General features: G+C 36.6%; 1 protein-coding gene and 1 pseudogene across 3 annotated transcripts; one reads left to right on the top strand and one right to left on the bottom strand.

Annotated features, from left to right (window-relative positions):
• Positions 1 to 17,217: 17,217 nt before the first annotated feature.
• Positions 17,218 to 68,269, bottom strand: SDHAF3 (succinate dehydrogenase complex assembly factor 3). 3 transcript variants are annotated; one of them, XM_074340761.1, is made up of 3 exons: positions 67,967 to 68,269; positions 19,102 to 19,265; positions 17,218 to 17,586 (listed from the first exon to the last, which is right to left on the bottom strand). In XM_074340761.1, the coding sequence occupies exons 1-3, from the start codon at positions 68,138 to 68,140 to the stop codon at positions 17,400 to 17,402; spliced, it is 525 nt and encodes a 174-aa protein (XP_074196862.1). In that variant the 5' UTR covers positions 68,141 to 68,269; the 3' UTR covers positions 17,218 to 17,399. The 3 variants fall into 3 exon arrangements, with proteins under 3 accessions (XP_074196862.1, XP_019585322.2, XP_019585321.2); XM_019729763.2 differs by having other exon boundaries at positions 19,054 to 19,265; positions 67,967 to 68,261; XM_019729762.2 differs by lacking the exon at positions 17,218 to 17,586 and having other exon boundaries at positions 18,371 to 19,265; positions 67,967 to 68,260.
• On the top strand, positions 22,883 to 23,392 carry LOC109446405 (large ribosomal subunit protein eL32; annotated as a pseudogene).
• Positions 68,270 to 72,089: the final 3,820 nt, after the last annotated feature.

The raw sequence follows: 72,089 nt of genomic DNA, 5'->3' as shown, positions 1-72,089 counted from the left end.
TAACATGCGTCTTTTTACCAGGTAGAGCGGATTATTTTTCGCCATGAAGAATGCTGATTGATAGGGTTAGGGCTTTTTTTCTCTTTTGCATTGAAGGGATTGTGCTGGGCATTTTACTTCAGTTTGGCTTTAACTTCTGTGTAAAACCCTGATCTGAGTTAAAGCCATCCCACCTACAGATGCGAAGAGGCAAGATTTATTTCTGCAGGCTTTTGCCTAGAATTCAGAAGCCCCACAATACTGCCTATTCCTTGAGCATCCTACTTAAGTCTTCAGGTCAATGAGTCAGACAGACAACTACTTGAAGAGGAAGGGAAACGACCCACAGTTGACTCTGTTTGGGGGTCACCACTGCCATATAAGTTTAAGATAATTTGGGAGGCCTCTTTGGCCTCATGAATATTCAAACAAATAGCCAATTAAGCTTTGGAACAAGATGCTTCCCTGAAAGCCTGCTTTGCTCACACAACAGAGGAGGCAGGAAAACTGGTGCGATGGGGCGGTCCCCTTCCACCTCACCAGGAAAAAAATGCTTCACTCTCACTCTTGTCCACCACCACCCATTGCAACAGCAAGGCCCGGCTTCAATAGTCAATGGAACAATTGGCCCACAGTATGTTCACCGGCCATCTAATAGGTATTAAAACATTGTGAAAGCTGCAAAGAGGAAAAAAAATGAGATAGGTATGATTCTTGCTCACAGGGATCTTATGTAGAGGAAGAAAAGTCCGTCTTTTTTGATGCATTTAGGCAGTGTTAGAGGAATTCCCGGAAGGGAGATAAAGATTGGTGTGGAGTCAGAGAGAGGGGAATAGGTTGGTCCCAGGAAGGTAGAGACCCTGAAGCTGCAGGTCTCTAAAACCGAAGGGGCATCATTTGAGAGAAGAGGAGGAAGGGAGAAGACTTTCTAAGCCAGGAAGAAATGGGCTGAACAAAGTAAAAAGGAAACAGGAACAGAGAAAACTGCCACTGAATGGACTTACTTGCTTCAAGGGAAATGATTATAGTGGTACCTCAGTTTTCTAACATCTTCGTTGACGGACATTGCTGTTTACGAATGCCGTAAATTTTATGGATCTATGGTATCATTAGATAGTAAAATTCATGCTAAATTTGCAGTTTTAGAGGTCAATTTTAAAGGTCTGGAATAGATTAATCCATTTTGCATTACTTTCTATAGGGAAACCACACCTCGATTTCGAACGTTTAAGAACTCGAACGGTCTTCCGGAACAGATTACTTTCGAAAACTGAGGTACCACTGTACGTGGATAAAGCAGAAAAAAAATAAGTTCCTTTGGAACATAAAAGAAAGGGGCTTGAGCAGAGTCCTAAATCTTAAGTTCCACCATTCCTCTGCCTCCAACGGAGAAAGGCAACAAAGCAGCCAGTTTCAGTCTCCTTCTCAGAAGACTTAAGGCTACTGCCTCCTGTGTGTCTGAACACAGGACTCACACTGAGTGGCTACAGATATATAAGCATAGTCTATAAGCTCTCAAATGAAGAAAGTGAATACTGGCTATTTCAAATTCTGCCACTTGTGTGTATAAGAATGTTTCCATCCATTTGTTCCTTTATTCAATAAGCCCTAAGTACCCAGTAATAGCTCATCATTAATTACAACTGAACACTGACATACGTCTGGTTGTATGCATCCATGTTGGTGGCAGACACAGATAATTGCCTACCATTTTCCTCACTAACAGAATCCTTTTTGTACTGGGGGTGACAATGGGTCCAGCTGAAAGGCTGTATTTCCCAGCCTCCTTTGCAGATGCGGGAGCAGACACAGTTCTGGCCAGGAGTAGTTGGATATGGGACTTTGGGGAAAGCTCCTTCTAGGAAGGATGTAGACTCAGCCCTTGGCCCTTCTCTTTTCTGCTGCCTGAAACATGAGCATTTTAGTGGAGCCTGTCCTGAGTTATGCTGTCATGAGGATAAGATCCAAGCCCAATTGATGGAACAGGAAGATGCAGGAAGCCTGGGCCTCTGATGACAATTCCAGGGAGCCATGTGAGGCCTTTACTGCTTTCCTCTCTTCTTGTTATACAAGATACACATAAGTGCCTACTTATTTTGTTTAAGCTCATCTCAATCCCTCACGCAACATATCACTTCATTTAGTCCTCACCACCCGAGGCCCTTAACATATATTAGAGCAGAAAGAATAATTTACAACAAATAAGCAAACAACAAACCTTACTACCTGAGAGTTCTCATTCACAGTGTCCAAGGAGGAAGGAAAAACAGTTTCTACTTGTCTCCCTTAGTCACTTACCAGCACATACTCGCTTGCTTCTATGAAGAACATAAATCCCACCTTTTTCTTGTCTCCTTCACTGGGGTCCTCTCCATCTTTTAATCTCTTGTCTCTTCCAACCCCTCACATCTCCACCTCTGAGTTCCACTTCCTCTTTTCTGGCTCTGTCCCGGGTGGGCAGACATCTGTGTTCTCTGCTTTGTCTCGGGGCAGAGCTGGAATGGAGTGAGAGGAGGAAGTAGGGCCACGGTCTGGGGGCAAAATGGGAGCCGGCTTCTATGCAGGGGAGAAATGGGCTAAATAAAGTACAGAGGAAATAGGAATGGAGAGGGAACTGTGAGGGAGCAGAGCTGTTTGCTTAGAGGGAAAGGATTAACATGGAAGAAGCAGGAAACGATCTGAAAATAAAGGGAAAGGGCTGGAGCAGCATTCCGAGATTCTGAATATAGGAGGATCAGACTGAAGGAAGAAATCAGTCCTTCACTGATCAGACTGAGGGTCAGTCTGAGGAGAAAACATTTCAAGATAAATTCTTTGGTGATCCCCTTTTAGTATAATCGATTGCATTCTTTGGCTAACAGAACATTAGTCCTTTTCTCTGTGCTATTACCACACGTGCTCTTTTATTTGCCTGCATGGGCCAGGCCCAGGAGGAGTGTGGGTGTACACGCCACCTAAGGAAGACGAGATGTTCACTGCTTTGAAATAGTTACCATTATCATATGATAAAATGGAGACCCAGGAATTTAAATAATCTGCCAGAGATCGCAAAGCTGGTCAAAGGGAGAACTCAAACATGGATATGCCTTACTGCTCCTATAATGTCTGCTACCAGGTGAAGAACAGGCAACACGAGACTGAAAAAGAGTCCTTGCCTTAGGTGAATTCCAGTCGATCTGTGCCCCTGACATAAAACCAATACAAATAGACAATGCTGAGGGAGCACAGAGGGAGAAACAATTTAATAGGTAGCCATTTGTAGAAAAGTCTCTTGTGGTCTGTGAGGCAAAATCTCAGTAAAATCACTCTCCACACCTCTTTCTTGATCCATTCCTTAGGGTTTAATTGAAAACTGGTACTTTCTGACAAGTTTTAACTTTCTTAGCTTATTTACTGCCAACACTTCAACAACTAGTCATTGAATACTTCTTTGTGCAAAAAGTACTGTATTCCATACTTCTCCAGCGAGTTGACAAATGGATGAAGAATAGTCCTGGCCTTCACAAAGCTTATAATTTGGGAAGACTATATATATGATAATAAAAGAGTAAAAATCATAGCCTAACAAATTTTATAGGAGTGAATCAAAGGTGAAAGACAGTAGGAATACTAATCTATGATGTTTGATCTCCTTTGCAGGTTGTATCATTCATTCACTCACTTATTACAAAATACAGAGGGTGCAAAAAAAATGTTTGCACATTTCAAGAAAGGAAAAGACTATTAAAACTATAATAATATATACCAATAACAAAAGATGAATACAAGTCACGTTTGACTTCTGCAATTACAAGAGGTGCTCAAAGTGGTTACCATCAGTGTCCAGACACTTCTGATTACGGCGAACTACTGCTTGAGCAACGTTCACCAAATTACCCACTTGTATACAATTTTTGTGGGCACCCTGGGTATTTATTGAGTCTATACTACAGACCAAGTATCATGTTAGGCTCCAGTAATTCAACAAAGAACAAGACACAGCTTTTTGCCTATAGACCAGGCATTCTTAAGAGAGAAGATGGGGGAGGGGGAGGTGATAGCACCCACAATGGGGTGAAAATTAGTTCTTGAGAGGGTGAAAAAAAAACTTACTGTTGAAAACATATAAGGCACAGATATACATGCTGCACACAAACAGAAACGCAGTATAGATGTGGTATATTAAAATTTCATGGTGGACAATGGTAATTAGGAACAAAATGTCTAGAAAGGTTCCTTGGGGGGGGTGATAATAAAAAATGGTTGACAAACACTGACATAGACAATTTAACAAGCTATTTCAACACAATATGGTAAATGCTGTGACACGATAAGCCAAATGGACTGTGAGAGCACCAACAGGGGACACCTAACCCGGGCCACAGGGAGACAGGAAGACCACCCAGAAAGCGACACCTCAGCTAAGGCCACAAAGGCAAACAGGGGCCAGAGAAAGGCTAGCAGGGCAATCCGGAGATGGAGCATTACTTGTCAAGTCCTAGGGTGGAGAAAGCAAGCATGCAACAGCAATGCCTCATAATCCCCACATGAGGTTCACAAACTTCACCCAAAAGTTCAAGTTTGAAAAGAGAAAGGGTAAGGTGAGGTTTCTCCTCTTGCCTGTTGGCAAGTAACCCATATGGCAACCATTTTTGAGTGGGGTCCAAAGCAACAAAAGGCTCAGCAGCAAGTCACGACTGCAGTACGAGCTGCTCTTCCACTGGGCACATCCAATGAGACCCAAACGGTCTGTGACAAATAGGTGCGATGTATGAGCCTCTGGTAAGCAACGTAAGGAAAAGGACAGCACAGAGCTCAAGGGTTTTGAAGCAAACTCACACCCTCTTCTGCAGAACACTGTCCTCTTGAGAAACAGTCCTTGGCTTGCTGGGAGGACTGATAAAGATTAAATGCCCAACCTTGAGACATCAGGTGACCATACAACTGAGCCCCCCATACAAGCTTGGTGCTAAGTGACTCTCTAAGCCATAAGTCGAGTGTATATAACAACAATCAATGAACAGGTTCTATAACTAGATGGCCCAGACCTCTTTCACACCTACTTTGGTTGGCCCCATGGGAGTTCCTATGATCAGTTGATTGAGGAGGAAAACACTCAGTCCTGGTTTACAGATGTTTCCACACAATATGATGGCATCATCCAGCAGTGGATGGCTGCAGTGTGTCAGTCCTCAGGGCTGGCAAGGAAGGGCAGCAGGAAGGGGAATTTATTCCCAGGGGCAGAACTTCAAGCAGTGTATTTGACCATTCACTTTGTACCAGGACATGGACGCACGTATATATCTATATTGATTTATGGGCAGTTGTTAACAATAGGGCTGGGTGATCAGGGACTTATGGAATTGCATGTGGTTCTGTTCACTATTAATCCACATGCAGAATTTTTCCTCCCTATCTATACAACTTGGAGCTTTGCCAGTTTAGAAGGTTGAAATGTTTCCATCAGGGGTCACAACAATCTTCTGTTGAATTAGAAATTGAGACTACCACCTGGCCATTTGGAGCTCCTCATGTTACTGACCCACTAGGCAAAAAGGGGCTTAATCTGCTGGCTGAAATGATTGACCCTGGGTACCAAAAGGAAATTGGGTTGCTGCTGTACACTAGAGCAGGGTGGACTATGTTTGGAATCTAGAAGTTTCTCTGCCTAAAACAGGCAGGTCCACTGAAGATTCAGAGCCTTCGGGAATGTAGGTTTCCAATATCCCACCAGGTAAAACACCTTGACCTGCTGAACTTATGGCTGAGAGCAAAGGGAACATGGGATGGGTGGTGGAAGAAGGAAATGATAAACTACGGACAGCCCTGTGACTATTTATAGAAATAATGACTAAATGGCTATATGTTTTTCCTTCTTTGCTTGTTGTATAAATGGGTATATGTTTGTGCATTTGTAAATACCAATTTACTTTTTTCTCACATCCTTCCCCTTATTTATTTTATACAAGATTTGTTGGCAGTTGAGTTACAGTTTAGTCTTTAGGTGACAAAATATTCAGATGGAACTATGACTGAATATGGGGAATAATTAGAATAGCCCAGAGATAAATAGTATGACTGTTAATAAAGGCAGATGCATTTATTGTTGGGACTTTGGGCTCCTCATTTTGAAAAAAGGATGAGAACATCGTCATTTATACAAAGCATAATTGTATTTCTGGGTAAAAACAGAGACTTGTTTTTCCATTGTTAGGAAGACAAATAGGCATGAAAAGGATGCATACGTATGCTAAGTGGCCAAAGGGATGAGTTTTGCCAGTTATTAAATTTTTGTCTCTTAGCTTCAAACCTACCCTTCTGTACTCTGTTTTGTGATGCTGGGGCCGGGACTCTACAAAGCATTCTGAACAAAGCTTTAGCAGGTGGCTTTGTTAGGCTCTGCCAATGGAGGATGCTAAAAGAAAACTACTGGGTGAGCAGGGGAAGAAGAGGCTTGCTCCTTCTTGTGACTGTTTGCTTCTTATTTGCTGTCTGTTTCTATCAGTGCTCTACCCCAGCCTCACTTCTTCACTCTAGAAGTGGCAGCCCATTCTCTGACATTTGCATACTAGCCTCTTCATATGCCATCTCAGCGACACCACCATCATCTTTCCACTGCCCTCTCTGTAGAGGTCTGAGGTTCAGCTGCTCAGGGTACCACCTCTAAGCTTCTGAAGTTTGATCATTTCAACCTCTTCCCTTACTCTTGAATTGATAGCTGCTTCCTGCAATTTCCGCCTCTGCAATATCTTAGTGTTCGCTTTTTGCTTTATCAAGTCTTCAATAACTAGTTAACGATTCTTTAAATTCTCTCAATGAAAATGACCAGTGTGGTTTCTGTCCCTTGACTGGCCTCTAACTGATACAAAAAATAAGCACAGGCTGGATCATAAAGCATCTTACAATACCCGTTAAGAATTTGGACTTATCCTCAATAAGAGGGTATTGAAAGGTTTTTAAATCTGACAAAATCAGATTTGGATTTGAGAAAAGTTACCCTGGCTGCACTCTGGAGAATAGGCCGAAGGGGTCAATACTAGAGGCAGTTAGGAAGGTGTTGCAGAAATCCAGAGGAGATGGCGGCTTGAATTGAAGTGAAAGTGTTGATAGAAAATATGGAATGAATGTTAAGAGCTAGTAACTAGTTAAATTCACCAGGACTTGGTGAATGAAGCTGGGGTGGTAGGGAAAGGAATTTATTTCAAGTGGAGGTGCAATATTGTGATTTATAAGAAATATATATTTGGTTATTCAGATGATCAAAATATATTTTTCATATATATTTGGTCTGAGTCCACACTTCCTGGATCTCAGCTCCCAAAACTCTTGAATATCCTAAGTGTTGAGAGCGAAAAAAAGTATTGTTTGCTATGCAAATGAGGTGACTTTTGGAAGCACCTAAGGATGGGGTTTCAGAGAACTTCCAGTTTGGTGAGCACATGGAGATGAGGGATGGTGATGTGCCTGGAGAAGGCATGGAAGTTCCATGCCCCTTACATACACCTTGCCCCATGCATCTCTTCCATCAGGCTATTCCTGAGTGATAGCCTTTGTAATACATCTGTAGTCTAGTGAGTAAACGGGTTTTCCTGAGTTCTGTGAGCCGTTTTCATAAATTAATGGACCCCAAGTAGAGAGCTGTTGAAACCTCCCCATCTATAACTGGTTGGTCAGAGTACACATGAAAGGCTGGGTTTGTGGCCGGACAGCTGAAGTGTGTATGGTGGGCTGTGAGGGGGGCGGGGGGAAGCGGACAGTCTTGTAGGACTGAACCCTTAACATGTGGAATCTAATGCTATTTAAGGATAGAGAGCATCAGAATTGAGTTGAAATTTTGGACACCCTGCTAGTATCTGAGAATTGTGTGGCACACACGCACAGGAAGTGGATCCATGAAACCCAATTTAGGAGGTGAGAAAAAGGAAGCCATCACAGATGATACTCAGTCTCTGGTAATAATAGCTGGGTGGCTGAAATCATAAAAAAAATGCCCAAACACTGAAGGGTAATCAGGTTTAGGGCAATCAAATGAATCCAGTTTTGAACTGTGGTCTTTAGTTTTTAAGACACGTAGGGGTGGTTGGATTCGGAGAGATGGGGTTCAAGAGGAAGAGGTTGGAGCTGGAGGTAGAGATTTGGGAATCATCAAAATACATGGTACAGAGAGTCAAAGGAGGTGATGGAGCACCCAGGTGGAGAATGGGCTGAGAAGAGGCCTAAGGCCCCAATCCTAAGAACAAAATGTGAGGATGTTTGGTGTGGTTCATAAACAGGTGTATTTCTCTCTGGTCCTGAGCTTGAAAGGTACCATCAGTTCTTTTCAGATGTAGGGCCCATTTGTGTGACCTCGGGGCCTCAGGAAATTTGCTCCAGTTTCCTCCTTTAGGGAGAGTTGCTATTTTGCAGTGTGTACTGCCATACCTGCGGTGTCTCCCTGCATAGGGGACACTAGTGCATACGGCCCTGTTGTTGGCATGACTGCTGAGTGACCAGAGGTGGCGCTCAGCTCTGAGGAACTGGTGCTGAGGCTCCAAAAGGCATGCTGAGAACCCTGTGAGCAACGTGAGACCCTCTGACAGAGGAAGACCAGTGGAAAGCAGGTGTCTGAAGGGCCACTTGATGGGGAAACGTGACCAGTAGGTGCTGACTCAACACGGGAGGCCTCGATCACTTTTCCCAACTCAGTTACATTTTCCTTGGAGAAGAAGTGTGATGGTGTAGTGGTTAAGACATAGGTGCCGGGCAGAGTAAGCTCATCCCACCTCTTGGGCTTATCAGCGATCCGACGTCTAGCAAGTTGTTTCATGCTTCTACGTTTCAGATTATACATCTATAAAATGGAGAAAATAGCGATCCAAATCATAGGGAAGTTGAGGCTTAAAGGAGAGATTCCATGGAAAGCCCGGTGCCTGGCATATAAGAAGCATTCTCTGTTGGCTATCGGTGCGAGATATAGGTGTATCGCCTCTCCACGCTAAAGCCATCCTGCACGACCAGCTGCATGATAATGGAGCTTTAAATCGCTCCCCTTTGCAGTCAGAATGGTCGTAAGCTTTATCTGTGGAGGGTTGCTACAGGAGGAAGGATTTATCAGCCTGAGTCCAATGCGTTGCTGTGTTTGCGTCTTGCTCCTGCGGCGTGGCTGTCAGCAGCACGTGTTGGGATGCCCTGTGGTTGCGTCTCCACAGCACGCCCAGGATGTGTTGTCTCTTGTCAAGTTTGTAGCCTGGCCTGGACTGGCGGTCACTTTACATGGCCCTCCCAACAGGGACACTGAGGGTCCCAGAACCCGTGACACTGCCCACAGGTAGTTTCCAATGCCCTGACTCACTCTATGCGCCTGCCACCAGCCCCCGCCTGCCTGCATCCTAAGTTGTATCCCAAAGCCCTGCAGACCTGCACACGGCGCACACTGCCCTGCGCATGAGCAGGATCCCCATCGTCCAACTTCCTCTGCAAGGCTGCCTGCCAGCCTCGGCACAGCCGCCAGAGGGTAGTTTCCTGCTTGTCCCGCAAATGCAGACTAGCTATAGCCTGGGCAACACCCAGGCGTCTGCGCTCTCCGGTGGGCTGCAACCACACCTTCTCCAGTGAGCTCTGAATGTCAGCCTTGGAGACGGCCTCTTAGTCCAAGTTTGTCTTTCCTGGGGTACTGTCCCTCAGCCCTATGGTATCCTTTACAGTTCTGTTTACATCTCCAGTTACTTCCCTAATATATTCAATACGTTTTTATATTAAATTTCCATATTCAAATTAATGGAAATGAATGTCCAGAATGGACCCTGATGCACTATTTTACATATTATTGTTTTATTCAATAAATATTTACTGAGTTCTTGCAATGTGGCTGGCACTGTCGTAAGTAGTAAAGAAACAGCAGTGAACAAAACAAAATTCCTGTCCTTATAGAATTCGCTTTCTCTATAGGAAGGCAGACTGGGGCAACAGAGTAAATGATGTGAGATGTCTCTTTGACGCTAGAAGTCAGAAGGTGCCCCTTACATGTTTCATAAAGCTAAGCTTTGAGATAAAACTCACATCTCCTCCCTACTTTACAAAAGCTGGTTTAAAATCAAGTAATGCAAATCCAGTTTATTCAAATGTTGTTACCATTGTCTTTCTGTTTAAACATATTTTGAAATCAAATTGCTTTTGAGTGAACTTGTCTTACAAGTTCTTTATGATATACATTTTAAATTTAAAATTTTACTATTCTTGTATCCTGGTGCTTGGTTCTCTTTTCAGTCATCTAATGTGAGTGGCAGTATTCACTAGATATGTCATTACTATGCAGATAATTATTCTTTTAAAGTTGCTTAGCAACAATTACTCGACATTCCACTCTTATCAACTTTTGCCCTGAGATGATTTGAAACCCTGAAAAGGGTGTACTATTTCAGGTATCTAGCATTGAACTCTGTTATTTCTTTGCTAAAACAGCACAAGTTCATCTTACAACTTGTATAACAATAATACATTTATTTAAGCCCATAATAACTGTCAACTGAGCCCAGCATTTCTGCATGTCTCTGTCAGACTTAGAGATATCCAGAACACAAAACTAGTTGGAATAAGTGCATTTGTGTTTCAAATTTACTAATCCTGAGAGTCAAGATGCATTTCTTGATCAAATAAATTCTGAAAATGAAAGGATAAAAAATGTGGTTAGACTAGCTCAATTTACCAGCCTCTTCAAATTAAATAATTTTATATGAATCTAGTTGACACAACAAAGGACCTCTAGTCTTTCCTCTGTCAGGTCTCTTACCAAAAGAATAAATTAGAAGCCAAAGAGAAAATGCAAAAAACCCTCAAGTGTTGTTCACTGCAAAACCAAGTTTTTTTTTAAACATATCATCAAAGAATGGTGCCAAGAACTAGAAAGCAGAGGGTTATGTGCTGTTATAAAAAATAAAGCAACAAGTACAAACACAAAAGTAACCATTATTTTTATTTTCCCTCTCTGACAAGTGTGTTCTTATATTACATATTGAGCAAGTTCATGAAATTTTATGAATAAATTGAAATTGTGGAGAACTGGATTGTGCTAAAAGTGGGGAGCTAATTATGCCAAATGAAAGAAAACCTGTGGTTGATCCTTAATTGAAATAAAATATTTTCCTACCTTATTGGATCTTTAGGGTGGGTACCGAATAATTTGTATTTTTAAAAATCCAACATCAGACTCAATAGTGAAATGTTCTTTAACAAGGCCCAATATGTCGTGAGGGATAGTAGACAAGAATAATAATAACCATTCACATAAACATCACCCAGTCAAAATATAAAGCATTGCCACCCAGGACCCCAGAAGACCCCCATGTGTCCATTCCCAGTCAACCAAATTCACTCCCCTGGATGTAAGCATCCTCCTAATTTTTGTGACTGTTATTTCTTTGCTTTTCTTTATAGTATTACCACTAATGTCTGTATTCCTTACAATATTGTTTCATTTTGCCTGTTTTTGAACTTTGTACAAATGGATTCATACTATATATATTTGACTTCTTTCTTTCGGTCATTATTATAGCTATAAGAAGCTGTCGTTCATTCAGTCCCACTGCTATGGGACTATACCATAACTTTGTATCCATTCTACGGTTGAGGAAAAGTAGGATTGTTTCTGCTTTGCAACTGCTAAAATACTTATATGAACATTATTTTATTGTATCCTAATAGTCTGCAAGATTAGTGTACATATGTAGGAGAAATTTTGTGGGTTGTAATGTAGTAACAATAGCAATAAAAATGATAGCAAACACTTTATATTGTTTATTATGTTCCAGGTAATGTTCTGAGCATTTCATATAGATTAACTTGTTTACTTCTCACAAAAATCCTGTGAGGGCAAAAATTGGTTCTTGGGAGGGAGAGGTAGATTAAATCTTACTTTTTTATGTATAAAGTTACATGGTCAAGGTCATAAAACTAGGAAGATGGGATTCAAACCCATGTAGAGCAGGTCCTTGAATAACCTCGTTTCATTCAACATTGTTTCATTATAACGATTAGGTGCCAGTAGGAACTTAACTCATGTTTATATGAGTTAGCCTGTGTTAAATTGGTTTTATTATATGTCGTTTTACTTAAAGTCACAGAACCTATCCAAGAGATTAAGTGAGGACCAAGGAATGACTGTACTATTTCTTCGGCCATTATATGTGGTGCTACTATCCCTTCATACTCAGAGGCTTGTGTTTGCACACTTTACTGCTTTTGATGGAAAAAGAGCATGTTAATGTATTCAGATTTATTCACTTTTTCCCTATGAAGTTAGAGCTGCTTGTGTCTTTAAAAATCCTCTCCTATCACTTATTTTGAAGACATTCTTTATACTATATTCTTCTATGTCGTGTTGTCATTTTCCCTTCAACATTTCAATCTTTAACCTACAACCAATTCTAAGCACCAAAGTTTCTTTCCACAAAACAACAACAACAACAAAAAAAAACATTGTCCTAGTAACATTTATTGAAAAGGAGTCCTTTCTCCACTGCAGGGCAGTACCACTGTTCCATAAACCAGCCTCCATATAATAAAATGCTACACTATCTTAGTACCTAAGTTATATTTTTATATCTGGCAGGCAGGGTAAGTCCTATTACATTATTCTTCTTAGAGAGTGCCTTGGCTATTCTTGGTCCTTTGAACTTCCATATAAATTTTAAAATATGCTTGTCAATTACAAAAACCATTTAGAATTTTGATGAAGATTGCATTGAAATTACAAACCATTTGGGGATAATGAAGATATTTACAATGTTAAATCTTCCAATTTTTGAGCATGGAATACCACTTTATTTAAGTCATCTTTAGTTTCTTTAAGTAAAATTTCACAGTATTCTCTAAAGAGTTTTGAACATCTTTTGTGAAGCTACTTTCTAAATATTTAATATTTGTTGATATATTTTAATGATAGTTTTATACATTTTCATGTTGTTTGTTGCTGCTATATAGAAATGCAGTTGATCTTTGTATAGCAATTTTTGCACCTAACAGACTCGTTCAATTCTCTTCTTCATCCTAAGAATTGATAGATTCTTTTAGATTTTCTATGTAGACAATATTATCTGAGGCTAACAGTTTGGACTTGAAATGCAGTGATGGCAGACATCCTTGTTTTTTCCCTAGTTTCAAAGAGAAAGCTCTCAAGGATTCATCAAAATGTTTGCTGATGTTCTGTAGAAACCCTTTAATTAGTTTGATAAAGTGCCCTTTTTACCTAGTTTGTTAAGAGCATTTTCATAATGAATGGATATTGAATGTTTAGCAAATGCTTTTTTCTACATCTAATGAGTTGGTTATGATGAAATCTCCTTTAATTTGATTATGTGATGGATCAGTTTTTCTAATGTAAAAACAACTTGGGATTCCTGGCATAAACCTGACCAGGTCACGATGAATCATCCTTTGCTGGATTTGTCTTATTAATTACTCAGCTTATGATTTTGCATCTATGTTCCTAAAGTGAAATTGGCCTGTAATTTTCCTCTCATACCATTATTTGATATCAGGTATTTGCTGGTGTCATAAAATGAGTTAGGGAGTAGCCCTCTTTTTCGATTCACTAGAAGGGCTGAAGTTTGGAATATTTCTTGAATATTTGGCAGGACTCACAAAAGAAGTTGTTTACTTCTGGAATTTTCTTTCTAGGAATATTGAATCAATTCATTTGATGGCTATAGAATTATTCTGTTTTCTATTTTGGTAAGCTCTATATTTTTTAAAATGTGCCCATTCTTCTAAATGTTACAAATTTACTGGCTTTAAGTTGTTCATAATATCGTATCTATTTAACGTCACAACAGAAATAGTTACGTTCTCTTTTTCACTCCTGATGTGGTTATGTATACCTGATCTCTTTTTCTTAATTAACTTTGCCAGAGGTTTGTCACAATTTTTAAGTCCTTTTCCAAGAATAAACTTTTGATTTTTTTATTGCTTTCTGCTCTTTATTTCCTTCTATTTCTTTTGAGATTTTTTCTCAAAATATATTAAAATAGATGCTCTTATTAATATTCAGCCTTTCTTTCTTTCTTCTAGACACATTTAAGGCCATCAATTTCTCCCAGCTACTGTTTTAACTACAACCCATTAATTTTATTAAGTATTTCACTAGTGTTCAGTTCCCCTTATATTCTAGGATCCGTCAGGGTTTGATTGATGCATGGGTTATTTGCAACTGTTAACTTCCTACGATATGGGGCTGCTGTATCACTTACTTCCACAATACTAATCCTCCTAGTGAATTGACCCTTTCATTGTATGAAGTTGCTTTCTTTATCTCTAGCAATGTTTCTGCCATAACAACATTTCCCCAGATATTAATATATCTATATCATCTGACTTTTGGTTGGTAAAACTTTTGGCATCATTTTACTTTCAAACTTTCAATATTTTATACTTAGGTATGGTCTCTTACAACAGCATAAAATTGCTTTTATTTTTCAACCAGTTTAATTATCTGCCTTTAACTGGATAACTTAGTTCATTTACATTAAATGTGATTATTGACATATATGGGTTATATCCATTATCTCAGTTTTTTTCTATTTATCCTTCCCCTTCTATGTTTCTTTTTACGTTCCTTATAACATTTTTTTTCCTATTTCGTTTTTCCCTTCTACTAGCTTGGAAAGTATATACTCACTAATATATAACAACCATTTTAGTGGTTTTTATATAGAAATGAGTTATACACTAGAAATCACATTTATACTTAATCAGTATCTTTATTCTCTTCTCAGACAATCCACATTTAGAGCACTTACTCCAATCACTACTTTACCAACTTATGTATGATTATTCTTGTGTATTGTAAAATCCGTCATTTGTTTAACTCCATGAAACATTGTTCCATATGGTAAATGTTCCTTTGAATTAATATTTGCAAGCACCTTGGTCCTTTATTCCTTCTTTCAGCACCTTCCCACTATATCGAGCACATCCTTTAGACTAGTCTCCTTTAGCAAGAAACTGCAGGGGACAACGTTGCACATGTTTTGTTGTCTGAAACTGTCTTTATTCCACCATCATTCTTGAAATATATTTGGTGAGAAAAGTTATTTGGTGAGGAAGTTATTCTCACACACATTAGATATAGCCATCCAACTGGTTTCTGGCTTCCATTATTGCTGTTGAGAAATCAGCTAAAGAAAAGTCTAGCTGATATTGCTTTGAAGGTTATCTGTGACTTTTGTTTTGGCTGCTTTTACAAGTTGTGTTTAGCATCCTACTGTTTCAATATGGTTTATCTAAGTGAGGATTTCATATTTATCCTGCTTGGGATAAATCTGTAGGTTTGTATTTTTTATTGGTCTGAAAAATTCTCAGTAGTTCTCTCTTCACATATTGCTTCTGCCCCATTATCTATTTGAAACTATTATTAGTGATACATTACTCTTCGCTTTATCTTCCACTCTTTCATAGTTTCAAGCTCCTTTTCTGTGCTACATACATTCTGGATAATTTCTTCTAATTTGCAGTTGTTAATTTGTTTTTCAGGCCCATCTAATCTTCTATTAAACCTGCCCACTGATTTATTTTTAATTTTAGTTATTCTATTTTCCATTTCTAGAACTTCTATTTGGTTCTTTTTCAAATATGCTAGGTCAGTTTTCATAATGCCTTGTTTCCTGTATTTTCAAACTTGACATTTATTTTTTAAAACTACAAACATAGATGTTTTATATTATGCATGTGCTAATTCCAAAGTTGCTTTCTGGTAGCAACAACAAAGTTCTTTGCTACTTTTCATTCATGGTGCTAGTCTTCCCTGTAGTTTATTTAAACTTGAGGCATTCACTTCCTAGGAAAATTATTTGTGACCTCCTCCAAACACTTGTTTACATCTGCCAGGCACTCATTCTGGGGCCAATACATTCAGAAGTTTTAGCACCCAGATGACTTGCATTTGGGGTGGCCGACAACTTTGCACAAATACTGGAGGTTTGCTTCTGGCTCACTCTTACCTTAGCAGTGCAATCCTGAGGCGCTGGCTCTCTCCACTTCCTATGTGCTCTGTGCTTTGTCTTCTGCCCACTGTATTCCAAAGGACCTTCAAAACCAAAGCTGAAATTCACCCTCAGGACAAGAGAAGCTTCAGCAGTTTCTCTTAGATATTGGCCTTGTATATGGGGACAGAGTCCCAGAGAGCAGTTTCCAGGCTCTCAGCCTCACGTGGAAAGGTGCTGGCTCGGGTAGTAGATGGCCGTCAGCTGTGACTGGTTGGCCATCAGCCATGGCTACGTTGGTGGGTTGGTGGGCAGAGAAGCAGATGGCAGATTGCGGATCATGTGGCTCCTGCGTCCTGTGTCTCCAACCCAGCTGCCAGAGGGACTATAGTGGTATGACTCCCCTATGGCTCCGTGGGTGTTCCTTTTTGGCCTCACCATATCCTACATTCTTGTGTGGGGAGCAGGAGCTGAGAGCCCCGCATGACACCTTGCAATTAATCTCTTAGGATATTGCCATTAATCTCTTAGGATATTGCTAGATGCTTCTCAAAAATACTTTTATAGTCTACGTAAAAGTTTAGTTTTCAGCAAGAGAACTGCTCAGGTTAACATAGTCTGCCACATTACTGAGAAGGAAATCTAACATCTTTGTGGAAATGTTATTCTGTAGCATCCTTTTTTCATTTATGTCAGAAAATTTTCCATGTCATTAAAAATTTGTAAATCTAAATTTAAATTGTTTAATTATACATGTTATCACAACTCACTTAACCTTTCTGACATTTGGGAGAATTCTGTTCTCAAATTTCTACTCTTAAAAACTAATTCTGATAACATGTTTATATGAAAAACTTTGTCCACATTTCTGAATCTTTTTCCTTAGGAAGGAATTTGAGAAATAGAATCAATGGGCCCAAAAGGTTCTGATAATATTTCAAGTTAATACATATTGCCAATTGATTTCCATCCGTTGTCAGAGTCCCCTCTGACACTCCCCACTATTGGTAAGGTGCTAACTGTGCTAGCGCTCAGTACCACCGAGTATAATCCAAACACATCCATCATTCCAAATTTCCAGCAGGAAAATGATATGATCAGACTGCATATCCGTAAGGTGTTGTTTGCAGCCACATGGAGAATAAACACTAAGGGGTGTGTAGAAGACAAGGAAGCCACAGATAGGTGACTACAGAAAAAAAAATTTAAGTCTAAAATATCAGACTGATGAGCAGAGAAAAAGGAATGAGTTTTAGAGTAGAGTGTATCGGCTTTAACTGTGTAACAAACCACCATGAAACATAGATATTTAAAAGATCTACCATTTATTTAGATTATGATTGGCAATTTCGGCTGGGTTCAGCAGGGCAGGTGTTCTGGTCTTGTCTGGGCTCATTCATGCATCTGCAGATGGCTGCGGGCTGGCTGGTCTCGGGTGGCTGCAGCTGGGGTGGTTCACTTCTGTCCCCACGCTCTCTCATCCTCTGACTAGCCAGCCCGAGCTTGTTCACATGGCAGCTGGGGAGGTTTCCAATAGGGCAGGTGAAAGGATGCAAGGCTCTGAGGCTTAGACCCCAAGTTTGATGTCACTGCCCACATTCTTTTGAGCAAATCAAGCAGCAAGGCTAGTCCAGGTTTGAAGAATTGGAAGAGATGGAATTCTTGATGGGAAGACCTGCAAAGTCACATTGAAAAGGGCATAGGTACCAGCAGCAGTAAACTATGCCCGTTTGCAGTCCACCACATGGAGCTGTCAGAATCGCTGAATAATGAGAAAAAGGCTCTAGGGAAAAGGTGATATCTAGGCTGAATTCTAGAATTCTGAATTGGTGAACTGGGTGTATGTTAATATCAGACACTCAGTGAAAATGGAAGAGGAGTAAGTTTGATTTTAAATGAGTCAGAAATGAGATTTAGGTTAGACTTAAGAATTTAGCTAATATTTGAAGCAATGGATCTGTAAAGAGTCTTAAAAATGAAATCCCAGAGAACATCATTTTTAAAAAAAAAAAAAAAATATGATAACCTAAAGGAAAGTTAGGCAGTATACAAACCAAGTAGGAAAGGTTTAAAAGCAGTAAAGAACAGTTAATACTATGGAGACTCACAGGAGCATATATGAATCAGTTTTGAAAGAGCTGACATATCGTGCTGTATGCCTTCAGCTTCTACAGTGATATGTGTGAATTATTCCTCAATAAAACCGAAGGAAAAAAAGACCTAATAGTAATGCAATTGCATCTAAAAAATGATCATTTCAAAACATCCACAACCAGAAATACAAGCCATTTTAGTTTGTAATATTTTTTTAACTTCATAAACATTTTAGGATGTGAATGGGATTACCGTTTGATTTTTTTTCACTTTATAAATCAATTTAAGTGTAAGAAAAGTTTATGAAAGTGTTTTTATCTCCCCAACCATTAGGCAATAAATGATATTCTCAAGATAACTACAAATTATTCAATTTAAGGAGTTATCTTTTATTAACGCTATAGAAATGTATTACATGTTGCATAATAGATTATACAAATGATAGTATAATACTGAATCTTAAAGCTTCCTTTTAACCATTCATTGTAAATAAGCAATGACTCAGGGAGAAAGGACATTTAAAAGAATAACCATCTATTATTAATAATACTTAATCATTATGTATTAAAGTAGAAATGATGAAACTTTCAGGATGACAATGTATTTAAATTATAACCTTGTTGAAATTCCACATCTATCATCATGATATAGTTATCTGAGGAAGCTAAAACCATGAGGCTAATGCTTGGACAAGGATAGCATTAAAAATAAATTTATATATAAAAAACGTTTTGGCAAAATCCACAAGATTGTCCATTCTAAACGAGCCATTCTTTGTTTAGTCCAAATATCAAATCCCCTCCCGCGAGTACAGTTACCTCAACACTGTACAGTCCGCCTCCCAGTGGGTCCGTATCTGTATGTTGCAAAGAGCATTCATAATAACCCCAAATTAAGTGTGTATATATGTGTTTGTGTGTGTGTGTGTGTGTGTGTGTGTGTGTATTTCATTAACATCAGGCATTCTAAAAGCTGAAGAAATAAACTTTAAAAACCAATGATAGTTAAAATAAGGGGTCTGCACTTTTAATGCTTTGTTAAGCCTTACTGTATAGACTAAGATTTTGGTTTCCTGGACTCAGTAATACTAAATTGCCTGTTGGGTTTGGTGGCTTCTTGCATCAGCTCCTGCAACTGTCCGATCTGTTCATCACGAAAGTCATTAAGTTTTTCTTCTGGTAGGGCAGTTCCAAAACATGCTTTTTCAGTTGAATTTTGTCTGTTTTCATTAGCTTGTTGCCAGAGCACCGCTGCATATGCCTAGTAAAAAGAGACAAATGAAGGTTATAGATTATAAAATTAAAATGAGATCTGTATTCACTCATTTAATGTTGGAGGACTCAAAGAATTCTAATTCCACGTCACCCATTTTTCTCCATCACTGAGTCTTCTGCCTTTGGAGAAAATGATACAAACAATACTATAGCTGTGTCTTTACTATTCAGTGATAACATAAAATATCTTATTTTTAGTATTTTTAGAGATTTAATAGACTTTTAGCAAAGTTCTTAACCCGGAAAGCTGGGGAGTTTGGTGGGGGAGTGGGAGTGGTGGTGGTGAGTGGCCCGTGGATGGGCTTTAAGAACATATAAACCACCCAAAAATCATATGCAAAATTGTATGGTTTGTATGTATACAAGCACGCACACTGGGGCCACAGCTGTCATTAGCTTTTCCAGGAGTAGCCATGGGTCTTTTAGTGGGTCTCCACGTTCATTAAGGTCATCCCCGTCTTCAATTTAAAAACTAATTTAGATCACACTAGAGAAAAGCACTTTTAAAACATTTAAGCCTTCAATATTTAACAACCATCTTTGTCAGCAAAAAACATTCTACACTTTTCATGCTGTAATTTTTCTCTCATTCAGTCAGCATCTTCAACCTAATAGTCCAACGACCACTGTCGTGCACAAGTGACACTTTTTTGAAGCAGACTCTCACTCTAAAATCTATCTTTTCATCAGACAGGAAGTACCATTGTATTTCAGTTCATGAAGTTAGAAGATTATACGCACCCTCTGGGTAAGTGAATGAATCCGTTAACTCTACATAATGCAGTTACTCTATATCTGGTTTAAGACAATTAAATTGCTTGTAACTGGATTGCCAACATCACCAAAGAAACTTTAATTCCAGACCTTCCAAACCTTTCCTTGTATTAGAAATAAAATTTTCTTCATGTTGTACAGAAATCCATTTCATAAGTAACCAAAAAATAAAACCAAAAACCCACAACACTGTACACACCCTAAGCTTCATCAGTCCCGCTTCTAAGTAAATGCTGAAGAGCAGGGCCTCTCACCCCGTCATTAGTAACAAATTGGACAGTTTGGATAACACTTTGTGGTGGGGTGGGTGGGAGTCTGTTCTTGCATTGTAGGATGCTTAGTGGCATCTCTGGTCTCTGTCCACTAGCTGCATGAACCCCGATAATTACACACGGAGAACGGTGTGTCACCTCGGCAAGGTTCTTCCCAACAATGTCCAACCTCAATCTAATCATAAGAAAACACCAGACAAATCTCATTAAGGGACACTCTACAAAATAACTGAGTAGTAGTCTTCAAATATTTTCATATCATGAAAGCTGAGGAAAGACTAAAGAGCTGTTGCCAATTAGAGGAAACTAAGACAGCATGACAATCACATGCAATGTAGAATACTGAATTAAGCCCTAGAACAGAAAAAGAACATTGGTGTAAAAACTGGTAAAACTGAATATAGTAAAGTAGTTAATACTGCACCAATGTTAATTTCTTAGTTCTGATAATTGTACTATAATTATGTAATATGTTAACATGTAGGGAAGCTGTATTATTTTTGCAACTCTTCTGTAAATCTGAAATTAACTCAAAATAAAATGCTAAAAAGGTTTATATTCAAAAAGAGATTCAACAGATAACTAATTACAATGTATCAATTCATTCTTATTCAAACAAAAATGCTATTAACAGAAAGAAATGAAGAAATCTTAAAAACTGATTGGATGTTTGATGAGCTTGGAGATGTAATGTTGGTATTATGGCCATGATTTTAAAGAGTCTCTTTTAGAGATAAATATTGAAATATGTGTGAATAAAAGTATATGCTTGTGATATGGTTTAAAATAATTTGTAGGTGGGAGTACACATGAAACAAGACTGGCCATGAATTGATAAAGGTTGAAGCAGAGTGATGGGTACATGGTGGTTCATTATAGTCTCCTTACGTTTGTTTATGTTTCAAATTTTTTCCATAAACTAAAATGTGTGTGTGTGTGTGTGTGTGTGTGTGTGTGTATGTATACATGTATATACACATGCATATGTCTTGGCATAGAATTAACCCCTGGTGGTTTGCAGAATGTGAAAGCATTTACAAGATTCTCCGAGAGCACGCAAAGATTTATTGAAAGTCAGAGAGAGAGAGAGAGAGAGAGAGAGAGAGAGAGATAGCGCACACGTTACTTCTGTTTGGAACTGGCAGAAGTTTGCCAGGGCAGTCTGATGGAGACAGCTGCAGAGACAGAGGGGTAAGAGAGAGATATTGGCAAATGGAGTTGTGCCAGGACAGAGTCCTATGGGGGACAGCTGCCCCGATAAGAAGGAGTGCTGGGGTTTTGTATTTTTCCATGCAGGATGTAAGGTGCTTGTCAGCTTGCAGGGGGGCTACTGTTACAATTGTCTTCTCCTGGGAACTGTCCTGTTCCCATCTATGATGGATGTCAGCTTGTAGGGGGTTTCTGTTGCGACTGGGAACCATTCTGTTCCTACTATGATGGACGTAAGGTGCTTGTCAGTCTTCAGGTGCAGTGCTGGCCAGGAGAGTCAGAGCCAAGCAATTATTAATGTTTAGCTCATTCAACTAAAACTATTTCAATCACTTCTAAATTTCAACTTTGAATTTTGAATTTAATTTATCTACAAAGCTTCCCAGGCACTGCAAAACTACCCGTGGCCTGCTCTAACCACAAGCCTGTCACTCCAGACAGTCCTCTCAGATTGATTTAACTTCTCAAATGGAAAATCATAGCTCTCAATTTTTTGTTTCAATGACTGAGGGATATCAAGTGTCTTCAATGCTAAATTTAACTTTTGTGAGCAAGCAAAGAAAAAAGGCAAACTTATTCAGGTTCAAATATTATCTGTTCTTTGTCATCTCAACTTCTAAAATATCATCCACATTTTTTTTCCTGTGGATTCCTCAGGCTTCAAAGAAGAAAATTAGCTTTCAGGGCATCTTTTCTCAGTCCTGAGACCTTGATCTCCAATAAGGTCATAATGACTACATGGGTGACAAAGGTTTGTCCTCTTTAGTTCTTGATGTTAATTTAATTAAATCTTGTTTGATCCTCATTCTCTCCTGCTGCCTGTTAACTATCTCTTTTAAGTTTCTCCTTCCTCTTTAGAAGGTGTTCATTAGAGAACACACTAAGGGTCTTTAATGAAAAAAGACGACATTTACCAGCAATTTTTCTTCTTTCTGTTTCTGGAAATATTTCTTAAATACCTTAGCATTATTATAAGTTTTTAAGACATACACATTTTAAAAATCTAAGTAAAACACACCAAAATTATTTTTAAATAGGTTTTTAAATAGGTTTCACAATTTCCCCAGCAAAAGATAGGATTTTAAATTGATACTTTAGTACATGCTTAGGAACGCTGCAAAAATTCACTTCCTGTACCATCAAATTACCATTTGTATAGAGTGAATCCCTGAGTTTGAGCTACCCGCCCCACAGGCTAACATCAAAGTGGAATAAATTACTCATACACTTGGCATACAAAAAGTTGAGACTGATTGGTTCTTATGAACAAATCTGAGCCACAATTTTTTAAGACAGCAATAAGGAACAGAGTTGGCAAAAGGAGAAGAAACTGGGATTTGAAAGTGAGATAGTGAAAGAATCACAGAAAGCCAAGAGTCAAGAAAACAGACTTTCAAGAGTTGAGATCATAAAAGTGAGTAATAGGAGGTGGCGTTCATCTTCTACCGGGTATCATGGCTGCCCTCAGGCCACTCGTGAAGCCCAAGATCGTCAAAAAGAGGACCAAGAAGTTTATCCGGCACCAGTCAGACCCATATGTCAAAATTAAGCGTAACTGGCGGAAACCCAGAGGCATTGACAACAGGGTGCGCATAAGATTCAAGGGCCAGATCTTGATGCCCAACATTGGTGATGGGAGTAACAAGAAAACAAAGCACGTGCAGCCCAGTGGCTTTCGGGAGTTCCTGGCCCACAACGTCAAGGAGCTTGAAGTGCTGCTGACGTGCAACACATCTTACTGTGCTGAGATTGTCACATCTCCTCAAAGAACCGCAAAGCCACTGTGGAAAGAGCCACCCAGCTGGCCATCAGAGTCACCAATCCCAATGCCCGGCTGCGCAGTGAAGAATATGAATAGACCGCTTGTGTGCAAACTGTTAAATAAATGTGAGTAATGGGAAGATCAGGGCAGAAAAGGTATTGGACCCATTCACATCTTAAAGAAATACATGTACATAGAAAGAAAAGAATTGGTCAAATTAACTATGGTACACCTACACTATAAAATTGTATGCAACAGTAAAAAGAAAAAAGTCAAACATATAATGACATAAAGAGCTCCCCAAGTGAAAAAGCAACTTGCAGAATATTATATAAATACAATGCTACTTGCATATGTTTTGCAAATATGCACAAATTTATATATGTAATCGAATGTTTATACATTTATATGTATACGTAGAGAAGCTAAAAGGATAACCACAAAAGTTTGGGGGCAGGCGATCACATTTTGTTTTGAATATCTCACCTCTGTACTATTTTGATCCCATAATAAGTATTTAAATAATTAATATTTAAGTAATTAAATGGGAGAGAAGAAAGCAAGGAGTAGATAACTTATAGGAGAAATTTTGGAATGGAGAAAGTTATAGGTCTGGATTTCCATGATTTGTCCTAACAGCAGTGACCAAATCAACTTGCCTATTGTAATTAATTTGACCATAAAGATTAACAAAAGAAAATGCAAATTCTCACTATTTTGTTTAATCACTTATCTACTATTTGCCCTTCTTTGTTCTTTAAAACAAAATTGCAACTAAATAACCCAAAAGTACAGCCAGAAACATTTTTGATTCTGTAAGAAATCATGACATATAAAAATCCAAACTGTCAAACTCTATAAATAAAAAGGTAATTAATTGCTGCACAAAAGGATATTCATATTTAGATAAGCATTTATCATAGGCCCTCCTTTAACAGTGAAACCAAATGGTTTAAGTTCTTTTTCTTTTTTTTAAATTTTATTTTATTAAATTTATTGGGGTGACAATTGTTAGTAAAATTACATAGATTTCAGGTGTACAATTCTGTATTACATCATCTATAAATCCCATTGTGTGTTCATCATCCAGAGTCAGTTCTCCTTCCATCACCATATATTTGATCCCCCTTACCCTCATCTCCCACCCCCCACCCCCCACCCCCCTTACCCTCTGGCAACCACTAAACTATTGTCTGTGTCTATGAGTTTCTGTTTCTCATTTGTTTGTCTTGTTCTTTTGTAAGTTCTTTTTTTTGAAGTACATAAATCATATTATGAATTCCCTTACAAGACAGGCGTATAGGACTGTCACGCCCATAATTTCCTGGAAAGTTAAAATGACAGTAACTTTTAAAGAGTTTTGGCAACTTAAATTATTTGTACTCCTTCAATACAAACTTCCCCAGAGAGAAGGACAACTAGTAGAAAGAAAAATTTACCCTTCTCCCCAAATTATTCAAGGATTTTTATTAGTATAGGATTATTGTAGGATTTTTATTAGTAACCTTGAACCAACAAACTTAAGTTTGGAGCATTTAGTCAAGTTTTCCCTAGAGAACTGATTAAAAATGCCACGGCTCCTTGAGGAGCAAAACCAACAACATCCCCCTCCATAAAAAACCTGAAAGTTACCTAAATTACAATAACTAAATTCAAAGACACATTAGGGATTTGAACCACAGCTGCCCAAGTCATTAATACAGAGAAAAGAATCTATGTTGGCAATGATCATACATTTGATTACTTGGCTCTTTGACCAGGCTTTATGATTTTCAAGTCACTGATGATAGATTATCCATTTTTTACCGCACACAAAACACATCAAATAATAACCTATGCTATTTCTTAACCCACTTATAATGCATCGTCACATTGAGTCACAGAAAAACAAAGAATAGAAAGTAGCACTAGTGTCACCAAAAGTGTATTTCTCAGGTGGCCCTGCAGCGTGGCCTCTCTGGAATCACGTTCCCCAGGTCCCTCTGCCCAGCGCAGTAACCAGACTCAGGACTCCAGGGATAAGCAAAACAAGGTGTCAGTTGCTATTATATTTACAACAGCGCAAAAAAAGTGTCTGAAAACAAGAACATGGAAGGTCCTTGGTTAGGGAAGTAGTAAGGAAACGTGGAGACCTGGTTCACAAATGCTTTTCACAGTTGTGTTTACTTTCCTGTTTCCCCAAAAATAACACCTAGCCGGACAATCAGCTCTAATGAGTCTTTTGGAGCAAAAATTAATATAAGACCCAGTATTATATGATATGATATGATATGATATGATATGATATGATATTATATTATATTATATTATATTATATTATATTACATTACATTACATTACATTACATTATTATATTATAAGACCCAGTCTTATATTATAGTAAAATAATAGCGGGTCTTATATTAATGTTTGCTCCAAAAGATGCATTACAGCTGATTGTCCGGCTAGGTCTTATTTTCGGGGAAACACGGTATGTTTTAAAAGTTATTTTGTGCTTTTAAGTATTATTCTAATGAATCAAATGAGAGTGTACAATATTACATGAGTTATTAAAGGAGACTATATGATTAAGCATATAAAAAATGAACTTAGAATATTTACTCATAGGTTTAAAAGGAGAAATAATGGGAAGAGAGAACAAAAATTAATTCATAGAGCCACCATGATAAAAGAAAGTAAAAGGCACGAGGAAAACATGAAGCCGCAGTATAAATCCTTCCTCAACACATTTCTCTTTACCTGCCTCCTTGCATGAAAAAAGGCACTGAATGTTGTAAAATGTTACCAAGTATTTTCAAGTGAGAGAGTGCCTAGATAAAAGAGTTTTTTGATCCCCTGAGCTTGACTTTATAGTAGAGAAAGGTATATCACTACAAAAGTTTAGTCATAAAAGCCCTTATACCTCACTGTGAGTATGCCTAAGAAATAACTTTCAGACATGCATTTAGTTCTTCAAATTGCAAGAACGGTTTCTATGATTTCTACTGTTTCACATGATTCTTCATCCTCTGGCCCTTGCTTATGTCACCAGCCTCATTATAAACTACCTGTAAGTTGCCAAATATATATTCTACTCTCGTTCGTGCAACAATAACAGGCCTATATTCCTTCTGTTGGAAATGTCTTTATTCACTTCATGGCATAAGACCAAGACTCAGCTCAAATGTCACTTTTCACTCCATGATACCTGCACCTCTGCCCCCAGTTTCCCTCTGGTGCTCTCCCGGGACTGTACACATTCCTTATAGTAGCATCTTATAGCACACATCTTATGGCAGGTTATTTATGTTCTGTGATTTATGTTAGACTTTGAAGGCAAAGACCTACAGACAAAGGAACATGCCCAGACACTCACATGCCTGCAGAGTCTGGCATTACCTAGCTTTAATATATACATTTATTGAAGAGGAAAGGAGGGGAAAGGGAGTCAAGTGTGTAACGTACAATGTGCGGGCCAGCCAAAACCCATGTTCTCGGTTCACATGACAAATTGTGTATCACAAGGGAAATTGCCAATTTAGTATTACAGTCTGTATATTACCTCTTACATTTCAGAAAAATACACAGAACTTGACAAATTTGAATGGATGAGATTATAATCTAAACATCAGAATACAGACCCTGATGTATTTCCATAAAATGAGGATATTCCGTGAGGATTAATACAAACATGATTGTTTGAGGGTGGTTTTTATATTTCTCCTTCAGTTTTACAAACTCTCCCAAGGTTATTTTAATTTTGTAATAAAAAAATATTGAAAAGAAAGCAAAATCTCCTTAATCCTATATTTGAAAGTCAAATATTGTCAAATAAAATACTTTAAAAAACACTAATGGAATACTAAACAGTAACCAAAATGAAAACTAAATAAATAAACAACAAAACAAACAAAAGCAGGAAAATTTCTTTCAGATATCCTCATGTAAAGTTAAGAAATTTATTTTGCCACTATACAAACAGAATCTTAATCTGGTCTCTTAAATATTCAACCTAAATGCATTTCTTCCTTTTACCCTTCTGCATACATGTAAAACCTGCATCACTAAAAATAATAGTCTTTGTAGTAATAATGTATCACATCAATTTCCTTTAACTTTTTTAAATTTTTGTTTAAAGCATAAAATGTAGCTATTTTGTACATGTGTAAACTTTCTCAAATGATGGTAAATCTAAAGGCTGCTTAACAAAAACCATAGTTTACAGAGAATGATTCTCATGGAGATACTTTCTCTTTACTTTTCATCCAGCTACAGTTTAATCTTTTAAAGAGTTAACTTCGTCAATGATCAAAGAACTCCAAGCTATTGTTTTCCCTTAGTTTCCTCATAGCCGTGATACATCCATCATTTTAAACTATGTTCACTAATATATTTATTTTGCCATCTTTCCTAGAGTTTAAGTTCGCTATATAATTGTTTATGCGATAAAATGTTGTTTCAGTATGTAGCAAATTATGAGAAATTATGTTCGTCTGTCCTCCCTCCATCCCCAAATTGGTAGACTGTTTTCATTCCTAAACTTCACCCCCTAGTTATTCACTGTCAACAACTCAAACAAATCATTGAGATGACTAGTAGCATAACTGTCATAGCTTTGTAAAAAAACCAGGAATCAACACGCCTTTAGTTTAGTTTGCAGATAATTATTACCCTGCTATAATACATTCAGAAACAATGACATTATCAGTCAGTCATTCTCTTCTGTTAGAAACCACAAAGGTATCTTATTTCCCACAGGATCAAATTTAAATTCTATCAACCAACCTCAGGTAGTCTAAAATTATTTTCAATTTAAATTTAATAGGTATTCCCTGCCCCACATAAACAACCAACTTTACTCTGGCATATATCAGTTTTATTAAATATATATCTCACATCCACTAGACCTAAAGCTCCTGCTTGGCAAGGAAGATGTTTTATTCAAATAGACGTGAACAATCAATGACTGAAGACAGTGAGTAAATACCAAATCACCTTTCTCATTAGATCTATCTCTGTATCTGCTTTGTCCTGCCTCTTCTACTCCAGCTATTCTCTCCATCCCAAACACCCTTTTTTCTTGTTTATCAATCTAAAACCTTATAAGGAAAATAGCAAGACTAAGATTGAAATTGCAGCTATAGAAAGCCTTTATATTTTGAGATTCACATTTTTAAAAAACAATCCTAGACAGCAAATTGAGGAAGGTTAATATCGATGATATTTTACAAGTAGTAAATCAAAATAATTTATTCAATTCTACTTGTTTGCACTTAGAAATTTTTATGCTTTCCTTTTTCTGTACTTCAGATGCTTACAAGTTTATTTTGCTTTGAGAGATACTATGCAGATACTATTACAAATATGCAGAGACTATTATAAAAACGCATTTGTGGGGAGGGGTGTGAAAGAGACAGAGCTCTATCAGCTGAACATCTGATCGTGTGACTTAAGAATTAAAAGCGCCTCTGGGAAGCAAAAATGCAGGAATGGGGAGGGATGGGATAGGGCCATGAGGTTTTTTGTTACAAATGTTTTAATATTAGCTGACTTTCAAAGCTATGTAAACGTAAAACTTTGGGAAAAAAATTGAAAGAATGTTTGATGATTATGTGTTTCTGGCAAACAGAGCAGGGGTTCCTGAACTAGACCCTACTCCCTAATTGCGTCTTATATTTCCAATCTGCCTTCATTTCTTAAAAGTAAAGTCTTCCTTCAGATTGTCCTGTTAGTCTGATCTCTGTAATGAGACTCTTAAACAGAAAATAGCCAGCATCAGCATCATCTGAGAACTTGTTAAATGTGCAAATTCTCGGGTTCATCCCAGATCTACAGGCTCAGAAACTTCAAGTGGGATCCAGTAATCTGTATTTTAAGAAGCCGTCCAGATGGTCTTATGTACCCTAAAGATTGAGAAGCACTACTATAATGGTTCAACATTCTCTTTTCCTGACTCCTTCCTTCACAAAGGTTGCATCCTGTCAATTTCCAGACAAACATACATGCAGAACATAGTACCTGGGAGAAGGGGTAATTTTCATAAACACTGCTCTTTACTCTGCCTTCTAACAACCAGGAACTGACAGGTGTTTAATAATAAATTTGAAATGTTTTAAATGTTTAATGAAAAGAAATAGTGTGGAAGAGATGCCCTGGAGACCTTTTCACCAACTAAAAGTATCTTCCTTAACTGTAAGTTACAACAAAAGCAACTACTGTAGCACTAAAACACTGAGTACGGACAATATGACACACTTCTGACTGCTTTGATTCATCCTCTCAATTCTTACAACCAAATAAAGCCACAGAACATGCTCTGTAGCACATGTCCATAAATGCTAATAAACCAAAGCAAAGCTTCTAAGGATTATTTTTAAATTAAAGTTTAAACAACTTTATAATAGGCCAGGAAGACAGCTTATGATTTAATAAAGGATTCAAATAGAAATACTAATATTTTTAATGTCCTATCATATGTAAATATTTTACACCAGTAAATATTTGGAAAAAATCATTCCCATTCTAAAGATAAAAAGCTAACACAGACCCTGGAACATTACTGGAATCAACTGGATGTCTGTTGAAGAAAGTAAGATAGTTTAATGGAGCTGAGCTTAGTACCAAAGTAAATTTCAATAGAGGTAATCATAATTTGTAGATACCTTTAGTTTAATTCCTAAAAAATTGTAAGTATTAAATTAAAGTGACTATAAAGATCAGTGTCTGTGGGGACAGAGTCCCAGAGAGCAGTTTCCAGGCTCTCGGCCCCACGTGGGGAGGTGCTGGCTCGGGTAGTGAATGACCATCAACTGTGATTGGTTGGCCATCAGCTGTAACTGGTTAGCCAATTGGCTACTGATGTTAATGGCAGACTGCGGATCGTGTGGTTACTACTGCGTGTGTCTTGCCCGGCTGCCAGAGAGAATATAGTGGTATGACTCCCCTATCTATGGCTCCATGGGTGTTCCTTTTTGGCCTCACCATATCCTGCGTTCTCATGTGTGGAGCGGGACCAGAGGCCCCGCAGGCCGCCCCACACAACAAATGGCGCAGCGAGCAGGGTCCCCCGCATGACAGTGTCTTAGCAGAATTTTATGTAATTTTATTCTACTTTGGTATATCTTAAATTCCAAAAACATTTAAACAAACAAAAATATTAACATATTCAGATGGTATAAAGGGTTTGGAGGAGGGTTACTTTCTTCAATAAAATCTGTACTCATTATGTGAAAATGGAAATTTAATGTATTATGATCTCAGAATGAAAATAAAAGACCTATAATTCATTAACTTAAGAAAAATATTCTATAATATACAGGTTTACATATATCATATTTAGCATAGTTAAATTTCTGGGAAATTTATGGACATAAATACATGAGCCTAAACTTATTAGAAACAGAGGTGCGTGTTATGTTACATATAGCAAATAATTTTACATTAAATAAAAATTCTAGACTTTAATCAAAATGCAGAAAAATTGTTCACATTTCCGTGATGGCCCATCCCTAAAACGACTCAAAACGAAAACTATGAAATATAATTTCTGATCATTTATAATGCAGCTGCCTACATAGCAGGTCTCAAGCCCAACTGTAAGCTCTGGCTTATGTCTCATAAATGCTATACCATACTGTAGTACGATCAGCTTAAGAAAAACAATTCTCTTTTTTAAAACAGATTTGCTACTTCATATACAGTCTTCTCCCTTCTTTCTATATAAAATAACTTCTCAACCAGAATTAGGAACTTATTTTTATAGGGCTCATAAATATGATTTCACTACAAAAATCTCAATAAATTATGGAAGTTATTAATTTCCATAACAAAATATTCTCAATTATCATAATAAGGAAAGACATACAAGTCACACGTGGTTAAATTTGACGTATACTCCACTCAGCTAAACTGGAACTTAGGATCTTTTTCCAAAGGTAGCCTGACCAGCTAGACTACAGTTTTAAACAAACTGAGATCAGAACCACTGTTGCTACTAAAAATCGGTCACTAATGGTTCCAAGAAGAATGACACAGTGACGACACAGGCTGGAGCTGTCTCCCATGCCACCTTCTGAGTAAAGAGGAACCCTACCAGCCTGCTCCAAGTCTCACCTTGTTCGTTTCCCACTTTTGAAAGGTCATATTAAGACAAGGGACTGCAGAGAAGTGGAGATTCAGCAGTCCCCAGGCATCACGCTCCTTTAGCCTTTAACATGTTGCCCCATTTCACTGAGCCAAGCCCTGGCCTTGTAATGAGACCAACTTCCAAGGTGTGTACATAATCTCCATTGCATATAGACAGTATAGGTTTTTATATTATATCTTCATACAACAGGACAAGAATGTTTTAAAGAATACATATTCACAAAGCTGGATATTCAACTCTAAACAGAATTTCCTTAAACTCTCTATACTTTATTAGTAGATATACAAGTTATTGACATTATCTAAACAAATATGCTAGAGGAAATGCTTTCAGTGTTTCTACTTTCAATAACACAGTCTATAATATAGTGCCCTCCCTTTCCAATTACAAAAAAAAAATGTTATTAGTTTGGTAAAATACACTTTGGGAGCAATTAAAACTTTCATGATCCTATCCTTTATTTTCTAGTCTAATTAGGGATTGATTTTTTTCAAAGGCAAATAACTTACAAGTCACTAGAGAAAAATTATTTTGAAATTCCCAAGAGGTTATGATTCAGTCTATATTTACAAACTACGCTTTTGAAATTTAATAGGTTTTTTGGTTTTTTTGTGTTGTTTTTGTTTTTTTGGCAGTTCCAAAATAATTATAGCGTCTGGTATTCCATCCTGGAAATTGGCAAAGTACTTTGGAATTTCTGATAAATTTCATCTCATTGCCTTTTCATAAATGCCTGCAGGCCTGTAAAAAACAGTGTTAAATATGAGAGAATTCTCATAAAGACTGACAGGAAAAGGAGAATGAGAATTTGTTGTTCAAGTCGATTCAGCAGAGATTAAAAAGCTCTGGTATTAACAGAAACTAGAAATAAGCTACCTGAGTTTGGGTAGAGGAAAGAAATTAGCAAAGTGGGAAAGAAAAAGGTAACAGGAAATAAAGAAGACACTGAGTATTCTGGTCTTATTATTTTTAGTACACGTTAGTGATTCTCCGATAAAAACTTAGCAGAGAAATATTGCGATTATAATCATTTCTTCTTCCCATCCAGGCAATAGCAGCTAACTGTGAAATAGTCCAACAGACTACACACTATTTTTTAAAAGCTGACAAATAAATTGGCACAAGTAGATGTGTTACCAAATTCCAAAAATAATTTTCCCATTTGAAAAAGTCCTCCTGCACCAATTTCACAGGTTTCGTTTTACACAATGACTGTAGACTATTTTCCAAACCTAAGGCCTCAGCAAGCCCTTTGCTATTCTTGATACAAATTCACTTCCAAATTCCAAAGACTCATCATTACCAAATCTAAAGCCTAATCGATCTCAAACCCTGCTCGCTGCCTTCACTATAGCCCCATATTTTCAGCTGCCGACAGTGCATCTCCATTTGGATACTCTTCCAGGAGTATCTAATGGGTAACATGGTCTTGTCATTATCATCTCTTCTTTCCCAATGTCTTCAGGATAAAATCATTCTCAAACATTAAAAATCATAGAACCAGATGTCAGCAAAAATGAGGGAGTAGGGAACTCCAATGGTTCATCTGTATACAAAAACAACAAATACACTGGCAAAACCCATCGAAACCAACTTTTTCAGAACTCTGGAAACCAGGTGGAAAGCTTGCAGCAACCAGATAAACATTTAGTCAAGAAAAAATAGCTGATCTCAGACAGAGAGCTCTATGGTAACGCTCTCTGGTCCTGTACCATGCTCTCCAGATGGGCAGTGGTTTTGAAGACACTAGCTTACGTCCCCAGTACAGGTACCCAGTATCATAGGGAAGGCAACAGATTTTATTCTAAAATAATTGGGATTGTGTTATGTGACTTGTATAGTGATGTACTGGAGAAGTAGCTCAAAGGGTTTGCCTTTATCTCATCCTTTATCTCAGCAGACTAGGAATTCTCCCAGTGCTGGGGGAACCATCCAGGGACATTTGTCAAAAATATGTGAAGCAAATGTACTAGTCACGGATGCCTGGGACAAGGGATAATAGTTGAGGCAAACAACAGACTAACCAAAAAAACTTGGAATGAAAGGCCGATAAATGAGATGCTTTGGGGAGTAAAGATTTTGAGAAGCACGCATGTTATTTCTAGGCACTTAAAATGCCACACACATGGCCATGTGGCTAAAATGTTGAAAGAGTTTAAGATTCCAGTGTCACTGCTTAGAGGAGATCCCTTCAGGAAAGCTGCCTGAACAGGAATATCTACATACACTTCTCAAGAGCAAGACACACATTTTTATATTAAGCCACGGAGACTTTGGAATTATTTGTTACAGAAGTTGCCATTAATTCTATGAATACTATAGACCTAGAATTTAAGGAACCTAGAAGATATACATGCTGTTTTACTATAACATAAAGAAGAACTTGTTTAAAGAGTGACTTCTTTATACTACCGTGTTTTCCCGAAAATAAGACCTAGCTGGACAATCAACTCTAATGCGTCTTTTGGTGCAAAAATTAATAAAAGACTCGGTCTTATTTTACATTTTACTATAAGACTATTATATAATAAATCTTTTATAAGACCCGGTCTTATATTATCTTGTATAAGACTGGGTCATATACTAATTTTTGCTCCAAAAGATGCATTAGAGCTGATTGTCTGGCTAGGTCTTATTTTTCAGGGAAACATGGTATGTTCTGTTCAACTAGGCTCTCAGCCAATATATTTCCTTTATATTATTGAGTCACTAACAGAAACATTAAAAATACAAACACAAAAATAGCCTGTTTACATATGTGTATATAGATATTTTTCAATAAGCTATTTAGAGCAGTACATGTTGTCCACTCCCACTACATCTTAAATTTCATACAATATAAATCATTAGGTAAATGGAATTACGTATATTCAAATTTAACTTTGCTAGAATACATCTATCTTATAAGGATAGTTTCACCTGAGTCAAACAGTTTCAGCATTAACATTTGGTACCAGTAATTGTGAAAATAATAACTATGGACTATCTTCAAGCTAAAAATGAAGAGTAATAGTCAATACAAATGTATTCAAATTGTATTCAAATCTATGCAATTATTCTCCTGAATTACAATGCTTCAGATGAGGCATATATGACAAGAGAATAGATCTGAATAATAAAAAGAGAATCATTTGAAACAATGGAAAGGCAAAGTAGCAACTGGAAAAACATGCAACTGTTAAGTTTACCTTGAATAACCAAAGCCCTAAACCTACATCCATCTTGCATACATACTTTTAAACAAAAAAAAATTGACAAGTTTTACAAATGCTCTAAAACATATACAGAAAAAAAAAAGAATTCAAGAAGCAGCATCTCAAAAAATGTGAACCAGACATATATTTAACTTCCTTGAGCATGTTGTCATATGCCATATTTAAAAGTATTATGAATTTCTTGTACTTACAGTAGCAGCAAAATGCCTGTTACTAAATTTTGCAATTTACCACTCTTAGAGATTTAGCATTTAGTATTATTTAATGTACATCCAATTTTCTGATTAATATATAGTTCATACTGAAATAAGTAAAAGTAACAAAGAAGTTCTATATTACATAAATATAATACGTATATAACATATATAATATTGCATAAAGTAAAATAGAATATAGCCTAAATGCATAAGATACATGTTTTCCTTAAAAATATTATAGATACCCTCTCAAACCCCTCCAATGACAAAAAAAAAAAAAATGCATCATTAACTATTATATTTTGGAAGTATAATAATATATGATAGCATAGATTGTCCAAGTATTGCTTTATACAGAATCTATTCACTGGACTCTCTTAACAATAGAAACCTGTCAAAAATGCCTAAAGGTATATGCTTCACTTTATAACAAACAATACTGAAAAAGTTGCATGAATCAAATTTTCATAAATTGAACTATATTAAATGAACTACAGAATCAAAGGGTTTATTCCTAAAAAAAATTGTTAATGTTTAAAAAATCCCTTTGGAAATAAAATAATCAATACTAATTAATCACAGTTTAGATTCATATTCTGTACACTGGGCTTCCTTAAAATGACCCTGGTCTACATGATTTTCTAATTATCTTTTTCCAGTGTTACAGTGCATGTATCTTCCCATTTCAAAGAATTACTCATAAATATAGGGAAAGTAGGAAGGTGTTTAGAAGATGAAAAGAAATAGATTTTTTTTAAAAGGCAAAAGAGTGAAAACATTCAAATTCTAAATGCCAACAAAATATATAAATATCATCCTCCTAGAAGTACTCTCCTAACTAACCATGCCCTCAAAAGAAAAAAATAAATAAAAGCCATCTACCAATGGCTGGGATTTCTATATGGATTCCCAGGTTCTAACTAACTGGTATGTAGGAACCAGTACACATCCAGTCTGCTTATCAGGAACTAGAAGGGAACCATCATAACAGTGATACCACGCACAAAGGAATAACTTGAAAAAGTCTGCAGACTATATACAAGAATCAATTTAGGGAGGCAGTAAATGATCTTTGAAATTCTTTCAGTTCTCTAGACCTGAGGTGCGAGCACCTCAGGGATATAGGGATTACAGTGAGGCAATCCATTGGAACAAGGGAGGAAAATATCAGACTGTCTGCTTTTTTATTTAAAAAATAAGGGAAATTTTGTTTTATAGATTTAAATTACAGGTTGTCTCTGGCATCCTCATAACTGTGTGACACCAAGTCATGCAGGATCCAGGCAATAAGTACTATCAGGTTAGTTCTCCAGTTCCCCGTGCCACTGGACTGACAGAGACCTCTCCCTCAACCCCAATCTGCTACTGGTGGATGGAGTTTGGATATGCTATAGTTTGACAGGTCAAACAGGTTAAATGCATTTACAATTTATATCATCTAGTCTAATTAAACTAACTTTTATAAAATGGACAGGTGCTTTAAAAGATGCCTATAAAGAATCTTTTGGTTGAAAACCATGTTAATGCAAGCACAAGCAAAGAAGATAACAGAATAGATACTTTTTAAACTACTAGTGCATCATCAGACACATTAATGAGGTAAAAACAAAGGCAATAATGCAGCCTTGATGTGAGGTGATGAGAATGACATTTATTCTGTGGTCTTCCTTCCCAAAACCCATAACCCGTTATTCATCAGAAAACATGAGACAAATCCCAACTGGACGACATTTTAGAAAATATCTGACGTTTGCTCCTCAAAACTGTTAAGGTTATAACAAACAGGAAAAATCTAAGAAACTATCACAATCTAGAGGAAGCTAAGGAGACAGGACAATAAACATAACATGGTCTCCTTGATGGGATCCCGGAACAGAAAAAGGTCATTAGGTAAAAACTGAGCAAATATGAATCAAAAATGGACTTCAGTTAGTAATAGTGTATCAGTATTGGTTCATTAGTTATGACAAAGGTACCATACCTAAAAAAATCTTAGCAATATAACCAGGTCTAAAAAACTCAACCCCAAATTTTCAAAGTATCAAGACTACCTGAAATAAATGTACATCCCGGTGTTAATGATGAACACTCCACCCTAAGTCTATATGGTTCAGATATTCGCTAATGATAATATACATTCAGAATTTATAAGGTAATATATATACACTCATGGGTGAGACACGCACCAAAAGCTTGGATACCACAATTCTACTAGAAAATGGTAAGTACACTAAGTAGATGTACTACTACTGTTTGTACATCACCAATTATTCATTGAGGATACGCTAAATGTCAAGCGCTAGAGATCCATGGATAATTACACACTTTCTGATTCAAAGTAGCTTATAATTTAGTGATAAAGCAGACAAAAAGGTAATTAGCACACAATGTAATACTGAAGAGGAATGAGTGCATAACTGGCACAAGTAGAAATGAACAGAGTTCCACGGGTGCCCTTGGGCTGAGAAATGAGACATGAGGCAGAGGAGGTTTCTAGGACAAGGTGCCATCTAAGCGGAGTCTAAAACGATAAGAAGCTGATTTGTCCCCCTGAAGCTGAAGTAGAATAATACTGAATGTCAACTATAATTAAATGTGTGTGTGTGTGCGCACGCGCGTGTACATAATATACATATAGTCACAGGATGTGGAGTACCACATAGGGTAGAGAGTCAAGGGTACTGTAACAGCTACGTACGGTGTCAGAGGGGTAGTGGACCTGAGGGGGTGTTATCACTCTGTGAGGGGTGTAAATGTCTAATCTTTATGTTGTTTTGTACACCTGAAACTAATATAGAAAAGTACAATTGTAAAAAAAAGGCTAAGAAGTTGGTCAAGCCAAACAGGAGGAAGGTGTGGCAGACACAGGGACCAGTACATACAGCAGCCTGGAGCTCCACTGTCCAACAGAGTAGCCACAGCCAACGTGACTACTGAGCACTTGAAATGTAATTAATAAGAAACTGAATTCATAATTTTGTTTCATTTAAATTTAAAAACAGAAGCGGTTCAGCATAGTAAAGATGTCATTTCTCCTGAAATTGATCCCCCCAGTTTCAGAAGAATCTTCCTGATGTTAGGGCTTATGACATAGTGACAGTACACAGGACAGGGTGGAACTATAGACACATGGGTCAATGGAACGAGAACAGAGAACCCAGAAACAGACTCATGCAAACATGTTGACCTGATTTTTTCATAACGTGCAAAAGCAATACAATAGAAGACAAACAGCCTTTTCAACAAACGGTGCTGAAGAAACTGGACATCCACAGGCCGAAAAAAAAAGAAAGAAACTTAAGCTAAACCCCACATCATATGCAAAAGTTAATTCAAAATAGATCATGGACTTAAATGTAAAATGTAAAACTATAAAGCTTTCAGAAAAAAAAAAAAAAAAAAACATAAGAGAAAATCTTCAGGACCTAGGTGAAGAGTTCTTAGATTTAATACCAAAGCATGATCCATAAAATGAAAAAATAATAAATTGGGCTTCATCAAAATTTAAAATGTTTGCTCTGAAAAAGATTCTGTTAGAAGAATGAAAAACAAACTACACACTAGGATAAATATGTGCAAACCACATATCTGACAAAAGACTAGTATCTAGAACACATACAGGACTCTCACAACTCAATAGAAAAATAGTCCAGTTAGAAAATGGGCAAAAGGCATGAACAGACATTTCACCAAATACAGCATACAGATGGCAAAGTACATGAAAAGATGTTCACACCGTTAGTCATTAGGAAAATACAAATCAAAACAATGAGGTATCACTACACACCAATCCAAATGGCTAAAATAAAAAAATAGTGACAATAAATGCTGGTGAGGATGCATAGAAACTGGATCAATCATACATTACACGTAGGTATATAAAATGGTACAGTGACTCTAAAACATAGTTTGGCAATTCCTTTCAAATGGGCTTACCAAACATGCCAGCAATTGCACTGTTGGGGATTTATCCTAGAAAAATGAAGACATTTTCATATAGAAGCTTGTATGCAAATGTTCATAATTTTATTCATAATAGCCAAAACCTACAAACTACCTAAATGTCCTTTAACGGATAATGGTTTAACAATGGTTAAACTACCTGCTGTACATCTATACCATGCAATACTACTCAGCAATAAAAGGGAACAAACCGCTGATACACAAAGAAATTTGGATGACCTCAAGGGAATTATACTAAGTGAAACAGCAAATGTCAAAAATGTCCATACTGTATCATTCTGTTTATAATGATATAAACTCCGAATACTGGAGAATGGATTACTGGCCGCCAGGGGTCAGGCATGGGAGGCAATGCGGTGGGTGTGGCTACAAAGGGAGAGCCCAGGAGAGCCTGTGGTGATGGTCCAGGTCTGTATCTTCAGTGTGGTGGTGCTTACACAAGCTACACGTGTACTGCATAGATCTATGCGCGCGCACACACGAGTACATTTATAACTAGTGAAATATGAGTCAGCTCTGTGGATCGTAAACAATGCCAGTTACTTGGTTTTGCTATTGTGCTGTAGTTATACAAGATGCTAACACTGGACAGAGCTGGATGAAGACCCCCCCACCTTGGATATTTCTTTGCAACCTCCTATGAATCTATAATGAATTCAAAATAAAGGTGTGTTGTTTTTTTAAGAAACTGAACTAGCATAAAACATTTCCCCAGTAAACACTTTGTTCTGATAAGAAACATTTCACTTTAATACCTGTGTTGTGCAAGGCACTGTCATCGTATTGTACCGGGGGAGGGAAGTGCGAGCATTACTTCTAGCATCACACACGCACGGTACCAATCAAGTTCGTGTCGACAACTGATTCAGCTCAAGGAATGTTTTTCTAAGCACCGATGTGATGTGTATGAGAATACTTTATGCAAGACAGCACAGCATCACTTACGTTGGTCCCTATTAATTGGTAATGAGATCGAAGAACCTACTTTTAAATTATAATTAAATTTGTTTTTTAAACTTAAAAATATAAGTATGGACAACTTCCTAATTTTAAAAGGAAAGACATATTATTGATGCAGAATGGAGTAGATGCAAAAATCAGCACTGCGACCAAAACATTAACAGACCAGAAGGAGGTCTGTTACGATGAATAATTGCAGCCAGAGCACAGTGAGAAGGCTGTCGGTTTGTGTTGGTTATTAATGCATAGCCACTCAGCTCCAAATTTACCCAAAGCCTGCTCTGTGAAATGGACCTGGGCCCAGTAAATATTTTTCCTTGCCAGCTGGCACAACATTAAGCTTTGTCAGTAGAGAGCGCAGGAGAGACACTGCAGCCCAAAAGAGCTTTGCCTCCCCTTTCTGGTGTGCTCAGGTGTGCACAGCTTTCTCCAGCACCTGCTCCTGTAGCACTCACAGCTCCTGCAATGGCCAGCAGCCAGCAGCCCCTGGTCACCCTCTCAGATGTCCCCAGGGAGACCTCTCTCTGTGAACAGCTTTCCTCAGCACCCTTGTGTGATTATTTCTGAGTTTCAAATGGCAGATTTCTAGCAAATTCTGCCAACATGGCACCACCGCAATTTCTCTGCCATCCAGTGAGCTATGGCTGTGCCCTCTCCAGCAAGGTCTGGATTTCAGCTGAGAGACGTCCTTGTGTGCTCTACCTCAGCCCTGAGGGTGGTGGGTGCGCCTCATCTGTTATTCCTTTCCATTAGAGTTCTCTTCACTTCCTCGTAGCCCATGTCTTGTTATTCCAATCTCCTGTAGTTACTAATTCTTTATATTAAACTTCCCTGTTCAAATTACTGTGAGGTTGTCCTCTCCTTATTGTCCTCTCCCTAGTCATGTAAAAAGTACTTTAAAGATATTAATAATAAAGTAGACAATTATATGTCCACTAAAAAAAGTTTTAAACAACTTTTAACAGGATCTGAGCTATTAATTTGGCCAGCTACGAAACAGCTTGGATTCTTGCACCAAAAAACCATTTCAGATGCAGAGGTGTTAAAATACATTGTCAGTTATGGAAATTTTGTTGTAAAAGTATGAGGAAAAAGATATTTTACAAAAAGTGAAAGTTTTTCAATTAAGTCACCCAACAGTCACCCATAAAATATAAGACTTTTCAAACAATACCATATTTTTCAACATGTCACTCTGACACTTCCGTTTTCAAATCTTAATTTTCCTTATGTGGTGATGCTCCTAATACTCAACAAATACAAGTGCCTTGCATCAGTGCTAGTTTTCTTCTTCTTCTTCTTCTACACGCTAATGTTTCTGACGGCCTCCGATCATATAGGAAACAAAGCCATGAACCTAACAGGTACATAATAAATACTTGTTAAAGAATACATCATCAATTTTATTAAAATCTATAAAATCTGTGTTTGATTTAAATACATGTCAGCTATAAACCATTATACAAAGGGGACGACAGCACGACAAGATGACAGGAAACTTCCTCCCACTTATCTCCACATAAATACATACATACATACTCATTTCTTAAAAGGATCGACACAAACCATTATTAGATTGAGCATCTGAAAAGACACTACAACAGAAAAGCAGCAAATGGACTAGCATGCATTTTAAAAACATTGACATGTTAAGATATCTTTAATTATCACTAGAACACTTCAGAAATTAGGCGAACTAAAAAACAAATTCTGCAAACTGAAAGTATAATAAAATGCAGAAAGCGGTTGGAATAGTGTAACTAGAAGCTAGTAAGACCATCACAAGAAACCAAAATTAAAAAGTATTACAATACGGTACTCCTAACATGGTAGAAAACTTATACAAGTCTGTGTACCCTAAGGAAACCGTGGGCTGTAGCTACATCTTCCCATCCCTTCCACTTTCTCCCGTTTGTACTTCATAGTGATTTTAGTTTCAATTAGCAAAGAAAAGTTACCACGGGGAAAAAAAACAACCCTATATGAACCAGGTTAATTTGCCACCCTAAAAACAAGATAGCTATACATGAATTTAACCAAAAACTTTTATTGTTCAAGGTGTGAAGCTAACCTTATGTGCATGATCCAATCTATTACTGGGATTATTATGGAAGAATGCCAGCCTCAGAAACACAGAACGCCTTCAAGAAAACTAATGTTAGAGCAAAGTGTTAAAAAAATTATTCATGACACTTGTTAAAACGGTAAGGCAGGCTTTATTCAGGACTATTGTAATAGGTATTGGCACCCCTGCAGGAGGGTTTTGCAGTAGGGGAGAGAGACAAGGCTCAATTCTGAATACAACAAAGAAACATGGAAATGTATAGGTCAGGAGCATGGTTGGGGGTCAACAGATAGAATTACTAATAGGGTAGTGTAATTTTTTGCTATAGTGACCTAACAGGATTCTTTTTTTTTCTTTTAAATCAGTTTCAGTTGTACAAAACAGCATAATGATTAGACATTTATACCTCTCACAAAGTGATAACCCCCCAAGTCTACTACCCCTCTGACATGGGATGTAGCTATTATAATACCATTGACTGTATTCCTTATGCTGTACTTTACTTCCCAGAAGATCTATATCTATATATCTATATCTATATATGTATACGTGTGTGTGTATATATGTATATATATAATATTTGATATTCAATATTATTCTACTTGAGATTCAGGTGTCCAATGCAGTGGTCAGGCATCTACACAATTTATGAAATGATCCCCCTAATAAGTCCAGCACCCATCTGACACCCTACATGATCTTTACAACATTACTGATTATGTTTCCCATACTGTATTTCACATCCCTGTAACTATTTTGTGACTACCCATTTGTACTTTCTAATCCCTTCATCTTCTCCCCTATCCCAACACCCCTCCCATCTAGCAACCATCAGTTTTTTCTCTGTATCTATGAGTCTATTTCTATTTTGTTTGCTCGTTTATTCTATTCTTTAGATTCCACATATAAGTGGGATCATATGGTATTTGTTTTTCTCAGTCTGACTTATTTCACTTAGCATAATACCTTCTAGGCCCATCCATGGTGTTGCAAATGGTAAGATTTCATTCTTTTTTAAGGCAGAGTAATACTCCATTGTATAAATGTACCATAATTTCTTTATCCAATTGTCTCTTGATGGGCACTTCGGTTGTTTCCATGTTTTGGCTATTGTGAATAGTGCTGCAGTAAACATTGGGGTGCGTATGTTTTTTTTTTCAAATTAGTGTTTTGGATTTCTCTGGATAAATACCCAGAAGTGGAATTGCTAGGTCATAAGGTAGTTCCATTTTAATTTTTTGAGGAACCTCCATACTGTTTTCCATAGTGGCTGTACCAATTTGCAGTGCCTAAGAGGATTCTTGCTAAAGGCCGGCTGGGGTGATTAGATATTACTTGGAGGATGGTGGATAGGAACCTGTTCAGATATCAAAGGCGACCAGGTATGGAGGGTGAAGGATTCTGGCTAACCAACTTGACAGGATTCTTGGCTAAAACTGGGCTCTAGGAAGATACGCCCAAGGATGAGGTCTACTCAGGCTCAAGGGAGATTTACTCAAGTTTGGTGAAGGAGAGAATCTTTGTCAAAGGCCAAGTTGAACTTCCTTAGACCTTTAAACATTGAAGGGAGGAGGAGCACAGGGAACTCATTTTGTGGCAGACTGGCCTACAAAAACTACAGGCTATACAGATCCAGTCTCCTATGAGTCTGTACCCTGGCACAGATCTGAACTTTGAGATTTAGCGACAGGTATAAATGGGGCATCCCAGCGTGCAACAGCCTTCACAAACGCACTTGTGTTCCTAAGCTCAGTTGGTATTTCTTGGCAGTGTTATGTTGGCAGCCCTAACTTTTCACCTTATAGGGCCAATAATTCGTTTAGGTTTAAATTTATTTCTATAAGATCCAAATGTCTTTCCAGGTCTAATTTGTTCATGAAATACTTTCTACCAAATAGCTCTGAAGCAAATGTTCTTTTTATTTAAAAAATGGAGAAATTAAGGAGCAAATAAACTATGAAACATGACAAAGGTGATACAGCAAATCAGTGGACAGTCAAATGCTAAAAAATTGTGATTAAATTCAATATTTTATCCATAAAATTAAAATATACCACTTCTCTACCAACAGTATTGCTATCAGATAAACCTAAAGTGGCTAAAAGTATAACAACCATATATCCTAGTTGGTATAAAATTGATTTGCCCTGGTTTATGATTTGTCCTGGTTTATGACTATTGTTATAACACTTCTTTCAGTTTAAAATTTATCCTGATTTTTGTTTACTTTTTACCAAAGTATTAAGCTGCATTAAGATATTGGGGATGGTTCCAGCATACCTCCATTTTGTACTTCCAGCTCCAGCCATAGTCTAGTCAAGTAGACTGATGCAACAAAGATAAGCTCTCAATTTAATAAGCAGTTAAATCTGAAAGATGACTGTTAATATCCCACGTCTCTTTCCTGACCCTCTTCTGGTGCGGAATAACTAACACATTCCTTTCATGGACGGCACACAAGTCCTGACTGACAAAGCAAGTACACACAGGGGCTCCAGATACATAACTATAGAGTAAAACACTCAAAATAAGTATTTGACTCTACTTCCCTGACAGCTAGCTAGTCTACCAGGCAGCTGTGCTCTGGTCTTTGCTTCAGCCAAACACACAAAGCCGCCATTCAGCCGTCTCAGCAGGAAACAGGAAATTATAAGTTAAAGTGAAAATACATAAGGGAAACAGAGTAAATAGGGATAAACACAGCATACAGAGTTTGATCCTACCAGAGTGGTTTGTCATTAACATGGTACGAATCTATAACTATTTATTTGGTAATACTTTTTTATTTTGCAACAAACTCTTTTGCCACCAGCAAACTACAAAAAAAAAAAAAAGCATCTTGAATGAAAATAAGTTCAGTACACCTGAAACTAATATAATGTTGAATATCAACTATAATAAAAAAAAATAAATACCTGAAACTAATAAAAATAAAAATGGTCAAGATTTCAAAATGAAAAAAAGGAAAAATTAAGTACAGAATTGCCATTTAAAAAAAATTTGATAATGAACATGAAACAACATGGACACAATTGCAGTATCAATGACCACATGAATAGCAGAAGACACAAATTCACTAATTAAGCAGCAGCATTTACTTTAACAGTTGTTTTGAATTAAGTTAAGAAGACTGTACATGGAGACAACATATATAGATAACTACAGATACTATGTTTATACATTACGCTGAGAAGCATTTTTGTTAGATCAAATCACTGTGTCTAAACTAATTATGTACACTAATTTTAATTTACTCCAGATTATCTTATGCACACATAAAAAGCAATAGTTGTTAAACTGTTAGCAAAAGAACAACTTTGCAAAAAGTTAAATGATATTAGCTTTATATCAGTGATCCCGGATGCTTCAAATAGAAAACCAGTTAAATTAAATCAAATAATAGCTTGATCTCTTTATCCAATTCATGGAATCAAAGTAAAACTACTAGAAATTCCCTCTCTTAAAGGTGAAATATCTGGCATTATTGTGAGTGCTACAGTAAATCCTTTTTTTTTAAAGTTCAGCATTAAAGATAAAATTTTTACAGTGATAATATGAATATATCGTAAATTTTGGTGGAGCAGAGTGCCAAAGTAAGAAACAAAGTTATTAAATTTAGAGACCCTTAGAGAAGGAATGTACTTAGAATTGGTTATGGTGCATACATAATTTATTACTGTGCTCAAACTGTGATATTTTACCAATCAAAACAGAATCTACTAAAATTGACACTTTAAAAAAATCTATAGTTTACACAGTATGAGTTATCTATAAAATTTTTATAAATATCTGACATGTAATGAAACACTTCAGCATGGTGGCTGGATGAACTTTCTTAGTGCCACCTCTCATCTACAGATTTCAGAAATATTGGAGCTCTTAAAAAACTAATTTGTAAATCAACCAAAATGTCCTACAATGGCACTGAACTTTCTGTAAATGACTCCCTTAAATTTTGGTTCCATTTTTCTAAATCAGTAGGAATTCTTAATGAAAGTATGAGACAAAGAGACAAAAGTTTAAGCTTTTATCTAATTTATTTCACTTAGCACAATAATCTCAAGATCCCTCCATGTTGTCACAAATAGCAGTATTTCATCTTTTCTTATGGCTGAGTAATATTCCATTGTATATACCATGTTTCCCTGAAAATAAGACCTAGCCAGACAATCTTATATACTACAAGACCGGGTCTTATATTAATTTTTGCTCCAAAAGATGCATTAGCGCTGATTGTCCAGCTAGGTCTTATTTTCTGGGAAACACGGTATGTACCACATCTTCTTTGTCCAATCAACTATGGAAGGATAAGTCAGACAGAAAAAGTCGAGAACCATACGATTTCACTCATATGTGGGATATAATACTGACAGAAACAAACGAACAAGACAAAAACTCATAGGCACAGACAACAGTTTAGTGGTTACCAGAGGGGAGGGTGGTAGGAGAAGGTAAAGGGGGTCAAATACATGGCGAAGGAAAGAGAATTGACTATGGGTGGTGAACACACAATGCAATATATAGATGATGTATAACACTTGAAACCTACATAATTTACTAACCAAGGTCACCCCAACAAATTTAATAAAAACTTTTTTTAAAAGAAAAAATAGCATTAAAATGCTTAAGCTTTTAACTCTTTTAACGAATGGCATTTTTTGAAAACAGCTTGTAAACAGAAAGACTGAAATAGCTAATAAAACAAGAAACAGTAAATTAAATTTTAGAAACACAAATGGTACACAAGATTTAATTCTGAAATTCTATCTGTATATCTATCTCGATTTCTGGAACAATCTCTTGAAGGAGCTCCTATATATAATTAGATGTATTTATTTTCATACCAAAATGGATGAAAATTGAAAAGTCCTATGATGTTGGAACATCTGAATTTGGCAAAATAGTCAAAATAATCAGAAATAAAGCCAATTTTTTCTGACAAATTTGTCTTATAAAAATATTTGGCAAAAAATGCTGTTCTAAATGAAGACCAAAAGATAGTACCTTTTAAAATATCTGGACTTTAATATTTACACATTGCAATACAAAAAGTATTGATTTGAGAATAGAGTTCTCCATTGAAGAGAATTTGCCCTGAACTTTAATTTCTAAACACCTATAGAAAGATGGTTTTCTCAATTAAAGAAGTAAGCAATTCAAAACTATTAATCATAAAATGTAACGTTGGGAAAAATTACAGGCAATCTTAGGGAAAAAATTTAAATAACAAAACCATATTGTAAAAACTAAATTGTTCAGAACAAACGTAATAGCATTACAGACAGAAACAGCTGAAAAGAAAGTACATTAGTACATCCCAAGAGTAATTATTCTGTTTTTATTTCTGTAATGTTCATATAATCATTTAAAGGGTTTTGGGGTTTTGCCTTAAAGTAACACATATATGTAATTTTTCTATTTTGAAAACTTATTTTTGAGGACAGTTTTCATAAAGAATTATTTTATAGCTCTATCATAGAAAATCAAACTTGTAAGTCAGTAAATATACATTTTGGATACATATGTGTACTCGTACATGTATTGTATTTTAATGCTTCTTTTACTCTCAAGGTCCCAGTTTTGACAACAAATTATACAATCAAACTAATAATATGTAAGAAAAAATCTGCACATTGAAAAAGGCCAGAATGTCACCAGCTAAAAGTAAAAAATGTCATGTTATCAGAAGGAGGTTTGGCTTTGGGAGGTGAACACACAAGTGCAATATACAAGTGATATATTATAAAACTACACACATAAAACATATATAATCTTATTAACCAATGTCATCCCAATAAGTTCAATAATTTTTTTAAAAGCTTTAAAAAAATATCATCTTATTCCTTAAACCAGATAATCTAACATCTAGTGTTCCAAAAAAAAACAAAACAAACAAAAAAAACCTAGGCCTATTTAAGTTTTCAAATTTCTAAATCTTCAGGTCATCGTTCATAAAATGTAATACTTTCACAGTCTACTGCATTTATGTAAAAGTTGCACACTCCTTAAAATTATGAAAAGTATATTGTTTCAATAAGAACCACAAACATTAACTCAAACACAATAATGTATTTGGTAGCTTCCTAACTACTAAGATTGTGAATTCTGGAAAACAAAAATTATATCTGGTGAATTTATTTTACCACTATGAATTATCATTGTCTAGGACAGTATTTGAAACATGGTAAGCATTTAATATTTACAGAATGAATGAATTTCTTAAATTAAGACAGGAAAATTTTCAGAGAGGACCTGACAGTGACAGAGAAAGAAGGCAAGAAACCAGTCAAGAGACCATGAAATGACTGTTCAAAATTCTAAGTACATTAATACAAAAGAATGTATGTTGAATCGATTCCTTAATTTCTAAAATAAAATCAAATGGAAGTCCACACATCTATTGGGTTTCATACATTTATCTATGAATAGTAAGTAACTGGATTCAATTTCCCTTAAAATGACTTATTAAGAAAAAATACATTTACCAAAACAATTATTTAAAACACTATTCAGGGGAAATCCATGAAACCTTCAAAAATGGGTTAAAATTGTATACAAAAAACAGAAAAAGATTTCATTCCATTTTAAAATTAATACAAAAATTTTAAATATTTAAAATGGCAACAACATATCTATATCAGACAATACAAACGTGAAAATTACTAGTTGAAAATATGAAGATGTTTTTTCATGTCATTCGTCTTTCCAGATACAAGGATCTTCTGCCATCATGTGGAAATTTTTGAAATTACACTTACACAAAAATTCCTGTATCTGACAAGAATATTAGTTTCTCAATATTAGAAAAGATGAATCCAATCGTAAACAGTAAATATTCTTAGAAGAATTTAGTGAAAATGATCATGCACAGTTTGTCCTAGCTTCTCTCTTCTTCCTGAGAGAAAATGGTGTTCGTTGTAGCTTAAGGAAACTGCACAACACTCAATTTCTTTGTTTTCAAGACTCTTTGCAGTTACAGCTATTCTAGGTCTCTCCCAGTTCATGATCTTAAATGCCTTAAAAACTCTCTCCTTATCCCTCCCCCACTTAGACACTTAAAAGAGACTTTATTAAATAGGTAAAGAAGCAAAAATATTAAGCTACAAACTTGTCCTGAATAATTTGGAACCACAAATGCCTGCTATAAGTTTTATAAAGACCAAAAGTTTAATAATAGCTACATAGCAAAATAATAATTTTAAAATGAACCAGCTACTCATTCATTCATTCACTCATTCATATACCTATTGACTTGACAGTATATCTAGATAAAAACAGTGTATCTAGATGAATTAAAATGCTTGGAATAAGCCTAGTACCTTATTAAATTTAATACTAAATACCCATGTTTATGAACTGCAATTTAAGAATTCCCATGATTGGGATAAAGGCTTTTGCTTAAGCTATTAATCTTTATAAAGACTACAATTCACACATTTGATTGGTTAACTTTTTATCCAGCTGTGGACATTAGCATGTTTGGTCTTCATCTGAAAAATAATCATACGTTTTTATTTTAGAAAAAAACAAAAAAAGATTTACTAAGCATCTATTATGAACAAAATACTGTCCTAGGATCTTTAAAGTAGACAAAGATGGGTAAATAGTTTTTGTCCTCAAGGAACTTACCATCTACTAGTACCAAAAAAGGATGTACACAAATAACGTAATACAATGTAGAAAGCATTAAGTACAGAAATAAAAACACAAAAACTAATGTTTTAGGAAATTAGAAGACACAGAGTTCTGCTTTTTACTGAAGAATTAATCAACAAAGAGTTGATAGCAAAGAATTAGATCTATTTAGAAAGACATTTTAGGATTTGGCCATACAGAAAAAAACAGGAAAACATTTAGGCCAAACAAAGAGAGCCAAAACAACTTCAGGCCACATTCAGAGAACATGACTAGAACATAGAATACGTGACAGAGAATATTGAGATGTAAGGTAGAAAAAAATATATTCAAGTCAGATTTTGCACAATTTTGAACTCCAGTTTTAAAGACATGTCAATGGGAAAACAATGATGGTTTTTGACAAGGACAACAATATAATCAAAGTTGTGTTTCATAAGATAGCAGTTAAGAGAGACTAAAGGCATTACTTATGAAATTACTACAAACATCCGAAGGTAATGACAATAAGAATGGAGATGACAGGCCAAAGTTCTGATAATGGCAAAGGGAAACAATCAACAGGATCTGGCAACTATTGGGATATGGAAGTAAAGAATAATCAAATTACAAAATTTGTTTTCAGCACCCTCTAAGCTCTTTCCTAGAAATCTTGCTTCCTTCCTATCAATCTCCTTCCTATACCACACTAGAGTAAAATAGCTAACATTTATTGAGAATTTCCTATGTGCAAGGCAATTATTATGCATGTATTATCTTATTTAATCCTTAACCTTAGAGATAAGTACTGGTGGTATTCATTCCCATTTTAGTGATGAGGAAACTGAGGCTTGGAGTGGTTAATCAAATTACCTGAGGTCACACAGTAAGTGGCTAGATGCTAATCAATGTCAGAGAGTCATTCAAGTGCTAACTGATGAGTTTAAAATGGAATCTCTCATAGGGATAATTATAATTTTAAAAAGAAACTCAAAAAGATCCTCAAAAGGAATGGCAAATGACAGGGTAGATATGTGAGGTAGAGAACTGCCTAATCATAAACTCAATGGCTAGGGACAGAGAAGTTTTCCTCCTGTACTCCCACTACTCATCATTTGCCCCACTGCCAAAAGACCACCATTCTCAACCACTCTTCTTTAGGGCACAATGAGTCTCATTCTATCTTATACAGACTTGTAGCCAATTTATGAACTCCTTAATGAGCTGGCCATGTGTTCATCTCTGTATGCCCTGAAAAACAGTAGGCACTGAGTGAATGACTAAGCAAACTCCGATGGGCTGCTTCCATCTAGTCCTCCCTGGACAGTGTGACCAGCGTCCTCACATAGGTCAAGGCCTGCATTTGGAATATTATTGCCATGTCCCACCTTGAACTTGTTGCTGAAACCTCTGCTCCTGATTATTTACTTCCTTTCCAGCTTTTGACCTTAATAATGTTCTCTGGATTATTCCTGACATTTAACTTGTGAAAGCCATACACAAACAAATGGCGGGCCTTATTTATATTAGAAGAGATGTTTCTCCTAGATTCTAGTACATTTCCAAGGGTTCCATAACCCTCAGTTATCTTCCTCAATTATCAAGGAAAGACTTTAGTTTCCATGGAATCTAATAGTACCCATGTTAAATCCTAAGGGGATTCTCCTCTGACTATCCAGTAGGTTATGCAGAGGGTCTGAGAGATGGGGCCAATTCCCCAATGTTGTCAGCTTTAATTTGTTTACTTTACCAGAGAAACAATATAACAAACAGTTTTAGCTCCCAGATAGCCCTGCAGAAAAAAGCCTATTTAACCACAGTGCAGTTAAAATATACAATGGCAGTTATATCATATTTTTTCATTATAAATCTATCATATTTATGCTATATTGTGGACTAAATAGCTGTTTATGATTAATTCTAGTTAACAACATTTCAACATCCAAACTAAAAGGAGGATGAATTATTACTAGCATCTTTCCAGTATTAAATAGCTTAATAAACTGCTGGGTATCATCAAAGTACAGTAAGAAGCTAACAAACATAATTAAAGACAACATATACGTGTACTTCTAAAACTACAGACTAAGATAAAGCACAATTTTTAAAGAAAGACAAACCATTAAGATTTGTTTAATGGGATTCCAGTTATGCTTTTAAGAAAGAAAAGATAAAACTACTGAATAACTTTTTAAACTTTATACAACTTCACACTAGCCCTGTTACTATTTAAGAGAATATAGTTTAAAAATATACTGTAGCTCAATCTTAACATTTGAACTCTTGCCACCCCTTACTTTAGGGTGTAGAACATATTTTGATAGCATTTAGTTGAAAAGAATAGAACTAAAATAATCTGGCATGTCTCACCTATCAAAAGTGCCAAATCTGAATCTGTTCTTCACATCAAACAGAAATTAAATTTTCTTCTTTTCAGATACATGCATCGACATTTCTAGATAAACCCTATTTAAAACAAATTTGATGTTTGAAAATGCAGGTTTACCCAAAGAAACAAATTATGGGCTGATTATTCACTTTATAAAAGGATTCACTAATGAATTCCTTTAAATAGTAAGTTTGCCAGTATATTTGAAATATAATTTTTTTTTCCCAGAGTACCTTAGCAGTGCCACTTTATTTCTGACTTTTACATTTTAAAGCATCCAAATCAGATGGTTCGGTAACTTTCAAATAAAATTTTCTGGTAAACATTAAAAAAATAAGAAACTTTTTTTTTTTTTTAATTAAAGTTTACTGGGGTGACGATTATTAGTAAAGTTACATAGATTTCAGGTGTACAATTCTGTAATACATTATCTATATCTCACATTGTGTGTTCACCACCCAGAGTCAGTTCTCTTTCCAGCACCATATATTAGACCCCGTTTACCCTCTTCTAGAATCTCCCCTCCCCCCTCAGACTCTGGTAACCCCTAAACTATTGTCTGTGTCTATTAGTGTTTGTTCCTTCATTTGTTTGTCGTTCTTTTGTTTTTTTCAGCTTTATATACCACATATCAGTGAAATCATATAGTTCTCAACTTTTTCTGTTGGACTTATTTTGCTTAGCATTGTAATCTCAAGATCCATCCATGTTGTCACAAATGGTACTATTACATCTTTTCTTACTGCCAAATAGTATTCCACCGTGTAGATATACCACAACTTCTTTATCCACTCATCTACTGAAGGACGTTTTGGTTGTTTCTATGTCTTGGTCAATAAAGCTAAAATGAACATTGGAGCCAACATGTCTTTATGGATAAATGTTTTCAGATTTTTTTGGGTAGATACCCAGGAGAGGAATTGCTGGATCATATGGTAATTCTATTCTTAATTTTTTTGAGGAACCTCCACACTGCCTTCCATAGCAGCTGTACCAATTCCCACCAACAGTGTATGAGGGTCCCTTTTTCTCCACAGCCTCTCCAACACTTGTAACTATTTGTCTTGTTGATGACAGCCATTCTAACTGGGGTGAGGTGATATCTCATTGTAGTTTTTATTTTCATTTCTCTGATGATTAGTGATGTTGGGCATTTTTTGGCAAATATGCCTATTTGCCATTTTTATGTCCTCTTTGGAGAAAATCTCTTCAGGTCCTCTGCCCATTTTTCAATTGGGTTTAGTTTTTTGTTGTTGAGTCGTATGAGTTCCTTGTATATTTTGGATATTAGCCCTTTATCAGAGGCACTGTTTGCAAAAATCTTCTCCCATTCAGTTGGTTGCCTCTTTATTTTGTGGATGGTTTCTCTTGCTGTGCAGAAGCTTTTAAGTTTGATATAGTTCCATTCACTTATTTTAGCTTTTACTTCCCTTGTCTTTGGAGTCAAATTCATAAAATGCTCTTTGAACCCAAGGTCCATAAGTTTAGTACCTATGTTTTCTTCTATGCAGTTTATTGTTTTAGGTCTTATGCTTAGGTCTTTGATTCATTTTGAATTAATTTTGGTACATGGTGAGAGCTAGCACTCCAGTTTCATTTTTTTGCACATGGCTTTCCAATTCTGCCAGCACCATTTACTGAAGATGCTGTCTTTTCTCCATTGTATGTTTTTAGCTTCTTTGTCAAAAATTATCTGTCCATATTTATGTGGGTTTATTTCTGGGTTCTCAATTCTATTTCATTGGTCTATGTGTCTGTTTTTCTGCCAATACCATGCTGTTTTGATTATTGTTGCCCTGTAGTACAAGCTAAAGTCAGGGTGTGATACCTCCAGCATTGTTCTTTTTTCTTAAGATTGCTTTAGCTATTTGGGGTCTTTTGTGGTTCCATACAAATCTGATGAGTTTTTTGTCCTATTTCTTTAAAAAAATGCCATTGGGATTTTGATGGGGATTGCATTAAATCTGTATATTGCTTTGGGTAATACGACCATTTTAACTATGTTGATTCTTCCAATCCATGAGCATGGAATGTCTTTCCATTTCTTTGTCTTCTTCAATTTCTTTTAAAAATGTCTTATAGTTTTCAGTATAAAGGTCTTTCACATCCTTGGTTAAGTTTATTCCTAGGTATTTTATTCTTTTTCTTGCAATTATAAAAGGAATTGTTTTTTAAATTTCTTTTTTTTGAGATTTCATTGTTAGTATATGGGAATGCAATGGATTTTTGCATGCTGATTTTGTAGCCGACAACTTTACTATATTCATTTATTATTTTGAATAGCTTTTTGGTGGAGTATTTAGGGTTTTCTATATATAGCATCATGCCATCTGCAAAGAGTGACAATTTAACTTCTTCATTCCCAATGATGCCTTTTATTCTTTCTCTTCCCTGATTGCTCTGGCGAGGACTTCCAACACTATATTGAAAAGCAGAGGTAATAGAGGACAGCCCTGTCGTGTTTCTGAACGTAGAGCAAAGGGCTTCAGTTTTTCAGTGTTAATTATGATGTTGTCTGAGGGTTTCTCATACATGTCCTTTATTATGTTAAGGTATTTTCCTTTTATACCTATTTTATTCAGTGTTTTAATCATAAATGGATGATCTATCCATAGCTGTCAATGATGTATTTAGGTCCCCTACTGTAATTGTATTTTGGTCAATTTCTCCCTTTAGTTCTGTTAGTAGTTGCTTAGTATATTTCGGTGCTCCCTGACTGGGGGCATAAATATTGATAATGTCTTCTTGTTGCATAGTCCCCTTTACCATTATGAAATGTCCATCTTTGCTCTTGTTACCTTTTTTATCCTGAAATCTGTTTCATCTGATATCAGTATGACTACACCTGATTTTCTCTGGATACCATTTGCTTGCAGTGTCAATTTCCACCCTTTCACTTTGAGTCTGTGTTTGTCCTTGTAACTGAGATGTGTCTCTTGGAGGCAGCATATGGTTGGGTTGGGTTTTTTTGTTTTGTTTTTTTTATCCAATCTGCTACTCTGTGCCTTTTTATTGGTGAGTTCAGTCCATTTACATTTAGGGTGATTATTGATATGTGAGGAATTTCTATCATTCTATCTTTAGTTTTCTGGTAAGGCTGTATCTCCATTGTTTCTTTGCCTTTTTGTTGTTGTCTATTATTTCTGTGTGGTGGTATTCTATGATTGTCCCCTCTGTTTCTTCTTTTATTATATATTTCAGTTCTGGATTTTTTTTTTTTTGAGTAGTTACCAATAAGTTTATGTAAAAGAAAGTTTGATATTTAGAGTATTCCATTTTTTTCAGCATGCTTAATTTCTCCGTTCCCATATTCCAGTTCAGGCCTTTATTCTCCTCCCTTTTATGTTTTGGTTGTCTAAATTATCCCTATTTATGCTAGCTGAATAGCCTCCTTCAGTATTTTTTTGTAGTGTAGGTCATGTGTTAGAAAATTCCCTCAGCTTCTGTATGTCTGGAAAGGTCTTTATTCCTCCTTCATATCTAAAGGATATCTTTGCTGGATATATTATTCTTGGCTCATAATTTCTTTCTTTCAATAGTTTGAATATTTGATTCCAATCCCTTCTGGCTGGTAGAGTTTTTGCTGAAAAATCTGATGATAATCTAATGGGCTTTCCTTTGTAGGTTACCATCTTCTTTTCCCTGACTGCCTTGAGGATTCTTTCTTTGTCTTTAATTTTTGACAGCTTCAATACAACGTGCCTTGGAGAAGGCCTGTTGATTTGAGGTATTTAGGTATTCTATTTCCTTCTTGGATTGAGAATCCAGTTCTTTCCACAAGTTTGGGATGTTCTTGTCAACTATTTGTTTGAATATACTCTCTGTTCCCTTCTCTCTTTCTTCTTCTTCTGGTATGCCCATTTTTCTTATTGGTCTTTCTGATGGAATCAGAAAGTTCTTATATAGAGTTCTTTCATTTCTTGTAAGTCTCAAGTCTCTTTCTTCTTCCATCTGTGTCATTTCCAGATTTCTATCTTCAATGTCCCTGATTCTTTCCTCCATCTGGTCAACTCTACTACCTAAGCTGGCTATGTCATTCTTCATTTCTTTTACTGCATTCTTAATCTCCAAAAATTCTATTTGGTTCTTTTTTAAAGTTTCAATCCCTTTGGTAAAATATTCATTTTGTTCTTTCATTGTGTTTCTGAGATCATTTAACTGTCTGTCTGTTTTTCGCATCTCATTGAGTTTTTTAAGAACTGCAATCTTGAATTCTGTCATTTAAGTCACATATTTCCATGTCTTTAAGTTCATTTCCTTTTCATTTTCTTCTTGAGCTTTCTTGTTATCTTGGCTATTCATGGCAATTAATGACTTATTAATTCTCTTCCTAGACATCTACAGGAGTGGGTTCTGCAACAAGTTGATAGAAAGAGGTCTTTATTTTGTTTTCCAGTAGGTATTGGTAGAATGTTTTATTTTCTCTCCGACCACAGCATTTTATTCTCACTCACACTGTAGTGCTATGTTTTCTCTGCACTATTCTGGCTTCTCACACAATGGGAGGATTCCCTGGAAGGCAGGCTTCTCTTCTGTGCACAGTTTGCCTTGGTCATAGGGCACCACCTCCATGGGGGATGTGGAGAGCTTTGGAAGTGACAAAGCTCTTCCTGCACCTGATTCAGAGCCCGTGTGTTTCAGCAGCTCTGTTTATTCCTGCAGGGATCCGCCCAGATAGGTGGGGACAGGGATGGGGTGGGTTGTGAGAGGTGGCCCAGAGCAATGGCGACGACCACCACCACAGCCAGTCCTGCTTCCATGGCTCCCTCCCCTTTGCCGGAACTAGTTAGGCTGTGAGACTGTGTCTGTGGACCACAGTTCTCAGAACTGCAAATATTCTATTGTTTTGCTCTGACACTGCTACTGTTCCACTTCTAGCACTTCGAAGATGGTGGTGGCGCATGCTCTAGAAGGGTAGGGAGGGGTGGCTAGTCTCAGTGCCTATGGCTTCCGTTCTCTGCTCAGCAGTGAGGGCTTAAACCACCATTTTCAGCCTTCTTCCCTCAGTCTTTGCTCCAAGGTCTCTGCCGTGAGCATTGGGTTCAGCCGTGCCATATGCTGACCCCTCAGCCGTGGGCCAGAAGCGGAGCCCTAGCAGTAAGAGTTTTTCCCTCTTCCGCAGCTACAGTAGTTCCGGGATGCAGCGAGCTCGGAGCACTGAGATAGGTCTGCGTCCTGCGCCTGTGCGGCTCCGTCTCCGCACTTCTCCTTTCCCTCCTCCCCTGCCCATGCAATTTGCCCACCTTTAGATGATTTCAGTAGTGCGCCTCTTAGTCTTGCCTGTCTGCTGCACAGGGAGTCCTTTGTGGAGTTATAGTATAGTGGAGTTATTTGTTGTAAATTCCAGGGGAGATTTCAAGAGGCTCACCTCACGCCGCCATTTTTATGACATCATCAAAATATAAATTTTTAAAAATCAATTTATAAACAACTTTCCAGAAATATACTCAGTATAAAAGTAGTTACAAAACTATCAAGCTTCCAAAGCTTCCATTATTACAATCTTTGTCCCAATAGCTTGACAAATCTAGCAGGTGAAACTAACATAGGCAAACTAAGTAACACAGACAAACTAATGAGGCCCTCGCTGGGAAGCATGAGGCTGTGAATAAGATGCCTTTTGAAGGAGTCAAACGCGTAGTTTAGGAAGTGCCCTTCCTGCTGATGTTGCTGTAGTTGTTCTGTACATATGTATGTATGTATTCACCAAACCACCTCCTGCCATTCTTAGGTTGCAAAGGGGAAAATAGTGACAAATGTATAGATTTTTTCTTTATTCTATGGGATCATTTGTAAACAAACTGTAGACCTCCTCATCTTCAGCAAAGTGAATAGTCACTGCAACAAAGTCCAGAAACCTTTGCTACTTAAACATACAATATGCAATATTCTGCTCTTTTTTGTATGTTTCTAATGATGAAATTTTTTGAAAGAAAATAAACAATTTTTGCTACTTAAACATACAATATGCAATATTCTGCTCTTTTTTGTATGTTTCTAATGATGAAATTTTTTGAAAGAAAATAAACAATTTTTGTAGGTATGTATGTAAAATCTATTCAGGTAAGACATAAATATTTTAGTGTTTAAGAGCTTAGAAATCAAAATGCCAAATTGTTACAGAAATGTTTCAAGTTCTAGTGATTTAGGAGTAGACAAGGACAAAAAGTTGTAAATAATATCATTCTCTCTTGGGAATTAAGCTAAATAAATCAACACACATAGGAAGTATCCAAATTTTCTCAAGCCCAGAAGACAAATTAGGTATCTTAATCTATTAACACATTAATAATAATACTTTGACAGAAAAAAAAGGTGCTTAAAATAAAAATAAAGTATTCAGAGGGGGCAAACGTGCTGATATGTGTTCAGCATCATCCAGGAAAAAGGAGCAGTGAAGCACTAAGACTTACAATGTTTTCTACTGCAAACTCAATGGATGCTTTCTACTGGAGACAGTGAGGCTGGATGAAAAATCTCTTATGCCTCCCCACTTCCTGTTATCGTAATTCAATGTTTACCAGGCAACCTTCTAAACACTAATTCAGTTTCCCAGAAAGCTTGATAGTAGTCCACAATCCCTTTCTTGCAATTCTGAATTTGAAGTTTCAAAACAACAAAAGCTCTTTCAGAACTTATCTGGCAGCAAATCCTGACCTAAATGGACATGAGGCCTTTATTTACTCCAGTTAGTATGAACAATGAAATGTTTTACTGCAAAAACATGAATGTACCTGATTACAGGGTACCACCCCAGATTCCAGTGGGATGTTTCTTAAAATTCAGTAATATGCCTGATTACTTTTCTAAAATCTAAAAATTTCTGAATTCTGAGACATGGGAAAGAGGGTTGGTTCCCTGGGTGTATAGGTAAATATTCTGACTGTTGGAACAGGAGAGCCCTCTTCACCAGCCTCCAGTTCCCCCACCCACAGAAATTAGTAAATCTACATTCTGATTTATACTTTAATATTATATAAATTTAGTTAGTGTAAATCTGTTGCCAATATCCGATCGTCTCTGAGTACTGGTAAAGTCTAATTCCAGACCTATCAGGTCAGTTATAATCACAATCCTGAGGGGTGCACACCGACCTAGAATCTCTTTCCTAAGCCTGCCGGTGTCCAAGCCACCAAGTGAGCCTGTTTACCCATCTTCCGTACTCTCTGACTGACCTGTCAGAAAACAAACCAACAGTTAACCAATCTCCCCCTCCCAATCCTACCTCACTGTCAGCCTTCCTGTAACCTCCTGCGATACTCAGAAAAAGAAAAGGTTAAAAATTAAAATATAATAGTTTTTAAGTTATTAAATTGCAACTTAATTTTAATCAAATTCAGTTATTGGAGAAGCAATGAATACTTAAGGATGATCTCTAAGAAATTAAACATAAGAAGATTCTTTGTGTTGTTTAAAAAGACTTAATACTGTACCAGATAGAAGGCCCTGATGATTCTTTTCTAATCTCAGATTAGAGCCCTAAAGATTCTAAACATGTCTTTTGGTGGTTAGGTGAAAAAGCAGTGAAGTTTATTTTCAAGTATACACATTTTTTTTCAGCAATACTTTACAGTTTCCAATACACAAATTTGTACATTCTTTTCCTGAATTACCCCTTAGTTCATATTTTTTAAAATTTAATTTCCAAGTTTTCATAAGTATACAAAAATACAGTTAATTTTTTGTAATCGATCATGTATCATACAACCTTGCTAAACTGACTTAGTAACTCTAGATTTTTTGGTAGATTCCATCAAATTTTCTACATAGATAATCATATCTTCCTATCATCTGTGAATAAAAATAGTTTTATTTTTTTCTTTCCAGTCAGGATGGCTTTTTTTGCTTCTGTTATTTCAGTGGCCATTAACAATGCTAAATAGAAGTCTACATGTTTAGATTGTTTTTTATTTCATTTACAAAACTCAACAAGAAATAATATATAGCTGAGATCATTTATTAAACATGAAGAAGTCTGAGTTTAACCTTCAAAATTTAAAGGGCAAAATTAGGAAACATATTTATAAGGTGCTAGTATTTGACTCATTGAATGTGTCTGCCTCAAGCATTTTGTGACACAAGCCTCGTAACAAAAATATTGAGTATATCCAATTGCATTTTTAAAAATAATGTTTATTGGCTTTCTTATAATTACTAAAGTAATGTGATCTTTGCAGAGAATCTGGAAAGTCTGAGGTACAAGGAAGAAAATGACAAACATCCTTAATCATATCACCCAAAGCTAAACACTGCTTATTTAATTATATCAAGAGCAGTTTTCCACATCATTAATTCTTCAGAAACACCATTTCCAATGGCTGCATACTAACCCATCCATTATATGGCCATGCTATAATTTCATTCTTCTTCCATCACTGGACATCCACACTGCTTTAAATTTGTCACTATTACCACATATATGCAGCACAGTGATTCATACCTTTTGTATATAAATCATAGAATAACCTCTTATTAGAGTTACTTTTGCCCATTCTTTCATTAAAGCAGTTAGTTTTCCCTATCCAAGCAAAATAAGCTCTTTTAATGCTATCAATCATATATCCTATTAATCCCAAATATACTCTATTTGCCTTTTTTATTTTAACTATTTTTAATTCAGAAGTTATTAATTTTATTTAATTGTAACTGTTACAAAGACAAACAAAAGGTACTATATATTTGTGTTACCTACTCTATTACAAGAGCAATACATAACCCTAAAATTAACAGAAAAGATTAAAGAGAAAAATCAGTGGTGCCTATAGAAAGTGTACAGTGGGTTAAGCCATTTGATACAGTTTTAATTCATCTCCTAATAAAATTGTATCTTGGAGGTAAAAGAGAGCTTTTTGGTCCATCCCTAAATTTCAAGGGTAAAATATTATTTCCCCTACTGAGACAACTGAAGCCCAACAAAACCTTCCAAAATTTACATAGAGAACATATATGTGCGTGACTAGTACAACATTTAATGGTTATATCACAGCAACTTCCATTCTTATTTCCTTACTAAAAAAAAGCTTTGAGAGAAAAATGTGGCAACTAGCATCTTGGGTTAATAAACAAAAATAAATGATACTTAAACAATACTTAAACATTTGTTTATTATGCGAGAGATATAGAACATAACAATTTGATTAAGAAGTTTTATACCAAAAAAATGGAGAATCAAATATACAAATAAATTGTAGCAAGCAAACAAGCAAAATTCAAAGAAAAAATCCATAATCATTTTACACTACAAAAGCTTAATTGTTTTTGGAAACATTAATTTCCAAAATCTTAACTAGACTTTCATTAGGTAACAGCATAAGATTTTTGTACGATCTAGTTGTGTGATACAAAACAAGTCATTTTATTTCTGCAGGCCTTAGTTTCTTCATCTTTAAAATGAAAGAACTGCAGATTTCCATTTTAAGATGTCAGACTGGAGAAATCAGAGGAGCTTATTTCTTATTTCTACTCCCTTCCAAAAACCCCACTGACCTGATAATAAAGAATTTTTTTAAAAGAGTAATCTATAATGACTAAGAGAACAAGAATGGAGCCATTAACAGCCAAGAGATTGCAAAACATTTCTCAAGATGGGAAAAGGAGTATAACAAATAAAACAGTGCACATAGAGGAAGTCGCAGCTTAGTATACAAAACAAAGAATATAGCTGAAGATAAATCCAAACTGCCAGAGACAACTGAACACAAACACCAGGTAGGTAAGGAAATCAGGAGTAAGAAACAAATCCAAGGAAGATTCATTGAAAATCTGTAACCCTAAAAGTAATTTTCCAATTAACAAGCCTACCTATATGCAGAGTTCTTAGTTTCTTACCGCTTTACTTGTAAATATGGACAGATAACCAAAATTCGCGAGATATTTGAAACATGAAAGAGACCAAAATAAAATTTAAAATGTCCCCAGAAGAATAGATAAGGAATAGACAAAAATATATTGCTCTTTATTATAAGCCCTCTAATTAATTTTTATTACTATAAATACTAATTAATTTTTTAACCATATGCATATATTACTTTGATTTTTTTTTAAATTCAAGTACATTAACTGAAAAAAATAAGAGTTTACTAAGCAATGTGAAGCTCCCTTTCAGTCAATTCTAATATTCCCTATGTAAAACTTCAGACATTTGTTTTATTAAGCAACCATAAAATATATTCATTTCATAAAATAGTAAGTAAAAGTAACATTATGCATATATAATCTTTATTTTCTTAAATTGTGTGCAAAAACTTCACAATTTTAAGATTGCATGTTACATATACATACACACACCAATATACACACCCCTACATACACGTACAAATTTGTTTTAGAACCATAGTCACTAACACATTAATGTTATCATGCTATTACTATTATTTTAAATCTATAAATTCAAATAAATTTTAAGTCATCTAAATAAAAGGAACATACCTCTATGTTCCAGCAACATAGTATAAAGTCAATAATATTATATATGCAATATTGATCAAATTACGACTTTTTAAAAAGCACCTTTAGTTACTTTATAACATAAGCATTGTTATAACATATCTCATGACACCAATAAAAGTTAAATGTTCCTAAATAAAAACAATATCTTAAAAGCTTCACTGAAAATCCAAATGCTTCAGAAATGAAAAAATAAAACAAAACATTTTATGTTCCAAAGATACACCGTTTCATATCCTTTCCTTTATCCCTTTTCAAGCATTAGTTAAGGACCACAATATCACTAAAAAAATTTAAAAGGTAAAGTGTAACGTAGAAAACATACATGTGTGAAATATCACCATTCAATAAACCATCACAAAAACACGACATTGAATAACATGCAGAATAAACAGTACAATTGAGAGGCCCTCAAATGACTCCCTCATACTTGGTAGATATATATCCACTGAACAGAGAGGTAATTCATTCCTTTTCTCCTGCAAGCTAAAATACAAACTGCAAATCAGGACGTTCGAAAGCAACAAAATGAGGCCCCCAATTTAGGTAAGGAGGCATACAATTATAAAAACTGCAAAATACTCATCCAGCCCGAATTATACTAAGTTAAAAAAAAATTTAAATACAGGTGACATGAAACTTAATCACACATTATTTATTTGATGATCCACTTCAAAGTCATAAATAAGAAAAAGATGTTCCATGAGAGCATGAGAGTTACAAATGGATGGTTACATGAAATCCGAAGCACTACCTCCTCTCTGAAACAAATACAACAGAGTAAAACAAAAAAGCAAATGCTGTAATATCTAAACTATCACAAATCTAAAGAATATAATCAAGGAGGAAGAAAAGTATGTTCCTTTGCAGAAGTAGTTAGGAACAGCTAAATAATAAGAAGAAAGGAACAGAACTTCTCCGGCACTATACTTACTACCTTTATTCTCTTAACTCCTAAATGTTAGTGGTCTGTCTTTGACCACCTTCCCCCATGTTATATCCAACCACGTCTCTTTCATCCACACCTTTTGACCACCAATTATAGATAATAATTCCAAATATTTGTCACCAGCCAGCCACAATCTGTCTCCTGAATATCAGACCAATATATATCTCAGAACATCTCCACTTGACTGTCCCATCAGAATTTATAATATAAAATATACAACACTGAATTCATTCCCTACTCGCTCCTCCTACCAATAACCTGTTCTGGTTATTGGTATCATGTTCTAAAACCTAAGAGTTTATGCATTCAACTTCCTCTCCATCTTTTATTAATCACCATCTCAAGTCCAGGTCTACCTTAAAAAGGTATCACCTAAATCCATAATCTCCATTCTTAATACCTCTGTCTTGGTTTAAGCACATATATTATATTTGGGAATAGTACATGTCTCCTAATAGATTTCCTTACCTTCAATCTGGCTCACCCTTCAATCATTCCTTTATATTGCTGCTAAAGCGATCTTTCTGAATTTGAATCATTTCCACCCCTGCTTAAAACTTTTCAATGATTCAAAATAAAAATCTAAAATTCTTAGAATAGCCTATCTCTTGCCACCTCTCTAGCTTTATGTTTTCCTAATCTCCCATATAAGATACTAAACTCCAAATGCATCACTGCATATCCTGGAATGTTTCGGTTTCTTACCTCAATACCTCTGCATATGTTATTCCCTCTTTCTAGAAAGTCTTTTTCTTGACACTTTCAAGTAACTTTGACCTGCTCAAGACTCAGCAGACATTATATGTGGCCTTCAACTTCCTCCATTCCCTCCTTATTCCCATAGCATTTAGCAGGCACCCTTTCACTCTATAATTGTCTATTATACGCCACTATACTTTGGACACTGTAAGTAAAATATAGTGATTATTCCTTTTTGTGTCCCACAATGGCTAGTACTTTGCCTGCCAATAAGTGATCAATAACTATTTATAGAATGTGTAAGCCTTTTTGCTTTTTCCAGAAACAGAACTTCCATTATAAACATCTTCCAACAGACACAAAGCAAAGCAGCTACTTAAGAAAAACAACAGAAACCAGTTAAGAAAGCAACAGACATAAACAAACAGGACAGAAAACGGAAAATTAAATATAGAGTCTCTTCAAAGCGGCTCCTGACAGCTCACTGTTTTTCACTGTCTCACATTCTATCACAACTATGTTTTACTTCCTAGTTAATCTCCAATGCTTATTCTGATTTCCCAGAAAATAAGTGGTAAGGAGTTCTCTCCACAACTGGGTAGGCACAGAGAGAAAAATGGAAAGCATTACCTAAATCAGGCATACCTCAAAACTGAGCATAGCCAGCACTTTGAAAAATGCCATAAAAGACCCTGATCTACCCAGCCCCAATTCCACTTCTAATCATTGCCTTCTAAAAGACTTGAGAGTAAGATTACAACGGATATTTTACCAACCAGTTATCAAACATCTTCCCTAACAGATTCCCAAAATCTCTTCCTGAACTTACATTTTTTTCTCTTATGGTAAGGAATTATATAAATTCACTATTTATTCTGTAAATATGCATTTACATTTTTATCCTTAAGACAAAATGAAATACTTTCCTCCTACCTTCCCCCAATGGTCCTTGAATAGAAACTTCCCCAGCTGAATTCCTTCTAATATTTGCCGCAGTTTTCTGTGTTCACAAACGAAGGGAATACAAAACTCTCCTCCTACTTAACACTGGGGCTTCTAATATTCCTCATCCTTCCCCTTTCTTTTCTCCATTGGTACCCATACCCAAATTTGCCTTTTCAAGTAAAACAAAGTCAGAATCCATTCAAGTTCGTACGTAATTTTAGAAGTATGTGAGAGAATCCCAGAGACCAAACTCCACATACGTAGCACAGTAAGTCTACAATTGTGTCACTCTCAATTAGTGTGATATAAACATAAGCAGCAAGCTTATGTAATAATCAGATAATGTGCACCAAGTTTGTAACCATCATTAATCAAAACAATAGAAATCCACGCCATAACTAGTAGCATCAAGTATAACAATCATAAATTAGATGTTTTAAAGAACACAAAGCAGGGGAAAAAGACTTAGAAAGCTGAAAAATAATCACTCTCCTTACAGCACTGCCTTTGCCAAGTTTTTCTCGCCTCCAAGTCAGAATCTTCTCTAGCCCTTGTTCTTGGGATCTCTTGGTAGAATTCAACCTACCCCTTCTACGGTAACTCCCTGACTTAGACTGAGCTGCCTCGCAATTCAAGAATTATTATTTTATCCAAATAGTTAGAGCACCAGGTTTAAACTTACCTTTGCCCAGCTGCCAACTCATTAACTACAGGGCCCTAGCCTCATGGAATACACTTTTTTTCATTCATTCAAAAAAAAAAAACAAAAAGAGTAAAAATCCTAGGTCACTAATAGGGAAGAAGGACATTTCCCTACAGAAACATTTCCAACTAATAAATTTGGAAGGAATGAGGGAAACAGAAGGTCACCATTGGAACACTATGGCGAGATCCATCAATGAATGCTAAAATAAATTGGCAAAGTTTAAGGAGAAACGGGACATTTGTATAGCCCCAGAGTATTTCCACCAAATATGTATTAATTTCAAAAGGGAAAAATAGTAACTTTATAGTGGAAAAACCTGGCAGATATCACCTTAACCAAGTCATCACAATTAACATCACCAGTAATAAGTCAATTGATATCATATGCCCTCTGGTATGATGTGTTGAGAAGGGCATATAAACCTTGCGGTATCCTTTCCAATACACACAACATCAATCTAATCAAGAGAACACATCAAACAAACCTAAATTGAGATACAATCTATGAAATAACTGACCAATACTTCTCAAAAAAGTGTCAAGGACATGAAAGATTGAGGAACTGTCATAGACTAGAGAAAATTAAGGAAACAGGATGAAATGCAACATGGGATCCAGGACTGGGTCCTAGGACAGAATAAGAACATTAGTGGAAATACGAGCAAAATGTAAATAAAGCCTGTAGTTAATAATACCGTAGTGATGTTAATTTCCTAGTTTTGATAATTGCACCATAGTTATGTAAAATGTTAACATAAGAGGAAGCTGTGTGTAGGATGTACAGGAACTCTGCACTGTCTTTGTAACTTATAAATCAAAAATTTTTCAAAAAAAACCCTGAATTGCTGACACCAAGCCTCCTAGGTCAATCGACATATTTTATTTACTCTTTTTTGTGTGTGCCTCTCTCCAGCCTATTATCAATTTATTCTGAGTTCCTATTCTTTCCCTAAAAAGTTTCGAAGTTCTCATACTTTAAGACCTCTCAAAATGCCATTTCTTCCCAACACAGGGCCAAAACTCTCCTTCCTCTCCTGCCACAAACTGACCTGCCTTAAAAGATGTCACTTAACAAATACCTTAATATCTTACAGTTTCATTGCAATTAACAATTTACTTAGTGCTTTTAAATACATTTATATACAAAAATTTAGAGATGCATATAGTAAATATCGTTATTTTACAGATTAGAAAATAAGACTAGGAAAGATTAAGTGATTTGATAATTCATAAATGTCAGAACCTGAATTTTAATCCAGTTCTTCTGACTGCAAGACCAAGTGACCACATTAAAAAATACCAGTATGTGTTTAAAAATATTCAACTTCCCTGGCTCCAGGCAGGCTAATTACCTCTAATACATGTGATTATTTAGGTAAATTCTAAATTTCGCCAATGTCCTAAATGTCCCTCTTGCAAGTTTAAATGACTCTACAATCAAGAATTCTGGGATTTAGTGAAAAGGTTCTGTGTTCACTCTCAACCACAAACTCCATGAGTTTTTTTGTTTTAAACAGAGTTCAGTCATCTCCTTTTCAGCCATCAATCTTTTAGACTGAAGAACCACTTACCTCTGTTCTTATACCAATACAGCTTCCTGTTTTCAAATATCTGAGTTGTTGCTCGAATCTCCAATTCATTTCTTGATATTTGCAAATCAGAACTAGGGGCAACCCTTCAATGCCCCCCAACCTCACGGAAAAACTCTTAATATCTTTTTCCTTAACTCAAAGGGGAGTGGGGGTAGTCAAAGGGCTAATCCCTATAACATGTGTCTATTTAAAGATTTACCGCAATGATGCAGAGCAATGCAACAAAGCAACATAACTTGAGACTCAGGAGAAACCAACTTTCACCTGACTTAACTCTGACCAGCATTTTTCTCTTTCACAATCATAACTGATTTCTGTATCAGCCAACTGAGATTTTTAAAAACAGTAATTATGGAAACAAACCTCTAAGTCTGAAAACTAAGCAATGAGAAAACTATTAATAGATGCCTGCTACGTGCAAGGCACTAGAGGGGACAAAAAGCTGCTAAGTGGTTAAGTTCTTTGATCCCCTGACTGTGATTTGTTCAATTTTGTGACCTCCCATCCTCACCCCTCCAGCGTCTAGAATGAGCAAGAGCTCAAACTGTTGAACTGAAACTGCAGACGTTGATGTAACGCGATCTGCTCCAGGAAGAACCCGTGGGAGAAATAGCCGGGATCGGGGTGTAACTTTGCTAACTATAGTTTGAACAGGTTTGCGCTGTTTTAACTCAAACAGAACAGGCTGCTGCTGCATCTGACCCTGCGTGGGGCACGGGGAAACCAGTCGGTCTCACTGGGACAAAGCGGGACACCTTTGAGGGACCCCAAAGGTCTAGGGCGAAGTAAAGGGGGCAGTCACTTGCCTCCCATTCCTGCAAGAAACGCTGGGCCTCAGCGGAACCGACCGTCTTATGCTTCCTAAATTCGTCCTTCACGTACTGATCACCCAGGGCTTTGAGGTCTGGGGGCAGAACCCGGTGCAGCAGCAAGATGCGCCGATACAAGGCCCGGACACGAGAGACGTGCGCGGCCGGCATAGCGCCGCACGTGGACCACAGACCGCGCCTGTGCAAAGGGAGGGCGCGTGCCCACTCCACTTAGAAGCCGGGTATTAATAAACCGGAACACGAGCGGAAGAGGGCGCGCGACCTTCATCCGCTTTGGTCCGCTCTAAAATCAGGACCTTCCGGAAACAGGCGCTGCAGCGGCGGCGGAAAACCGGCGCTTCACCGCCTGGGAGGGGCGTGGCTTTCGCGGGGTCGCGCCTGCACCGCGACTGCTCTAGGGCTGCGTCCGGGTCAGAGAGGGCTCCCACCAGAGGTCTTGCGTGGGCCAGGTGTCACCCCTCAGTCACACCCCATTATCTTGTACATTAATCTTCTCCGCCTCCTTCCCTCCTAATAAAGGCCTGAGGAAGTCCTCGTCAAAATCAGCCTCCTCCAGGAAGCCTTCCATGGTTAGCTCGATCCACTTCTGGCACTTTATAGTGTTACTGCGTTCTGCAAGAGGGATCAGAGTGGGATTGGGCTCTCCATCCACGAGCCCACCAACCCGTGTGCTTTGCACAGTGCTGTGCTTCTAACTTGTCCTCTGAAGCCGTGGCATCTTTCCTGTAATTCAAGTGAAGCCCTGAGCCCATTTCCATCAAATTAGCTGCAGAAGAATCATTAGGATGCATTTTTAAACTGTTTCCAGGGCCACAATCTTGGAGATTCTGATTAGTCTGAGATGAAAACGTAGTCAGGACATTTACAAATCTCCAGTTTTGGCAAAGGTGATCCTGAGAGTGTAATCAGTTTTCAAAGTTGGTTGCAACCTGGCCTAGTTCTTTCCCCTCACAGCTTTGGTCCTTCAGCAAATCGTGATGGCGCCACTAACAAAATATATGCAGAATTCGACCATTTCTCATGACTTCTTCTACCACAGTTGTCTCTCTTTAACTGAATATTGTGGTGGCTTCTTCTGTTCCTGCTTCTGGCCATGACCACCTTTGCTCATTATCCACCTAAACTGGAAATCAAGTCACTCCTCTGCTCAACAAAATCCTCCAGTGGCTTCCTGTCAGAGTAAAACCCAAAGTCTCTCCACTTCTTAGGTCTCTAAATGTTCTCCTACTGCTCTCAACCTATTGGCCAGTTCCAGCCACACTCACCTTCTCCTTCCTGGTAGTTCGTCTTTGAGTAGCCCAGGCACACTCCCAACGGAGGGCCTTGGTACTTGCGGTTCCCTCTGCTTCGGATGGCCTGCTACATACAGTTTCTTAGCTAACGCCTTTATTTCACTCAGCTCACTACTTCAGGTCCCCTTTCGGTGAGACCCTCCCTGCTAAATGCATTTGAAATTGCCAAGAGCTCCCTAAGCTCCCTCTCTGCTTTATTTTCATCTAAATACTTATTTGCTTGTTGTCTGTTCTCAACACCACCACCACCACCACAAATTCCATGAGGGCAGGGATTTTGTAATTTTAAGAGTGTCAAGTGACTCATATGACCTGCTGGTGATGAAGTGGGAATTTGTGTGATTCCTCACAAACCCTAGACTTTTGTCTGTGCAAACGTGTGTGTGTGTGTGTGTGTGTGTAAACTTTTTGAGAAACAAAGACACACAACCGGTACCGAGGGCAGGGACTTACTAATTTTAATATCCTAATCGGGGCCTACCACACAGTGCCTTAAATAGTAAGCACTCTAATATTTATTACCTTGAATAGACTTTTTCCTTTCGCTTAAATTTAGAAAAAATATTTGCTTAAAAGAACACAGTACATTTTTTTAATGGATTTAATTTGGTATTATGACAAACCACACTAATGACAAGGATTAAATGGTAGTGTGGTTATTTACTTCAGGAATTTCTTTCTAACCATACTTCATCTCTTAATATCCCTGTAAATTGAAAGTTAATTTCTTGTTCCAGTTTACCTTTTTCTGGTTTCCTTTGGGGTTAAAGTACATGTATAATAAATACTTCTTTCAGAGCCAAAGCTTATAAAAATGTGGAAAAAACATTCTGCCAATGAATTAATAAAAAAGTAACAATAAAAGAAGTAATTCAGTCTAAAGGGAGCAGAAAATGTCCACAGAGCATTGGGCAATCAATGGCAAGTGATGGGTGAGAGAGAACCCAAGACATAGTGGTGTGGCTAAGCCTTGAGGTGAGAAATGAAGCAATAATGGTGAGAATGATGACAGATGACCTTTTTTTTTTTTTTTCAATAGCCTGGACAGTGAGTTATGTCTTGTGGAAAAAAACTTTCTCTGTTCCATTGACCTTCCAATTTAGGCTGACCAGTATTCCGCTTGTGGTCACAATAGCCATGAACTGAAAATAAGATCCGCATTATATTCCTTGCCACTCATGCAGACGAGTACACTTCATGCAGGCCTTCCTTTATCCTTCCCCCATGTGTTTCTCTCTACTGTGTGTTATTCAGCAAGTCACTCAACAACTCTGTGCCTGGATTTTCTCACATGTCAATAGGTGGAGTTAGGTAATGCTCACTACCTTCCAATTCTATTAGTCTAATCATGATTTCCCCCAGATTCCCTTCAAAATTTGCTGTCAAAGTAGAAGTGGATACATATCCACTCAGACATAATTGCTTTGAAAAGATTTTTGTTTAAGAAGAAAGGGGAAACCTCTCAAAACTTTATGTGGAACATATCACCTAAGCCTTTACGGGCACACAAAATATAACAGCCGCAGTGTACCCACACCCTTAGGGAAGATCAACACAGCTATTGCACAAATAGAGATGGAAGAGGCTACTGAAGTTGTTTAACAAATTGATAGAGAACTTTGAGGTCAAAATCAATGAATAAGAAAACATAAACTGAAAGGAGGAGGAAGAAAATATGTGTGGAGTATAGTAAATTGTTATTTGCATTATGCCCTAGTCTTTACATTAATATGTTGAAAACAAGTATTACTTGCAAATAACATTAAAGCCTTTTCCACTACAGCGGAGTGAGGAAGGACTGATGAATGGGAAAGGCTGGTGGTGAAAGATTTGGAAACTTTACGTCATTAGATATGGAAACAACATGCCACTGGCTTGGCTTTAGTGGCACAAATGGCTCAGTTTTGAATTGATGGTTACCAAATTCCAAATTTTAAATCACTGAGAATAATGGAAAGTAAAACCCCGAGACAAGATATACCTTTGACCCAAACAACCTTCACGTGCTTAGAGGCCTGCAGAGAGGAATGAGCTTGACTTCACCGTGGTAACTACGTGGAATCCCCCAAACAACCCCAGAAATGGTCTGTCACTTTCCTCCTTACCTTGTAGTCACAAATAGGAAATGAGCATCACTGCATGAAGGGGAAGATATAAGGAGGAAGGACTTCTTCAAACATTTGTGCTTGGTATCTGAATAGTTCACATTATTGAAATGCAATGGTAAGGAAACAGATAATCTTGAAAGCCAAAAATTCAAGCTTAAACATAACTGTTCAAGGAATGAGAGAAAGAGATACGTTTGTGGAAAGTCTATTCATTGAGAGTTGGATTGGAAAACATACGAGTCTTTTATTTAGTATATTCCTGAATTTTAGAAGCATGTCCCCTAAGAAATATCAGAGAAAAATGAAATGTGTTTGCACTTGGATATAAAGATCCAACTATCAGGGATGTTTTAAATGTTTACAATTGTTTTATTTTGTGTTTTTTTAACTTAGCTTTATTTATTTTTAAGGCTTTTATTTTTCAATTACAGTTGACATACAATACTATATTAGTTCCAGGTGTACAGCATAGTGATTAGACATTTATATAACTTACAAAATGATCACCCCAATGAATTTAGTACCCATCTGTCACCATACATAGTTATTACAATATTATTGACTATATTCCCTATCCTATACCCTACATCCCCATGACTCCTTTGTAACAACCAATTTGTACTTCTTAATCCCTTCCCCTTTTATACTTATCCTCCTAACCCCCTCTCATCTGGCAACCCTTAAAATATTCTCTGCATC

This window comes from Rhinolophus sinicus, linkage group LG09 (genome assembly GCF_036562045.2).
Source record: "Rhinolophus sinicus isolate RSC01 linkage group LG09, ASM3656204v1, whole genome shotgun sequence".
In the NCBI taxonomy this organism is placed as follows: Eukaryota; Metazoa; Chordata; class Mammalia; order Chiroptera; family Rhinolophidae; genus Rhinolophus; species Rhinolophus sinicus.
This window is presented reverse-complemented; position numbering and strand designations above follow the sequence as displayed.

Bases quoted from the DNA above. Each gene is read 5' to 3' on its own strand.
- SDHAF3 (XM_074340761.1), bottom strand. From the start codon at position 68,140: ATGCCGGCCGCGCACGTCTCTCGTGTCCGGGCCTTGTATCGGCGCATC. The intron at 19,266-67,966 runs GCAAGTGACTGC...TCTTTTTACTAG, and splicing joins GTTTCTTGCAGGAATGGGAG to GCATATGCAGCGGTGCTCTG. The intron at 17,587-19,101 runs GCAATTTAGTAT...GTGACTTTGCAG, and splicing joins GAAGCCACCAAACCCAACAG to GTCTTCCCATCAAGAATTCC.